Raw genomic sequence first — 68,049 nt, forward strand, 5'->3', positions numbered from 1 at the left:
GGTGACCTCATTGCTCTCTACAACTACTTTAAGGGAGGTTGTAGACAGGCAGAAGTTGGTCTCTTCTCCCAGGCAACCAGCACCAGAACAAGAGGACACAGTCTCAGGTTGCGCCAGGGGAGGTTTAGGCTGGAGGTTAGGAGGAAGTTCTACACAGAGAGAGTGATTGCCCATTGGAATGGGCTGCCCAGGGAGGTGGTGGAGTTGCCATCACTGGAGGTGTTTGGGAGGAGACTTGATAGGGTGCTTAGTGCCATGGTTTAGTTGATCAGATGGTGTTGGATGATAGGTTGGACACGATGATCTTGAGGGTCTCTTCCAACCTGGTCTAGTCTATTCTATTCTATTCTATTCTATTTGTCCAGGGAGAGCACAGGCAGCTAGAGGAGAAGAGTTCCAGTCTCCCAGAGCTGCCTCTCAGCAACTGCCTGACTTTATTTCTAGCCTCAGCCAGCTGCTGGTAATACTCAGCACACATTGTGTCCATTTAAAGTCCTGTATATTGGTTGATGTGCAATAGAGGTATCAGAGCCTACAGAAGCTACACTTACAGGAATATACCCTGCCCTCTTAAGCAGTTCTCCACATAATGAATTAATGGTTTGCTTGTATTTCTGTCACGCTGGGACTGTCATTAACAAATTCTGTTTACTGCCTGGGTAGCAGATGGCTCCTCCTACTCATGCCAGGGTTGGAAACACTCCTAAAGCTTTAGGGCAGGATAGGGGAAAGCTCTGTAATCCCTGAGGAAGTGTGTTAACGCTTCAGGTATTAATTGGGTTATGGTTCACAGGAAATCCCTGGGGAAAGGGAAGCATGAATGAAGAGAACTGCAGGGAGTGTTTGGATGTGTGAGGTTACACATACCCTGATGAGGATATGTCTATGCCCACAACAATGTTCCTTTTCAGCAAAAGCAAGTCCTAGGACAAAGGTTTTGCTTGAGACGTGAATTTCAGCTGTGGGACAGCTGTGTTGTGTCCTACAAGTTTGCCAGGGAGCAAAAGAGAGGGAAATTCATTTGAGCTGGCTCAGTGTATGGGTGGCTGTAACTTGGTTTTATTTGATTTCTGTCCCCCAGTCTCCATGAAGTTATTAATGGCATTGTTAGTATGTTAAAAACAGTAATTATAATCCTTCTTTACTTCTACTTAATGCTCATGTTCCGTGAAAGAGTGATTTCCAAGGATCCAGCTTTCCATTCCTATGGGCAGGCTGGCTGGATTGCCCACTGGTAGAACTCTGGGGCAGCCAAAGTGTAACTGCTTGTTTCTCCAGTAACTTTCCCAGGCTTGGTCAGTAGCTGTTAATGCTCAGTACCAAAAGTGGTAAAGCTGCTGTCAAAGGCAGGCATTTGTGACAATCTACCTGCCAAAGCCTTCAAAGCTCCTGCTGCACTTGGAATTCTGTGTCCTTTAGTTCCTAGTTTACTCAGTGCTGTCAAAGCAGGAACCATTGACCACTTCCTGAAGCCCAGTATTTTAAAGGCTTTGGTAGCATGGACTGGAGGTTCTTGCTAGCCACGCACAGATCCTCAGCACTTTGGTATTCATTGTGTGGGAAAATGCCAGCTGCTAGTGCCATGGTGGGGATTTTGATCAGCAGTCTAGAGCTGACAGGTTTTACTGTTCATTAGGACAAGGTGTAGCAGTTTTAAACTGAAAAAGGTTAGCTTTAGATTAGATATAAGGAAGAAGCTCCTCACTGTGAGGCTGGTGAGACACCAAACAGATTGCCCAGAGAAGCTGTGGATGTGCCCTCCCTGGAGGTGCTCAAGGCCAGGTTGGATTGGGCTTGGAGCAATCTGGTTTAGGGGAAAGTGCCGCTGCCAGGGCAAAGGTGTTTGAACTAGATGATCTTTAAGGTCCTTTCCAACCCAAACCAATTCTATGATTATCTGATTGCTTATCCCCAAGCCACGGGTTTCCCTTTAACATTCCCAATGCTGTGCTCAGATGCTGACATGAATATTTTTAATTAAGCCCTTTTTCACTGTCTGTGTTTGCCACACAGATAACTGCTGTCAGCTTTTCACTTTTAACTTGTTGTTTGTTCATGAGTTAAGCTTTTCATAATCAAAACACTTTTTCAGTTATTTTGGTCTGAAATGTTTATTCTTCAGTAAAAACACTGAAGAAATGGTTTTGCCTGCCTGAGTGATTGAAGGGAAGACTTCAGGTGCTCATCTGTTCTTCAGTAACACAAGTCTTTTAAATTTAACTGTGGCATTTTCTGGCTCTTTTATCCACCATTTCTACACATTCAAAACTTCAATGACCCCTGTGAACAGCTCTGAGTCACTTCTTCTCTGGGTGTCAACACTTTGCGTCCGTTCACACCAGATCAGAATCTGCAGAGAGCAGCTACAGAGCGAGATCTTGAACAAGCAGCCAGGAATTTGCCTCAAAGAATTATTTTGAGCACCACCTCTGCAACCCAAATGCACCAGATAATGAAAAAGGTTGTGTTGAAAAGTCTTTTTCCTCCTTTGTTAACTAATGTGTGTGGAAATCACAAAACAGGTAACGAAATATTCAGCAACTTAGGATAGGATAGGATCGGATAGGATGGGATGGGATAGGATAGGATAGGATAGGATAGGATAGGATAGGATAGGATAGGATAGGATAGGATAGGATAGGATAGGATAGGATAGGATAGGATAGGATAGGATAGGATAAACTGAGGAGCCCAGAACTAGACACAGGACTCAAGGTGTGGCCTAACCAGTGCTGAGTACAAGGGCAGAATGACTTCCCTGCTCCTGCTGGCCACACTTTTCCTGATGCAGGCCAGGATGCCATTGGCCTTCTTGGCCACCTGGGCACACTGCTGGTTCATTTTCAGCCTGCAATTGACCAGTACCCCCAGGTCCCTTACTGCCTGGCTGCTCTTTTCCAGACTCTAGGGCCTGTATAGCATTGCAGCTAAGGCACTGGAACTGCAACAGCAATGAGAAAGAACTGACCAACGACTTGTTGCTCATAAAAAAAGCTTGTTTTCAGCTTCAGGCTTGGCTTCTATCCATGGAATTTGCAACAAGATAAGGAAAAGCCTCAATAAATACCCAAACAAAAGCTGGGCAGTTCAAGCTTTCATGGCCAAATTGTTAGCCTACATAATTCCATTTAGTCTACAATCATTATTTGCAAAATAAAGCTGTTGGTGACTTAATTTAAGCAGTGTTACCCTGATGTGCAGGTGAGTCGTGTTATTGCTCCACCATGGCTTGTGTTCCCTCCTGCTTTTCCAGCTCCTGGAGCCAAGCATGCTCTATCTCAGGAAGGAATGCAACTTTTAGCCAAGATTGGTAAACATGAATTCTTGGGCATGTGGCCTGGTCTGAGCTAGAACAGGACTAATTCTGGTTGGTGGTTTGAATTCTCAGCTCAGTCTCTGCTCAGTGAGGGCACTTTCTGAATTTCAGGGTATGTTTGCACACAGTGGCTGCTGCTAGCAGGGAGAACTCTGATGGGGAATTACTGACAAGGGCTGGGCTGCAGAAAGGCTCTGGCTTAGACTTGCTCCTTATGGAGACCAAAGGCACTGCTAAATCTTGTGCACCATGTTGGGGTGCAGTAAGTAAGAGTTGGCTCCTGTTGGTGGAAGGGGACAGGACAGGTGACCCTAAACTGACCAACAACAAATTCCATCCTATGGATGTCATCTTCAGTATAAAGCTGAGGGATCACCAGAGTCTAGTTGGCATCTGAGGTGTCTGTTCTGCCTTTGATCCCAATCCAACTGTTTCTGAATCCAGCTCCTGTCTCCCATTTAGTCCAGCCTGGGACTTCCCCAGCACCTGCCCACACCATGAGTGGTGGCGATGACATCATTGCCATCAGAGGATTGGGTTCAATATCGGTGTGTAACTATTTGTATCTGTTTCTTCTTGAAGCTGATTTAGTTTTTATTTCCAACCCATCAGACTCTCTCCCTTATTCCCTTCCCTTTGGGAAGGCAGAGGAGTTCACAGAAAGTGCCTGTCAATTGTCTAGAGGCCGGCCCAGCCCTGACCCTTGACAGCATGAAATATGCCACTAAAAAAACCTCTGAAGTTGATCTGAGGTAGAATAAAGTTAGGTTCACTGATCGTGCTTCATGCTGAAGTTGTCTACAGGATTGGAACCTAGCCATGAAAAACTTAGCCTTTAGAAGGGAGTCTTTCACAGATCTATAGTTTATCAAAAACTATATCCAGGAGCAGGTCTTCATAACTGCACTGCTTTGCCATGCAGACTTGATCCCCCTCAAACAGGCTGTATCCGTGGTCACTGGAATCAATGGGGACTTTGTCAGTGGTTTCAATGAGCACAGGATGTTACCAGCACAGCATCTGCAGCACTTCCCAGGGAAGAACACTGGAGAAAATCTTCGTTTTTAACTAAATGTTTCACGTTTCAAAAGACTGGCCTCAGACGTGCTTGGGAAACTTTCTTTTCTGGGAATGTCTTTCTTCCACCAGGCTGCATATTTATCAGCTCTAGTCCTAGTGATGATCATAAGAGCTTCTCTCCCAGGGGATCCAAACTTCTTTCTAATTTGCTTTTTTAGTAAAATAATCAGGGCTTGAAATTATCTCTTTCTCTCTCTCTTTTTTTTCCTATTGCTCACAATCTTTGCTACTTGCATGAAGAGCAAGTAGCACATTTCCACATCTTTTTTGAGACTTTTGTATATTTCATTGCTTATCTGCCTTCAGCAAGTTCATGTTCTGAAAACAGAAGAGGAAGAGACTGAAGAGGTAAAGAGGTAAAAGGGAATGAATAGCTTACTTCACCTCAAGAGGAAAAGAATCCACATAAAACCCCAAACCTCCCTGCTGTGAGGACAGGCTGAGAGGTTGGGGTTGTTTGCCCTTGAGAAATGAAGGCTCTAAGGAGACCTTCTGGTGACATTTCAGTACTTAAAGGCGCCAATAAAAAAGATGGGCCTCTTGTCACAGGACAAGGGTGATGGTTTAAACTAAAAGAGGGGAAAGGCAGACTAGATTTAAGGAAGACACTTTTTACACTGAGGGTGGTGAGACCCTGACCCAGGTTGTCCAGAAGGATGGTAGAAGACATGCCCCTGGAAACATTTGAGGTCAGGTTGTTTGGGGCTCTGAGCTACCTGATCTAGTTGAAGATGTCCCTGCTCTCTGCAGGGAGCTTGGAACAGGTGACCTTAGAAGGTCCCTTCCAACCCAAACCAGTCTGTGATTCTCTAATTCTAATATAATACCCTTCTACTTTCTAAAAGCAATTCACAGCTAAATAATTTAGGGGCAGACTGTGCTATGTTTTTCTGTGGTTGTATGATCGCTTACCGTGCCAGTATCCCCACGGGCCCAGCAAACCTACGTGACAACTCCAGTCAGGTTTCCTGAGGGACTGTCACATGTTATTAGACATAATAAAGAATGACAGAATCTGCCTGTTCAAACTTCATGAGATGCTCAAATACTACGGTGACAGCAGCAGTTAAAGCTATAGATAAATTCTGTCTAAACCAATCCTACTTCACCGCACCCCTAACTTCTAAACCATCCTTTGATTTCAGTATCGCTTTATTCTCAGCACATTCATTTTTAATCCTAGACCTCTGAGTTTCTCCTCAGACAAGGACGTAACTGCAGATACTGCTGCCAGGTGAAATTACTGCAGCGACTTCTGGTTTGTACGACTTTGGGAAAGCATTCGGAAACATTTTACTTCACGGGTGGTGAGCGCTAAGAATGTCCTCGCTGCTTAGCAAGTGACAAAACTTCTTTCCAGAAGTAATAAAGAGTTTTTTTTCATTGTGTTTTATTGTAGAGTGGTGAGGCTGTGGTTTAGCTATAGACTACATGGAGGGGCTGTAGGGACGGCACAGTGTACACAGGGTGTCTTTCATGCAGGAGGTGCTGCCTTCTTCTGCCTTCCCTGAAAACTCATCTCTGTACGGATGAGAACAAAGTCACTTTCACGGGAGAAATTTACAATAGAAGGTGATACAAAAGGTGGTTTAGGCTGCAGGACATCCCCAGTGTGAAGGGACTTGGAATGAAGGATGTAGTAGGCTGAGGGTTTGGCAATCGAATACTCCTTCCTGAACATTTTTGATACTACAGTTGCTAAAGTTACCACTTCCACACTTTGGGATGGTCCAACGTCCCCAGCTCAGAAAAAATAACCCATGGTCTGCTGCAATGATTAAAATGTCTTTGTTTGTTTGTTTGTTTTCTTGGATTCCTAAGCCATGGGTGGCCAAGTTTATCCAGGGCTGACACTGGGCAAGGGTTGGGGTCATGCCAGGCTGGCCCTTGCAGCACCCTTGTTTCCATACTGAAGGAGAACCCGAGTGGTCCTACCACAGCCCTGACAAATGCATTGCAGCAAACATCTTCCCATATGCAATCTTCTGATTTTTGTGCTCACAGCAATGTTTTCCCTTCAGGAAAAAAAAAAATCTCTGCAAAACTACTCCGGCTTCTCAGGTGTCCCCCAAGCCTCATTCTCTCCAGGCCAAACAATGCCAGTTCCCTCAGATGCTCCTCACCAGTCCTGCTCTCCAGACCCTTCCCCAGCTTTGTTGCACATCTCTGGACACGCTCCAGCCCTTCAATGTCCTTTTTGTGGTGAAGGGCCCCAAACTGAACCAAATATTCGAGGTGTGGCATCCCCAGTGCCCAGCACAGGGGCACAATCACAGTATCACTAAGGTTGGAAGAGACCTCGAGGATCATCGGGTCCAGCCTGTCTCCACAGACCTCATGACCTCATCCCTGCCATACTCCTGTTTGCCACACTATTGCTGAGCCAAGCCAGGATGCTCTTGGCCTTCTTGGCCACCTAGGCACGCCCTGGCTCACGTTCAGCCAGCTGCTGACCAACACCCTCAGGTCCTTTTCCACAGAGCAGTTTCCAGCCACTCTGTCCCTAAGCCTGAAGCCTTCATGGGGTCGTCGCGACCCGAGCGCAGCGCCTGGTACTTGTCCCTGTTGAACCTCATCCCATTGTCCTCATCCCATCGACCCAGTATGGCCAGACCCCCTATTTATTTTTCTCCACAAAGCCCCTTCCTTCCTGCGCCAGCCCCCTCAGCACAGCAAGGAGCTGGGGGAAGGCTCATCCCGCCCCCGCCGCTTCCCCTCGTCCTCCCCTCAGAGCGCTGCGCGGGCGGCGGGAAAGCGCGGCGGGGCGGGCGCGGCGGAGGAGGCGGGGCCGCGCCGTGCCGTGCCGGGGCGGGGCGGGGCGGCCGGACGGGCCATTGAGGCGGTCGGTTAATGGCGCTGGGGGCCGGAGAGGGGTAGCGGTGGGGTGCTGAGGGGGAAAGCAGCAAAGGAACAAAGCGCCGGAGCTGCTAGGTAAGGCCGCGGCCGCTGTCCCACTTCCTGGGGGAAGGGGATGGGCAGCGCTGACGGAGTTCACCCTCCCCCTTTCCCCTCCTCCTCCTCTTCCTTATATCGGCTGTTTGTGAGGGGAACAAATTCTCGGGGTGAATTTCTCTCGCCGGCCTCCTGCCGGAGCCCCGCCGCGGGCCCTCCCGCACGGCCGGGGGTTGCGGGGAGGTGGGCGGGGGGGATGTTGGTGTCGCCTGGAGTTTTTGGCACTGCCGCCGCGGTGTAATTTTACCCCTCGGTGGGAGGGGAGGGAAGGCAAAGAGGGAAGGGAGGGGAGGATTCGGGGGTGGGGTGTGGGGGGGGAGAGGGGCGGGATCCGGCGGTCGCCGCTGCTCCTTCCCCAGCGTTCCTCTGCTTTGTGTCCAGGTGGCGAGGACGGGGCTGCCCGCGGCCATGGGTGTGCAGGACCGGCCCCAGTGCTTCTTCGAGATAGAAATCAACCGCGAACCAGGTAAGGTTGTGCCTCTCGCACAGCCATTCGCCTCCAGTGGGGTGTTTTAGAGAGGTTTTAAACCTGTTTTTTTCCTTTAAAGGACTCACGCCATTGATGTGTTATCGCCGAGTTAGTTTTTAGCAACTTTGGATGTTTATTGGGGTGCTGGATGCTTTTTGGTCTCACTTGCGTTTGATTTTTTTGTTGCATAGACGGAGGTTCAGGGAGGCTGACACTCTAATGAGGATAAGCACTCTGTATCAGAGGGGCTGGCTGGTTACCTACTGCACCTTTACAGTTGTATAAACTATGGAAAATTAGGGCAAGTTGTGAGGAAACTGGAGACCTTCTCCTGGAATTCTTTTTAGTCCTACAGTGATTAAAACTGGAGGGGGACCCCAGGAGGTCATCTGGTCTAAATCTTTTCTCCTCAAAATGAGTCTTCTGAATGTAAATGATGAATTGACCGTGGAAGCATAGAGTATCTCTCCAGATGGCCTGTTTAAAAAAAAAATGATAATTAAGATAAATCCATCTCTTTAACTCATGTTTTCCCTGTAGGAAGTGTAATCACCCCTAAGTGCTAGACTGTGAGTTTTAATCCTGGAATAGCTCCTTCATTCCCTTATCGGTTTTCCCCACTCGGTAAAAATGGTTGAGCAGGTTTAGTTACCCATCTTTTTCAACGTGAGTTTATCTGTGCCTCTGAGTTGTCTCACATGTACTCGGTGCTCTGCATCTCCACTATTTGCCTCTCAGAAAAATGAATAAATGTGATGGCTTTATTATGCTTTCACTTTCATTTTCTGCTTCGGTGTTTCTCTGAAAGCTTTTGAAATAAGAGTTTGTATCTCTGAGTTTTCAGATTTCAGTTGTGTTCATATAGAACTGCAGCGCATTTGGCTTGCTCTTTATCTTCACCAAAGTTGCTGAAGATTCAGTTCTAACATCAGTAACCTGGCAGGGCATATGTATAAATCTGTTGCTATTGTAACTGCTATTCAAGTTATTTTAATTAACAGTCCCTTTTCTGAGTACCTCTATTGAAGAGAAAAACGTTAATGTAAATGGAGTTCTGGCACTTTGTGTTGCTTTAAATTGACAGTGGAATTAGACTGAATATATTTGGGGCTGGGTAAGTTTTCAGTTTAGGACTGGTGGTTAGATGGGATTGATTTATAGCAAAGACCATTCATTCTTCATCTCATTTGCTTGTAATCTTTGTTAGGGTTTTTTGTTTGACACTCCATCTGAAGAATCTCTCCCTCTGCTGTTTTCTCCATCTCTTTCTTTATGTGCACCTTCCTGTTCCAGTTTGGTAATGCCTCTTGCTGCCTGCCTTGTCCCTTCCTCAGCCTTGTGCTGTCCATCACGAGTGAAAGTGGATTACCTTGTTTTCCCTCACATCTACTTGGGTTTGATGACTGATAGCGGCGTCAGAGAGGAATTGCAGTGTTAGTGTTCTTGGTGGTGCAGAGCTTTGGTTATCAGGAGTAGACACAGGGCTTTGGCTCATTTCGTGCTTCTCTCTATTTATTTGCTCTTTAAAGTAACAGGAATCTCGCAGCTGTATATGAGATTCAGAACCCTGCTGGTTTTATTGCACCTAACTAATGACTTGTGTTTTTTCAGGAAAATGTGCCAATTTGTTAAGATACTGGTATGGGGACTTGTGTGGAATCTGGATATAGCACTTTGTTCTGCTCTCTGTTTATTCATTCACTCTGCAACTATGTCTTGGGATTTGAGGGTACATTTAAAAAGCTTAGACGTTGCTCTTAGCTGTAAGATGACCTTCAAAAGCTGAGTCGAGTGTGAATGATAAAGCAGTGCCTCCAGATGACACGAAGCACTAACTCTGAGAGATGCACTCTCCTGCTGATACTAGTGAGGTGTTAATTTTAACTTTGAAACTGTCAGCAGATTTCCAAATGAACACTGTGCTTATTTGACTGTAATACAGTAAGCTGATCTGCTTGTTCGTTTTTGTTAGATGTAGGGAGGAAGAACTGGGGTAAAGAACAACCCTGTGTTTTGTTGCTAGCCAAGAAACAAGACATTGCCCTCTTGCTGTCTGCGCCGAAAGGCTGAACCAACATCTCTCTGCGAAATGCAGAGAGTAAGAGGACATGCCTCTCGCAGTACTGGAAGCATCTCTTTGTCTGCAGAATACAAAACTGTGTCGTTTTTAACAGTGTAGGTTGCCTGGAGTCCAAAAACGTTCCCCCACGCAGCTGCCAAATCTTAGCTTTCCCCTAACAGACTTTGCTTCCCAGTGCTTGCCAAGATACCTGTAGCAATTAAAACCAAATCAAAGTGGTGCGCAGACCAGATGAGCAGGAGCAGCAAAAGGTGGGGTGCGTGCCTGTGTGAGAGGGGAGGGCACTGCAGAGTTTGTTTGCTCTTTAACTACATCCCTTGGAAAACACAGGCTTGAATGTGGCAGCTTTGGTTGTGCTCTCAGAAGCTTTACTGCAGCTTTTGTGTCCACGTTTTAATTTTAGCTACAGAATCTCTGAACAAAACTTGATGCCTGCTTGGATGTGCCTCTTGCAGTGGGGCAGACTTTGTAGGGGCTTTGTGTCAGTGCTTTTTCAGGTCTAAATTTAGGCTGCTTTTATTAAGTTGCCTGTTAAGCAATTTTTAATGCATGCACATTGTGGTTCATAATTTTTAAAGAACAAATGGAGGATAAATCAGGAATGAGCATTTATTTTGTTACCAGCACAGACAGCATCTTTCTTTTCTCTTGTGTCTGTGCTAGCAGTGGATTTGGATGCATGTAGTGTACTCGTAGCAGTAAACTACTTGCAATATTCCAAGAAGTTTTGGGATGGCAGCAGGTGCTTATTTAAATAATTCTGTCTTTACTCTCTGGTGCCAAATCTGTGTGGAGCTTCTGTCTTTCAGGTACGGTGATAATTGCAGCAGATGTCTGACCAGGATGTCACATACAGAGTCTGCTGCTGTAGCAGTTCATGGGGCCATCCAAGATAGTTTTTTTTTTCCACACCTCTCTGCTCCACCTCTGTGACTGCCTTTATGCATTGTAAAGTGTCTTCTATTTACTTATTTATGCTTTGTTTCATTCTTAGTCACAGAAGAATTTTCCTTCTCTGCTTCTTTCTTTTTTTTTCCTTCCTGTCCTCTGTTATTGTTCACTTTTTAATTCCACTTCAGTTACTTTCCTTCCTGGGGTATCTCTTTTATCAGTCAGTTCTTTCATTACTTATCTCCTTTTAGTCACTTCTGGTAAAAGTTTGGTGTCTTTCCATCTGAAAATAAGGAAAAACTTATTTCCTGTGAGGGTGCTGGAGCTCTGGACTGGGCTTCCCAGAGATTGTAGAGAGATTCCAAACCCACACGGACATTGTGGTCCTGGGCAACCTGCTGTAGGTGACCCTGCTTTAGCAGAGGGGTTGGAATGGATGCTCTCCAGAGGTCCCCACCAATCCCCACCATTTTGTGATTCTGTATATTGTGGGATTTCAGCTCTATGAATGTGTGAAATAAGCTCCACTGCAGAAGTCCTTGTGGTCCAGTGTCTGCATTAGTAGAACCAAGGAGGTCTTAAGGGTTTTTTGTTACACTTCTTGAAGACAGACACTGTCCTCAACTGGATTCCCATTAACTTTCAGCCCTTTGAAGGCAAAAAGCTGTGGGTTGGCAGAAGTCAGATCAGCACTTTGATTCTGTCCATGAACTGATTGACAGTCCAGTTGAGTGCAGTACAACAGGAGCCAAGGGGCTGTGCTCTGTGGGGAACCCCTAAGCAGAGGGTGTGAGGGAGATAAGTTACAGATAGTTTCAAGGGGAACTGGTTAATAAAAACTGTAATTCATTCATTGTATAGAATTGTTGTCAGTGCAAAGTGAAACATCCTGAAGACTTACCTTGAGGTCTAGAGCAGATTGGAAGAACAAACTGATCAGCCTCTTCTGCTAGAAGACAGAATGTAGTCTCTCATTTGCAGTTCTCTGTGAAACTGAGATGTTTGCTTTTGTGAAGACCACAGGAGACTGGAGTGGAGGGACCTTCAGGTAGTATTTAGACTCATAGAATCACTTAGGTTGGAAAAGACCTTCAAGATCATCAGCTGTTAACTCAGCACAGTAAAGTCCACCACTGTGGTTAGTTCCTCGGCATCCACCACATCTGCCCGTCTTTAAATCTCTTCAAAGATTCACCACTTCCCTGGGCGGTCTGTTCCAGAGCTTGACAGTCCTTCTGGGGAAGAAATCTTTTCCTAATTCACACCCTAAACCTCTCCTGGCACAACTTGTTTCTTCTTGTCTTATCACTTGTTACATGGGAGAAAAGACAGACCCCCCCCACGTGGCTACAAACCTCCTTTCAGGCAGTTGTAGAGAGTGAGAAGGTGTCCCCTCAGCCTTGTTTCTCCAGGCTGGAGCTGTTCAACTCCACTTCCCTCAGCTGCACCTTACAGAACTTGTGCTCTGCACCCCTAGATTTGTGGAAGATGGGGCTTAGTAGAGAGCTGGGGGAAGAAGTTTATGGAGCGTTTCTATGCAAAGAGTGTAAGGTGGGCTGGGGAAGCATTGACAAAGTGTCAGTGTTTTCAAGACTTCATAGAGCTCAAGGGAACTGAGACTTTGTTGTTTTAACTGGTGTTTTAAAGAAAACCTGTTCTTTTTCCACAGGAAGCATTTTTTTATTGTGACAACTGTAGTCATAGTTCCACTTCAAAGCAGTCTTTCTAAATTGGTGTTCCCACATTTAGAGATAGATGAATTAATACAATTAAAATGTGGTCATTTTAGTGAGCTGCTGTTTAAACTTGTGTGCAAATCTGTCTAAGCTTTTGGGCCTCTTGCAGATGTCTGATCTTGGGCTGTAAGGGATGTGGGTCAGTTTTAATGGTTGTAATCTCTGCTTCCTCCTTCAGCAGGATCCTCCTGCTGCTAACACTGGGAAAAGTGCTGCAGTACCTTCTTGGTTTCACTGTGGTTGAAAAAGACATTCAAGATCATCAAGTCCAACCCTTATCTAACTTTACCATGGCCACTACTACACCATATCCTTGAGCACCTCATCTAGTTTAAGACACCAGGAAAAGACAAACCCAGTCTATTTAAATTCATTTTTGAATAACCAGGTTTATCTTGGAAGTGTCTATCTGGAATTGTTACTTTTATGGCCTAAACATAATGTTATCTAGCAAAATTATTTGTTTCATATGGAAAACATATTCAAGCAATGTGGTTTGGCTCCTGAGGTTGTTTCTAAGAAGCTAAGCAGCTAAATTGGGTGAAGTGATTTGATAAACATTGGAAATCAATGATCATTTTAATAAACTGCTAGCAGGAGCCCTCATTACAATACAGCATTGGTATTCCTACATGGAATTTTTACCACTTCATTTGAATCAAGTACTAGTTCTTCCTGAGCTGAAAAATAGATCAGAGGTTCAAAAATAAAACTAAAGGAAAAATGTTAATCTTTCAAATTGAAAATAGAGTTCTGAAATGGGATTTTTTTTTCTTCATCATTATGTCTCCTGTCTCTGTAATTGGTGTAGCTCATTAGCTACAGATAGCACTTTATGAAAGCAAACTTCAAAACATCTTAGACTTTATGCGTGCATCACTTACTCTAAGTAATTATCAGTAGTGTAAATACTTCTTTCATCACTCCAATTTCTATCAAAAAATATCTTTCAGCAATAAATTAAAAGCCTGCTAACAGATAGGAAAGCTTTATCAAAGCAGTCTTTTACCAGTGACAAGCAAATGTAGACTAATGGTTGGTTATTTCTGTGGTGTGTTCCAGCACTAAAAGTACTGGCAGGTACTGTAAGACCTACACTGTTGTTTCAGATGAACACATCTTCATAGCCATGAACTTAGGAGAATCACAACATAAAGTTAAAATTACAGAAATGTCCTGCATACTGATGCATTAAAACAAAGATTTTAATAGGTTTTGTAACTTCTTGTGATACTCAAATATTTCAACTTAGCTGAGGATTTCATTGTTTAAAATCCCAGCATTTTTTGCTTTAGGCTAGAAGTGAGGTGTCTCTCCAGGCTCATTGCTTGATAAAGCCACCTGAGGAATCTGGGTGGGTTTCTAAGCAGACTTCACACAGAACCACAGAATGTTGGGGGTTGGAAGGGACCTTCAGAGATCGAGTCCAACCCTCCCTGCAAAAGCAGGATCACCTAGAGCAGGTCACACAGGAACGCATCCAGACAGGTTTTGAAAGACTCCAGAGGAGGAGACTCACCTGCTTGAATAATTCTTCTTAGCAATTGCTTGTTTGTCTTTCAATTTACTATTCAAGCAGAAAGCTTGTCCCCTAAGCAGGGAACCTTTGTAGCAGGGAAATGAAGCTGAAGGCATGTATTGTAAATTTCCTTCGTAATGTGAAGGTGGATCATGTCAGAGAACAGAGGTGTCTAAAGCTGAGGAAATTAGTAGCATCTCAAATGTGTTTCTTTTAATCTGTGTTAAGTCAACATATACCTCAGCTCCAACTTCAAGATGAGATATTTCCTGCCTTTTTTTTTTTTTGAGGGAAGAGGTGATAGATTTGTAGGCTCTAAGCATACTTTTAATACAGAATTAAATTCTTTTTATTATTATTAACAGCTGTTACTTGGCTGACCAGGATGTGAAATGTATTTGATCTTTCTATGTCATGCTTAATTGCCTGTTTGTCAGTGGAAAACAGAGCCTTTCAGTGAGACTGGTATTCATGCAGTTTAGGTAAAATACAGGCACTAACCCACCAGATGGGTCCACAGTATGTGGTTTGTGTCTTGTAAGCACATGGCAGTGTTTTATATAGCTGGCTATAACAGGGTGAGCAGTGCTTGGTGGAGGAGAGATCTTAGCTTTTAAAGTGGGTCGTTCAGTATGGGATATGTGCATTCCAGTTTGGAGGAGTTGAAAGGCATGAGAAGCTGGCAGACTCTGGTGAAATACACTATTGAAATCATGATACCTTCATTCTGAATGTTTTCTCTCATGTTCTTCCTTGACATCTTCAAGCACTTAAGATGCCATTCTTCCACCAGAAGACAGAAGTTGTGTGTGCTGCTTAAGGTGGACCTGGGATGTATTAAGGAGAGTGTGGCCAGCAGGCTGGGGGAGGTTCTTCTTGCCCTCTGTTCCACCCTAGTGAGACTACACCTGAAGTACTCCGTCCAGTTCTGGACTCTCCAGTTCAGAATGAACAAAGAACTACTGGAGAGAATCCAGGAGAGGCTACAAAGCTGATGAGGGGCCTGCAGCATCTCTGTGAGGAGGAAAGGCAGAGACACTTGGAGCTGTTTAGCGTGGAGAACAGCAGCCTGAGAAGGGATCTTCTCAGTGCTCAGCAAGAGCTAAAGGGTAGGGGGCAAGAGGGTGGGGTCAGACTCTTTTCAGTGATACCCAGTGATAGGACAAGGGGTAAAAAATACAAACTACAACACAGAGTTCCACGTAAGCTTGAGGAGAAATGTCTTTCCTTTGAGAGTGCTGGTGCCCTGGCCCAGGCCGCCCAGAGAATTTGTGGAGTCTCCTTCTCTGGAGAGATTCCAAACCCACCTGGACATTGTGAAGCTGTGTAACCTGCTGTGGGTGACCCTGCTTTAGCAGAGGGATTGGACTGAATGGTCTCTAGAGGTCCCAAACCCCACCATGCTGTGGTTCTGTTCAGGAGTGTGGTGGAATTTGTCTGTGGAATAGGGACTTGGAACCAGAAGGCTTCTGCAGTTTATGTCTGATGGCAAAGATCCTTTCTGGAGCCTGTGGCACTAACACCTGTAAGTTGTCTGGCAGCTGTCACCTTGGTAAATGAGCAGCTCATCTTTGTTTCTGTCCCTTGAGTAGAATGGGGATAGTGACAACATCTTCTATGAAGGACATCATGTGCTATTTCACACAGTGAGTGCCAGAGGAGATCTCTAGGTGCTTTTCCAAAGCACTCAGGCACCGCGCAAGCGGAGGAATGGATTTCTACTGTCCTGAATTGCTGCTCTTGGAATGAAAATGGATAACTCTGTCACAAAACTCCCTTCTCTATTGTGTTCTCTGTACAAATCCTCAATCCACACAGCTTATAATGGTTTCTTCACTTCCAAACAAGCTGCCTTTTCATCACAGTACTTTCAGCTCACGCTGTTTAATGTGGGGTCTTTGCATATTTGCTATTTCTTCATCCTTTGGAGATTGTCCCTATGCCTTTTCTTTATAGATGTTCCTGCTGTCATGCCAAATGCTCAGAGAACATTCTTACTGCAGTTAACGAACTGCAGACATTTCAACAGTTGAAAGCATCTTGAAGTTTTAGCTAAGAGTACAAAATAGAAGTGGTTTCTGTGTTTCTTTTTTTTCTTTTCTCCCTTTTATGAACCAACAATTCACTTAGTTGCCATTTTTGTGTGTTTGGGCAAAGCCCTAGAATGTAACAGAGTTTTTCTTGGTGATGAAGTATTGAATAAAATGTATTTGAACTTTCCTTTAATAAAAGGAAAAATTAAAAAAGTAATTCCTGGTGTAGTTAGTTTTAAGTTGAATTTGACATCTTACCTGTTTGCACCACTAGAGGGTAGTGCTCATTGACAGATTATTACTGCTCTCCTTGGAATGCTGGCCAACTGTGGCTTCTGTGGCTTATTTCTCTGTTATTTCTACCAAGACAGCTTTTTCTTAGCTAATGATATTTTATTTTAAGGAGTTCATACGTGTGGGAGATTCTTGGTGGCGGTTTTGTTGCTTTGGATTTATTTCAAGACTGAGAGAACTGGGGCTGTTCCATCTTTGAGAAGAGAAGGCTGAGAAGGGATCTGATCAATGTCTATAAATACCTGAGGGATGGGTGTCAAGATCATAGAATCAATAAAGTTGGAAAAGACCTCAAAGATCATCAAGTCCAACCTGTCACCCAACACCTCATGACTACTAAGCCATGGCACCAAATGTCACATCCAGTCCCCTCTTGAACACTTCGAGGGACAGTGACTCCACCACCTCCCTGGGCAGCACATTCCAAGGGCTAATAACTCTCTCTGTTTAGAACTTTCTCCTCACCTCGAGCCTAAACTTGTGTCCTCTTGTTCTGGTGCTGGTTGCCTGGGAGAAGAGACCAACCTTGGTGATACTGTGATAACTGTGTAACCCCCACCTGGCTGCAGCCTCCCTTCAGGTAGTTGTAGACACCAATAAGCTCTCCCCTGAGCCTCCTCCAGGCTAAACTCCCAGTTCCCTTAGCCTCTTCTCGTAGGGCTTGTGCTTGAGGTCTCTCACCAGCCTCATGGCCCTTCTCTGGACACATTCAAAAGTCTCAATTCTCTTTGAGAAGAGGAGGTTGAGAAGGGATCTGATCAATGTCTATAAATACCTGAGGGATGGGTGTCAAGATGAAGGTGCCAGTCTCTTTTTGGTGGTGTCCCATTGTAGAACAAGGAATGAAGGGTACAAGCTGGAACACAGGAGGTTCCACTTCACTGCAGGGAGACACTTTATGGTGAGGGTGATGGAGCACTGGAAAAGGCTGCTCAGAGAGGTTGTGGAGTCTCCTTCTCTCTGAACACTTTCAAAACCTCCCTGGATTTGTTCCTGTGCCACTCTGCCCTAGGTGATCCCACATTGGTAGCAGGGTTGGACTTGATCTCTGGAGGTCCCTTCTAACCCCTAACGTTCTGTGATATGCCATCATCTTGGAAAGTCAAGCAGAAAATGTGAATCAGTTCTAGATTTTTTCTAAAATTAAGGTTTGGTTTTTTTCTGTATTAAACCACTTTTCATCAGTATTGTAAGTTTTCTAAGGTATGCAATGTAGCTACCACCGTGGAGGTAGCTGTACTCCGAATGAGACTTGCTCTGTTCACTTTGCACAGGGAAAAAGTAGTGTTTGGTTTGTGGTATCTGACAAGTGGAGCTTTAGTCCTGAATTGGCTGCTATTGTGTTGCCCTCCTTTCATCTTTCCCATTTGGTTCTTCTCTGTTTTGTTTGGCTTTTCTTAACTGAAGGAATTCAGGCCAAGATTGCCAGTGTGTCCGTAATCCTTTACACACTACTGGGACTAATTCAGTTGGAATTTTTAGGTGATGATCACAGGGAAAACTGTGGAAATGTAATTATGTGATGAATGTATTTGTATGTAGTACCTGGGGGAGAGGATTCCTCCAGCTCTCTGAGGACTTGTATTTATGGCAAATGGCTGTCTTTTTCAAAACAGAAATGAATTGACAGGATAAAGGAAATCCATTTGGCTTTCCAGGTTCAATTCCAAGTGGAATCAGCAGGGGTTTTAATACATTAGATGTAACAATATTGCTTAATCTTAGCTCATTAATTTTTTTATCATTTCAGTATTGTTTTTTTTCTGCCACTTTTTAAAACATGTAGATATTTGGGATTTTAAATTTTTTTTGGGTGCTCTACTTGGTAAAAATTTTCTCAGGAAATTGTATTTCCAAAACATTCTGATTTATTTGTACCTAGCTTTTCTTATGTGATAGCATGGTTTAGGTTGGAAAAGATCATTAAGATCATTGACTGATCATTTAAGATCAGTGAATAAAGAATTCTAAGCCTCTTGATTTTAATTATTTATTCATTTTTCTCTTCTAGTTGGTAGAATTATGTTTCAGCTCTTCTCTGATATATGTCCAAAGACTTGTAAAAACTTCCTTTGCTTGTGCTCAGGTAAGTAACCTGCTCATATTTAAGATTTTGTTAATGTTTCTTGCAATTATTATTTATGTAATTAGAAACCAAAGAAGAATAATAATGTTGATCTCTTTACTTTTGTGCTGGAAACAAAGCTGAGATTTGTGAGCACTGAGGAGGGTTTGAATAATGCATAGCAGGAAATACTGTGAAATTCTCTAACTGGGACTGAGTGAGAGCTGTGGAGGTAATACATAATTACAGAATGCAGAACTCTGAATTTGTGGAACAAAAACCTTTATTTGCACTTACTTTTGTCCCTGCTGTGGGGCTTCTGTAGGTAGAAATGATTGACAAGGCTGAAACTGGTGGAATTACTGATTGCTCGAGTTGCACAAATGTGATAAAGACAAGCAATTCCTTAGGATTTATCAGGGCTTTAGGATTTCTCAGGAGAGACATTTAAGCATTAATGCCCCTGCACAGTACAATGATGACATTTTATGTAGTGTCCCAAATCAAACTTTGAATATAATTTTTTTTTTTTCCTCTAACCTAAAATGTTGATTATATATAATAAAATGGGAGTGTGTTTCAGGTGTGTAGAAGTGTTACACAGGGATCACAGGATAGGAGCATCAATAAAATCTTGGATAAACAAGATAAAACTTTCTCATTTATAGCTAAATGAAGGACTAAAAGGGAATGTGATGTTTCCTAAGAAACCCTGGGCTTGTTTGGTGGAAGACAGGAGAGGAGATCTGTGAAAGGAGATTCTTCACAGAGAGAGTCAGTCGTCATTGGAATGTGCTGCCCAGGGAGGTGCTGGTGTCGCCATCCCTGGAGGTGTTCAAGAGGGGATTGGACGTGGCACTTGGTGCCATGGTCTAGTCATGAGGTCTGTGGTGACAGGTTGGACTCAATGATCTTTGAGGTCTCTTCCAACCTTGGTGATACTGTGATACTGAAATCAGAGGGGCAGCACTGGCAAAAGAATGTCTGGGTATAACATAGAAAACCTCCAATCTGTTTTTCTCAAGTAGGACTTAACTTTTTAAAAGTGGTTTCTAATGATTTGAAATGTAAGGGTAGTAGTAAGGCTTTGGAGTTTTTCTGATGTGCACTGCTCCTCAGGGATTTTTTTTGCTGCAAGCTGCAGATTAATCTTGATAAGGTTATTTTAGGAGTTGGTGTGTGTTAGTTATGCAAACTGCATGTCTGTTGGTCATCTCCTGGCCTGATATATGTGAATGCTCAGTGACTTGCAGTATACCTTGAATTAACTGCTCCAGTGGAGCCTCTACCTTGTGTGTATGAAATTATCCTTTCAAATTCATTAGAATGCTCCAGCAAAACTTTTCCAGGCAACATTTTAACATCTGGCCTTAGTGAACTGCTCTCAGCTAACTGGTTAAGCGAAACAAATTTGGTGTCCTTACTCATTAGCTTCTTAAAGTTCATCTTGTCAGAGCTCAAATCCCAGAACGTGATGTCTTCTAGGTAAAGCGCTTCTAAATCTTCACAGAGATTATATGAACTTGTGGAGGGAACATTAGATATGCTCTTCTCTTTTTTTTTTTTTGAGGTCTGTGTGGTGATGCCCCCTTTTTATTCTACTTTCTGGTTTTCTTTTATCACTTATGCTTATTAAAGAGGTACCTGGAGATGGATTGAAAATGGGACAGGGTGGTACAGCTGCCATGGAAAAATGGGAACTCCTTTGAAGTTTATTTTAAGCAGAATAGATGACAGAAAGTAAGAAATAAAATGCAGTAGCAGACTGAATAAAGCCATGTCTGTTGTATCTCTGAAGGACTGCTTAAATTCTCACAGTAGCTTTGCTAGAAAAGTATTAGGTGAAGGTAAAGGAAGGAGGAGATGCTGGAGATGATGAAGCAAGCAGAAGAAAGAACAACTCTAAAAAAACCCCCAAAAGTCTGACTTCTGTGTTGCATCCTTGTTTGAATGCTGTTGTACAGCCAGCTTTGCAGGTTTCGCTGATCTCTTCAGCTGGAACCTGTCTTTAACTGGAAGAACGTTTGAAATTAGGCTTGAAGTTAGGAGGCTGACTGTTAAGATCAGACTCTGAGGGTTAAAAGCTGCCCAAAACAGTTGTTTTGTTCTTGCAAATTGTGTTTGCTGCTGCAAACTTGTAGGATAGAAAAATTATTTGACAGATGCCTTCAAAAATTCACTAATAAGCACATGGTAATTAAATTCTTCTGCGGAGGGAAAAGCACAGAGAAGAATCTGAAGTAATCTAATTTCTTTTGGTGAATTCAATGTTGAAGAGAATTAAGTTATATTACTTGGGAGAAGAGACCAACCCCACCTGGCTCAAGCCTCCTTTCAGGCAGTTTAGAGAAACAGAAGGTCTCCCCTCAGCTTCCTTTTCTCCAGGCTGAACACCCCCAGTTTCCTCAGCCACTCCTCACAAGACTTGTGCTCTAGACCGGTTTATTACCCTTCTTTTGGACACACTCCAGCACCATGTGCGAGGACTTTGCTTCTCTAAGGAGGTATATAGCTGTGTAATACAGAGGAGATGCTATCCCATTCTTGACCACACAGTCTACATAATGGAATATCCTAGCAGCAGACTGAGAGTGTTTGTGCCCTACATACATTCAGCATTCTGCATGCTAGGCCAGTCCATGTTCTTTATCCTTAGAGGTTTGTGGGTACCCACCTGCATTCAGCTGATAAAGGCTGCTAAAGTGCCATGTGTCTTCACTTACACTGCTGTGGGCCTCATAGCAGCTTGGTTTGGTCTGTGAACTTCCATTGTGTCATTGTGAAGAGTGGTTTCACTTGACTCAAGACCAGGTGAGATGCCCCAAGAGAAGGAGTAGAGACCAGTGTTTGAAATGCAGTGCCCCATAATGATGCCTGGCTCACTCCAGAATCTCTGAGGGAAGCCAAGATTGGTCTTGTCAGAAACAGATGGAGGAGGACAGGGTGATTCTGGCTGTCTTCCTGCAGCCTGACATTGTTGTCAGAAATAGACCTGACTGCTGTGAAAGAATGCTGTCTGCCCCAAGAGCAAGAGGCTCCTTGTGTTTAAATTCAAACATCTGGACTTGCAAACTGCTGTTTGCAGGCCCCTCAGTCAGTCCACCTGTTGAAAACCCACAAGCACATCTTCTCTATGCTGCCTTGTCAGGAGCTTCTCTTCTCATAATCTCAGAGACCGTTTGGGGGCATCTGATTCAAAATGCCTCCAACTAGGTTGGCAGTCAGGGTGTTAGTAGGGCATGCAAAGGTTGGTGCCAGCCATTAATGGTGGCCTGGCCCTGTGCATGGATTGGCGAAGATGTGACACATGCTTGGAGTACCTCAAGCCCACTTCTCCAAGAATGGAGTGCACTGATACGGAGTTGAAGCCTGCTCTGAGTTCAGATTGTCATCCTGGGCATTCAGCTGGTGCATGCAGGTATATAAATGGTTTGAAAAGGACTCTGCTGTAAGCTTCAGGTAACAAAGCAGTGTAGCTAAAACCACAGGAAACAGTTAACTCATCATTATAGAATTAACCAGGTTGGAAAAGACCTTCAAGATCATCAAGTCCAACCCAACACCATCTAATCAACTAAACCTTGGCACCAAGTGCCTCATCCAGTGTCTTCTTAACACCTCCAGTGATGGTGACTCCACCACCTCCCTGGGCAGCACATTCCAATGGCCAATCTCTCTTGCTGGGAAGAACTTCTTCCTGACATCCAGCCTAAACTTCCCCTGGTGCAACTTGAGACTGTGTCCTCTTGTTCTGGTGCTGGCTGCCTGGGAGAAGAGACCAACCCCCACCTGGCTACAACCTCCCTTCAGGTAGTTTGAGACAGCAATAAGGTCTCCCCTGAGCCTCCTCTTCTCCAGGCTAAATGCACTGCTTCCTGGGAGGGAGGAAAGGATTTTTTTTTTAAGAAGAAACAATCTAATTTTCACTTCACAGTCACCTTGTAAAGGAATCCTTTCTGCTATTAAGGCAGTGAAAAGGCAACAGGTAGGAGTGTTTGCAGTTGTGCTATAGAATCGTAGAGAATTGCTAGGGTTGAAAAGGGACCTCAAGGATAATCTAGTTCCAGCCCCACTGCCATGGGCAGGGACACTCTCACTAGATCACGTTGATCACACCCACATCCAGCCTGGCCTTCAAAACCTCCAGGGATGGGGCTTCTACAAAGCCCTCTACCACCTATTCCAATGGCTCTCTTGTATCCACTAGCACTGAGGAGATAAAATGTTCTCCCTGACAATCTGTACATTCTTTTTGTGTAACCTTCTTGCAGGTGAAAAAGGAATTGGCAAAACAACTGGAAAGAAGCTCTGTTACAAAGGCACCACATTCCATCGTGTGGTTAAAAACTTCATGATTCAGGGTGGGGACTTCAGTGAAGGTAAACCACGTTTTTAAACCTGAAATGCTCCAAATGGAATAGAGATGTTGTAACTTGGGCTGGTTTAGTGTAACTTTGGAAAATGCCATTGAAATACTACAGAGCCATAAAAATACTCAATTTGCTGTGAAGTGGAGCACGGCTCAGCTCTTTCCTTGTTCTTTTTTAGCAAGTCTAGAATGTTTCAGTGCAACTAATACTTGCTTAGAAGAATGTATTTAAATGAAAGAAACAAAACCAACCTTTGCTGGAGGATTACCTCATTAAAGCAATCCAAACTGTAGCCTTTTAACTGGGTTTTGGGTTGTCTGCAGTAGAGGCAGCACTAGCAACACTCTCTTGATGTGGGGGCATAATTATTTGAATAAGTTTATTAAAGTAATAAAGGTTAAGGACATTTCCCAGGAGTTTCTTTGTTTCCTTCTCCTCCAGTATCTCTACAACATAATGTTTAACCTGTTGTCCTTCCTTGCAATGCTTGTGCTTACTAAAATGTGTCTTGCTCCCTGTCTGCTGAAATCTTGTGCCTGATAAACTGGAGAGGTGAAGGAATGTGTTTCGAGAGTCAGGCGGAAGTGAAGATGTCTTTAAACCCATAGCTACTTCCTTACCTCACCTGGGTTTTTGTCTTGTTTGCTGCTGTTATTTTTCTGTCTGCTGCTGCTTTAGCAAATACCACTGAGGATTAGCCTTTGGGGCCCTGCTGCAGACTTGCCAGCATTCAGAGGCACTGAGGCAATCTTCATTCTCAATATTTGGAGTGTCAAGAGGATAACGCATGGCTGTGACTTTTAATTTGAGGAGCTTATGCTCTCACACTGGTGGCCAGAGTATCTTGGTTTGTTATGAACTGGTGGAATGTTAATACATCTGTTTTCATAAATGAAAACAAAAGCTCTAATTAGTGCTTTTTAATGCCTAGGTAATGGAAAAGGAGGCGAATCTATTTATGGTGGCTATTTTAACGGTAAGAGGAAATAATGTCTTTGCAGATTCTTTATTCAGCTCTGAGATAAACAAGTCTTGATTCCCAAGCTACTTAATGAAACCAGGTCTACTTATAGATCACCTTTTTTGCATGAAACTAATGTTGCATGAGAATCCTTTTTATATGCATGACTTTCAGATAATTTTTTGGGTAATATTTAACTTTAACTGACAATTAATTAAGGCTAACATTATTGGTTAAACGTGACTTTCAGCATGGAGGTTAGGCAACTTTATTCATGAATAAACTCCTATCTTCCTGCCTAAAACTGTCAACATATTCTTTTGTTTATAGAGAATGTGGTCTTTTGCAAAATGAAAAGGTAAGAGACAAAAGCTCAGTAACACAAATTCAAACTCTGTTCCCTTTTACCCTCCCTAGTAAATATATAGACAACTGATACATCCCTTTGTAGATGGGTATCTGTGTTGCTTGGAGAAATGAAGAGTTCTGTGTCTAACCTTTCTGAGGGTTAATGACTTATTCTGAGAAAGAATCCTGGTATAATTTCCAGCTCTAAACAGTTATTTCTTCTTTTGTTAATGTCCCTTTTCCTCCCCTTCCCTATTCAAGGTTTGTATGCCTACTGTTCCTTTCTAAAAGTGTTTGAAGTTGTTTACATGCTACACAAATTAGTTTGCTTGCAAAGAGCTTGTAAATAAATAAATGTACATTTACCTCTTTGGAAAAATCTGTTGTTGGAAGGAAAATGGTGAGTTTATAAAGCATTCCTTTAAAGACATACAATTCTTTCTTGCAAGAAAGCCGGTAGTTACTGTGGTATTGAAATGTTAATAAAGGCACAATATGTGTTTATGTAACAGCCCCTGGTTCTGTTTGTTTTGTTCTGCCTGCTTAAGTGCATGCCGTTAAGTTTGTCTTAAACAGAGACCTAGTTTGGAGTTGGAGAATTACAGCCTTTAGTCAAAAGAAAAGTCTCATATAGGTCCATTTGCTAAGATGTAACCGGGGTTTGCTTCTGAAGGTGGTGAGTGCTAAACATGCAGCTTTGTGGTTTGATACGTAACCTTAGAAGTAATGGGCTCATACACCAAATTGGGCTGGGTTTTGTTTGGAAAATGAACTTCAGATCTAGTTTTATATTTAAGCTGTACAACCAGAAGTCCTCTTTAATTCACTGGGATACAAAATGCATGTTTAGTTGACTCTAAATTAATGTTGTACTTGGCTTGCAGGAAGAACGTGTTCTTTGGTTGCTCAGCCAGGTGTCTGGGTTTTATTTCCCCTTGTGTGTTTTGAGACTTCCAGTTTTGAATGGAGAGGTGGCTAAACATGCCCTACCAGGGAAATGCCTTTGTCCTTAGATCTTTCTGCCTCAGGTGCATGCTGTGTAAATAACAGGATCATGTGTGTTAAACCTTGCTTTAGGATGTCAGTAAATCTGCCTCTCTCCTTGCTCAGAAAACGCTGGATTTAAATCCAGGCCTGTGAGAATCTAATGTTTATTGAAGGCACTACTCATGACTTCATTAGAAATGTTTGGCTTGTGTCTGAAACTTTTTCTTCAAGAAAGAATGTTTTCTGTCTCATAACTGCATCTCCTGTCACTTTTGGAGGGGTTTGTCTCAATGTGATTTTGGGGGCTTCCAACCTGTTGATGTTTCTTCAGCAGCCGCAGCGCTTCTCTTCCTCATAGCGCACCCCTAAGTTGCTAAGAAAATGAGACTTGTGTTCCTCGCCCAGGAAGACTCTGACAAACGTGTTTTTTCTTCAAACAGATGAAAACTTTATTCTCAAACATGACAGAGCGTTCCTTTTGTCAATGGCAAACCGAGGGAAACATACCAATGGTTCCCAATTTTTCATGTGAGTAGAAGCAATGCGACAGTTGAGCTTTTCTTACACAGAGAAGCGCTGTTCATGAGAAAGATGGTATTGCTAAATTAACCTACAGCCATGGGCTAGGTGGGACTGCTAAATTAACCTACAGTCATGTTCTAGGTGGGATTGCTAAACTGCCTATAGCCATGGGCTAGGTGGGACTGCTAAATTAACCTACAGTCATGTTCTAGGTGGGATTGCTAAATTGCCTACAGCCATGGGCTAGATGGGACTGCTAAATTAACCTACAGCCATGTTCTAGGTGGGATTGCTAAATTGCCTACAGCCATGGGCTAGATTGTACTGCTAAATTAACCTACAGTCATGTTCTAGGTGGGATTGCTAAATTGCCTACAGCCGTGGTCTAGGTGGTGTTGCTAAATTAACCTTCAGTCATGTTCTAGATGGGATTACTAAATTGCCTACAGTCATGTTCTAGATGGTATTGCAAAATTAGCCTACAGCTGTAGTCTAGATGGTATTGCCACATTAGCCTACAGCCGTGTTCTAGGTGATACTGCTAAACTAGCCTATAGCCATGGGCTAGATGGGATTGCTAAATTAGCCTACAGCCATGTTCTAGGTGATACTGATAAATTAGCCTACAGCCGTGTTCTAGGTGTTACTGATAAATTAGCCTGCAGCCATGGTCTAGATGGGATTGCTAAATTAGCCTACAGTCATGTTCTAAATGGGATTGCTAAATTAGCCTGCAGCCATGGTCTCTGCCTTAATTTAGCTAGGGTTGAGGCCTTAATTTAGCTAGGGTTGAGTGGGGCACCTGCAGCTGAAGTTACGAGAGGAGACTTCAGTTAGCACAGTTTGCTTGTGGCATTCATGGGGATTAAAAGCTGGTACTGCATGGATGTTCCTGCTTCATTGCATTTTTACCCTAAACCCAAAAATGGCTTATGCAGTAAGCTCCTGGTGTCCAGGAAATAGGTTCTTTGGCTTTGTGCATGCACCAAGTAAATCTGAACAGATTGTCTGCAAGTGGCAGTCTCAAGCATTGTATGCAAAAGGGAACGAGATCTAGAGGTGGTTTGTGTGGGTTTGCATCTGCTCTTGAAAAGATGAGAATTTTTTATTTCTTTTGGGGTTATTTTTCAGGTTTTGTTGGGGTTTTTTCTGTTTCAGTTGGGGTTTGTGGGTTTGTGGGGGTTTTTCATTTATTTGGTGGGGAGGGGACTGGGAGTTTATTTTTCTTTGTTTTTTAAAACATTTTTGCTCCTAAAATACTTTTCTTCTATATTGCTACACAGTTCTGTTTGCTTGTCTATATGCCAACACCTTTGATACCAAAGCTTTGTGAAATTCTGTGCTGATAATCAATTTTTCCCCCCCCCTTAATTGCCTTAAAAATCTAAAATCTCACGTGCAACAATATTCTGTTAAACTGTAGACAACAATTCTCTGCCATCAATAGAGACTCAGATCTGTTATATGCAGGGACTTCTGCTTAAAGTAGTTGTATTCCAAGTGTTCACTATTGGCATTTTGAAACTAATGAGCTTTTTATTTTGGGCTAATATTTATGTGATTATTCTTCCCTGTTAGCTCCCTTTGACAAACTGCCTTCTGCAACTATTTGAACAGCTCTTGCATTTGGAAAGATCTGAATTACAACTTGGGGCTTGAGCTGAGAACTTTGTGAAATAAGCCTGCTGTTCTCCAAAGTAAAATTTTAGTGCAGTGACTTGACCAGAATAAAAAAACCCAATAAAAACCAATTCTTTGCCATCTTTCTTGGGGGATAAGAATGAATGGCGCTTCACTGTCTGCAGTAAAGGAGTACATTGTCCTCAAGAATCTTTCTTTCTTTTATTTATTTTTCTTTGCCTGAAAAAAATAAAAAAGAGCTTCAGTTTGGTATGCCCAAGTTCAGATAAGAGACATTTTTAGGTCTCTTCCTAAAGAATGCTCTAAAAATGGAAAATGAGTAAGACCCTAGGAGGATCTCTTTCAGTTACCACTGTGAGAAATTGTGTCAAAAAGCTTCCCCCCTCCCCCCCCCCCATTACCTTCACATCAAATTTTAGATGATGTGCTTCTTTACAGTCAATCTGGATATGTATACACATTTAATGTGGCAAACAATCTCTTGTGTTAAAGACTCTGGGGCTTAATAAGCTCCCTGAAAGCCATTAGTTCACCATTTACTGCATGGTGACTTGCCTTTTGGTCCCCTTGCCATGATTTTCCATTTTTAAGCTTATCTGAACAGTATACATGAAAACTTAATGATGTCACATCAGTCAAGAAGCTGTCATTTGAGGGCTCTAAAGTTTCTTTTCTCTCCTGCATTTGATTCAGAAGTTGTCTGCTTTCCCTTATGCTTAGTAGAGTCAGCTTATTTGTTTGATTAGATTTAACAGCTATGAACACTCCCCATGCACCAAAACAACTGAAGGTTGTCTTGGATGCTGAACTACCATTTACATGGACCAATAAAATGAGCAGTGTTTTAAGAGCACTTTCCTCAAGCACAGAGGCAGATTTCTTCCAAAATTCTGTATTTTCTTAGTAGAACTGTAAAGAGAGAATGCCACTTTGGGAAGTCAGGTAATGTAAGACAGATAAACATACTCATCTCCACGTAAGCTAGATTCTCCTGCAGGAATCTAAAGGTGTTTTTAGAGTCCTGGAGTGTGCTACCTGGCCTTCAGCTGCTGGGAAAAAAGGATGAGGATGTTCTGAAGGCCTTGTGTCTTACCTGCCTGCCCCATGCAGATCCTTTGGATATCCTGCAACACCTTAAATGGCACCAGCTTGAAACTGAATGGTGGCCAGAAGTAGGCTCCCAGTATAACCAGTGAGGTTTGGGTGGGCAGCTGTCAAGTCTTTAAATGGTGCTTTAATGCTCCAGGGACCATCTTGACCTTGGCCTTTTTTTCATTTTGCTGGATGCAGACATCAAATGCTGTCTCTGAGACACCTTTGGGAACTCCCAATACTAGGGAGGGAGTGGAAACATGATGTAGCACCTGCCACACGCCCTGCTGTCCTGGAGCAGCAGCTGAAGGCCAGACAGGATACATTAGAAGCAGCTCAAGGTGCCTGCACGTTGGCAGCTGAATGTTCTCCCTAAATCTGACCAGCAGCTGATCAGGATCCTGCCTCACTGGTGGATGCCTTTACTATAGTCCAAGTTTCTGTCTTTAAGCTGAATCCCGCTGCTGGTCTTCAGTACTGCAGCTGATCCTGGGAGTGAATAGTGGGTCTGCTTGTGAATGTATGGGATGTGTGTGTAGAGTCAGTTGTAAGGTCTGGTTCATGTTTGATAGCTCAGCTTATGAATAAGCAAGGAGGGATGGTGAAACCTTGGGAGACCTTCCTGTGGCCTTTCAGCGCTTAGGGGCCTACAGGAAAGCTCAGGACAGACTTTTTAGTGGGGCCTGTGTGACAGGACAAGGGGTGGTGGTTTCAAATTTAAAGGAGATTTAGACAAGATACAAGGAAGAGGTTTTTTTATGCTGAGAGTGATGAAACACTGACCCAGGTTGCCCAAAGACATGGTAGAAGCATCATCCCTGAAACCATTCTAAGTCAGGTTGGCTGGGGCTCTGAGCAACCTGCTCTAGTTGAAGATGGCCCTGCTGACTGCAGGGGGTTGGACTAGATGACCTTCAAAGGTCCCTTTCAGCTTGAGCCATTCTATTATTCTGTGCAACTGGTAGCTCAACAATCTATTTTTGTACAGGCTTTTAATAGTGGGCTTTGTTTTCTGCTTCACAAGATAGAGAGTTTGAGTTTCAAGATTTAAAGTAGGCAACAACTGCTAAAGATTTTAGTGCCTTAACTTGAAAATGCAGCGTATTGAAGCAGTTAGTCTTGCTTGGTGACATTTATCTGATTACTTCAGGGAATGTACTGTGCATCTGTACAGCTTTTCTTTAACAGAATGTTTGCTTCCTTCAGTGATACTCTTTGAAACTCAAATGTGTTTCTTGCACTCAGGAGCACACAGTTATTCAGTAGTTTACCACTAGGAAAAACGTTCTCCACCTGAAAATTGTGTAAAAGGCAGTCTTCAGTGGCAGCCTTTAGATTTCTTTTTAACTGTTTCATTTGAAAATGTTTATTGATGAATTTTACATGAAGGGAAATAATTCCTCTCCCTCTGAAGTCCTGTAGACCCATGTTTGCCTTTGTTTTTTTCCCTCCTAACTTCTCTAATGTTGATGATCAGGAGGGCAAATAGATTATCTTCTTACAAGAATTTATTCATGCAGGGCTAAAACAGTAGCAAGAATCCTGATTACAACACTTTTGCTTACTCATCAGAAGTGCTTTCCCTGCTTACCACAGAAATATGTCATTGGGAATAAGTAGGGGAGTACCTCTTGGGCAGACTGCACTAACAAATTAGGTCACAGCATGACTCCATGCCATGCCTCAAAGTGTTGCAAGTTGAGCTGCAGTGGCCAGTTTTGCTTGGAACAGAGGCTCCAGACTAACCTTCATGTAAACAAACATCCTGGCCCATCCTGATGTATTATCAGCTGTCTTTGGTTCTTCAGGAATTCCTCTGCCATGAGTGTGCTTAAAGCATTTATAAGCAACAATAGAGAACTGGGCATGGAAAAGACCTTGTAAGTATTGTTAGGAAGCTCCAGTGAAGCTGGTGTCACATGAAGAAACTAATTAAAACACTGAAACAGACTGGCAAGATGGGAAAGTTAGAAGAGAGTCAGAAGTGTATGTATGTAGTGCCAGAAGTGCAGTATTTAATGCTTGTTGGTTCATTTTCCCCACTGATTTCTTACTTGAATAGGAGTAGCTGTTGGGTTGAAAGGAGAATGTTTAGTGGAGGAAGGATTCTGTGTTTCGTGCACAAGGACTTTAAACAGGCCCAGTCTGTTCCCATGTGTGTCTGTGAAACATTTCCTACTCTAAAGAAATACATCTTGTTGAAATCCAGCAGGAAGGGTACAGAAACTATCCCTTTATAATGTTTGCATTTGTGAAATACTGGAATGTTAAGGTTTTTGGTTTGGGTTGGGGTTTTTTTTGCCCAAAGGGATCTGTGGTAGCAATTTATTGCAGAGTTGTGAAGATAGTTAGAAGGCAGCAGGTTATAAATGGGCTGTTTGTATTTTCAGATAGCACCACTGTGATTTAATTCTTTCCTGTGAATAACTTCTTTTAGAAACCTCAGTTATTTAGCAAGTGTTTTAAACACTACCTGAGTGTATTAATCTTTTAGTTGTTCATGTTGAAATTCAGATCTGGAATGCTTTAGGGTAAGGTAGAGGTTGGCAGGAACCACTTCTTTTTTTCTATATACTGCCATATCTGTTCTGAAGTGCTGTGAAAAAGATGGTGATGGTTATTATGATGGTGGTTATTATTATCAGTATTATTGCTATTGAGGGAGTGCATCCAGAGCATTGCACAAGCACAGCTGTTCTCTTTAGGTCCCTGCTTTAGAGTTAGGAAGCGTAGTCAGCCTGGTTTTGGGTGTTCTAGCTCAGTGGCTGTTATTACTAGTTGGATGATTTCTCCCCAAGCAGTGTGGTGGAATTCTCAGTTCAGTTGATCTGGTGGTGGTCTCTAGTCTCATTAGAGCAGCTCCATCTTGCACATGGCTGTGCCCAGCCTGCTAGTAAGGAAAGCTGCAGTATGAAAGAAGTGCAACTGTGGTGAAAAACGAGTATATAAGGTAGTATAATGTTGAGACTCTTGAGCCTACAAATGCTTGCATGGGCTTTGCTCCTGTTTCCATACAAAGTCTGTCAAGCTGCACTTGGCTGGAAAAAGAGAAGTGTGGAAGGAAGCATAAAGAAAACAATAGGAAGCCAAAAGCAAAGTCACCAACCGCTCTGTTGTCAGTGGGAAGTTCTGTGCAATGGTTTATTTATTGCCTCATTATTTAGCCATGTAGTTTACTGAGGAATTCAGCCTTATAACAACTTAAATAGGAGTCCTAGGTTGTGTCTCTTATCAGTTCAAATGCTTGGAGTTCTTGCCTCTTGTGTTCAAAAGCTATTTAAAACCTGAGGCTGCTTTGCTCTTACTGCCAATTTGTTTGTTTATTTTCCCATATTGAGGGTGTTGTTGGTATCATGTGCCTCTCGATCTTTGCCTTCTTGCTCCAAACTGAACAGCTTTTTTCCTTTGTTGAACGTGTGGTGCCCTGCCTAGTTGCAAATTCTCTAAGCTAACCACTTTGAGCTGCGAAATGAAGGACAAAATAAATTGTGAGGACTTCTGGTTTGATTTTACAAATGATTAGAGAGTGTTACCAGCTTGTTCAAGTTAATTCATTCCTTCAGTCTTTTTGGTGTCCCAAAACAGGTATTCTTTTTATCAGCAGTTGGTTGGGGTTTTTCTTGTACTGTGAATGAAATGCCAATTATTAATAACACAAACAGCTGGCAGATTTCAAATAAAGAGGCTTGTGGTGTGTGGTCTTTGAGCCAAAGTGATGTACCTGCACCTAGCACGCAGGCAGGGCCCCTTGGCTTGACCCAAAGTTGCTGTAAAGGAGTGCAGCCTGCGTGAGAACGTTCACAAGATGCTTTTGTGTGCCACAAATAACAAACAGATCATTTCAATGCTCAAATATGCAGAGGCATAATTAAGAACTAATAGGTTATTGGCAGGGGCAGGGGGGAGGATGCCCAGTATGGGTGAGCTCAGCTGCTGATGCATTTTGGAAAACATTGCTGCTGTTCAGCGTCAGACCAGAGCAGAATTATGGTATTAGCTGGTGCATTTGCTTTGCCTTTTTTCTGTTGCATCTGCAAATGTGTTTTCTCTAATTCTGAACACAGGCAATGCACATAGTTTAAAGGAAACACACGTTTTCCTTAGGTTTAGAAAAGCTTCATCAGGGAAGGGAGGTGTCAGCTAATCATGAAGTGTACCAAGTTGTAAGCTTCCTGACTTAACCCATTTCATTTGTAAATCAAAACATGTGAGCACTGGGGTGCCAATCCATGAAGCATACTCCTCGGACTGGATTCAGCAGAGCATTTGAACACTAAGGGAGCTGCAAGCATGTGAATAAACCCCTTGCAACCAGTTAATCATCTGCTTAAGTTGTGTCTGTGTTCTAACACTTATGCTGGATTGAGATTTGGAGGGGCGGGACAATTCTCTCCTAACCATTTATCTTTGTAGTGTTGGGTGCAAGCAGGTTATGTCTGTAGGTTTCTTTTTGGTTTGGTTTGGTTTGGTTTGGTTTGGTTTTTAAGGAGAATTTAACTGTAGTTGTCAAAGCAATCTTGCCCTCGAAAGAAAATTTAGAGCCCTCTTTTAGGCATCCTTGTTCTGCGTACAACTTGGTTTAATAATGATTTTGAACTTTGTATTTGATAAAACATAGACTCAGTTTTGTCTGAAAATGTATTACAATTTATTTCTGCCATTTTTGTGTAAAATTTACAGAAACAGTGTTACATCGTGCGCTCCAAAGGTAATGTCTCATTCCTCTAAGGCTGTGTCCTTTCCTTTCCTTCTTTCTGTTTTTTATTACCTTTCTTGGTTTTGGTTTTGCCCTTTTTTTTCTTTTTCCTTTTTTTTTTGTTTGTTTTGTTTTTTCCTGATCATATTGTTATGTGTATTGAATACTGTGTTAGGACTGAAGATCTTGTGGGGGGTGGGTGGTAACGTGCCTTTATCAAAGATGCTTTTCTCTTCAGCGGTGTCTTTTAAGTGAAGAAAGCTATTTGTCCTTCTGGAAATAACCTGGATAAGAGCATATATTTTAAGGCAGATTTTAAATGGTTGACATTATGAAAGTTCTGTATCAAAATGTTTTGATAAAAATACTATTTCAGGGGAGGAACTCATCATGACTTCAGGTTCCTATAGTGCAAAGGCAGTAAGTAGGTTTCCTCCTGCTTTAAGATTTGAAGCCAAAGCAAATGCTCAGGGATTGTAAAAGGCAGAATACATCCAGAAAACTTGAAGTGTTCTTTCAAAGTGCAAGTTTGCAGAACAAACATCATGTTACAGCCCTGACACTGAGTTGATAAAGCTTTGAAGAGCACAGTGAGGAGCTGGGCTTCTGCTTCCTCTAGGAAGTGCCTGTTAAGTCACCCAACTCCTTGTGCATCTGAGTAGTTTTCTCTTGGGATAATCCTGTTCTTTCTGATGTAATTTCAGGAATGACTAAATGAAAACACTCCTATCCATTTGATCTATCAAACTGCCAATGTAATGGGGGAAAAAAAACCTCTACATGGGTTTTAATGAACCAACAATCCCTTTCTTTGCTTTTTGAGGACTAGTCTAAATAAAGCCTATGCTTGGGTGATCTGCTCAAGTGATCTTCAAGTGGTGGTGCTGCTGCATGGCAGGAGCACAGTACCACAGCGTTCATCTCAAGTGTCTTTGAACCTGTTGCTGTTTCTAGCTATTTCTAAGCACTGAGCCTTGTTTATTACTGGTTCCATTAAAGTAACACACATATGGGTTTTCACTGCTTTAAATCAGCTTTATAATTAAGCCTGCTTAAACTGGTTACCTAACAGCAGGTGGTTAATGCAGTTGACTTTTGGTTAAAGAATTTGAGAAGCTGTAAGAATTTTCTGTCTGTAGCAATACTCTGTGTTAGCAAGGGAAGAACAGAGAACCTTCCCCCCCACCACCACTGAGAAATTAAATGTTGTCTTTATACCATTTCTTTCCCTGTGTTAAACCAGAGAGGTTTTCTCATTATTTAGCATTACAGAAGTGGAAGGGCTGGTTGGCATTTGGAGCTTAAAAAAGAATCAGGAGTGTAAACACTCCTGGTTCACAGTTCCAGTTTTTGGCATGGGTTCCACCACTGCAGTGTTTTATGACTTAGTAGTTCCACACTTGTGTGAAGATATCTGCTTTGAAAATAGTATTTTATTAGAGCAGTGACAAAATGACTTCACTGTGCCACATCTGTGTGCTTGTAAATTTAGAAAAAGCATGGAGTTATTTCTTTTGAGAGAGGGGAGTTCATTGGAAGAAGGCTAGAAAGGCAAAATAATGCTGGGGAGGAGAGAGGAAGAATATTCAAATATTAAAATAGCTTCAAATGCAAATTTATTTTGGGTTTTTTCCTTCCCCAATATGTAAGATTAATGCAAGTCCTGATGTTCCTTACTGAATTTTCATAGCAAGGTTCCCTGTGGCTCACATACAGAAATAATTCCCTTTCCCTCTTGGAAAAGCATATAGAGAGATGCCAGGTTGCAGCAGTATCATCAGCAAGGTGAATCATAACATAGAATTATGGATGCACGGCCTTGAACATCCTGATTTGAAGTCAACTCAGAAATTGGGCATAATTCCAAATGCCTTTTAGGCTAGTCTACAAACTGTAATGCAGTTGCATTTCTCCTCCAGGTTAGAAACAGCTAAATGTGGGAAGCTGAAGCCCATGTTTATCACAGAAATAGAGCAGTGTCTAATGTCTGCTTGCATTGTGCTTTTGGGAAGCCTGTGAGCTCCCGAGCTGAAGTGCTGTAGTCTTGATGGTGAAAGAGAAAAGTATTGCTTCAAATTCTGAGTCACGAGGGCAATCAAGTAAAGAGAGAGTAAGAAGTGTGAGGGGGTGGAAGCAGAGAATTTATCACATATAAGAACTTTTTGGTAAAAAAACCCAATAATCTTATGACCTTGTAATGCAAGAACATAACCATTTCAGAAACATTCCCATGCCATTAGTTACTCTGCTGCCAAATTGTATCTCCTCTGTGATTAAAAATGCTAGTGAGTTATATTTGACTCTGTATTTAAAGGCACTTACTTGAAAAAAAAATAATCATTTATTGCATGCATAAAGTGGTACTTGGTGTGGTTTTCCAATATTCACAGTTAGGTAAGCATCAAACAGATTTCATGTCAAGGTATAATAAAGCCTGTGTATATAAGCTGTCAATTTCAATTCCATGTATGTAACTGGATTTTCTCACTTTTTTTTTTTGTCTTACCTTCATCTCTTTTTGTTTTCTTTTTTTCTGTGCCATTCTCCTCTTTTATTTTATTTTTTTTTAATCTGAATCTCTGATTTTCTTTCTTCTTTTTTTTGTTTTGTTTTGTTTTACCATCTTACCATCCTGCTGTTTGTCAAACAGAACAACAAAACCTGCTCCTCACCTCGACGGGTAAGAATCCTTTCTAATTTCTGCAGTGCTGGCTAAAATTTGAAGGCTGTGACCCTTTAAGGGCAAAGAGGCTGGGGAGGGGTCTCGAGCACAAGCCCTGTGAGGAGAGGCTGAGGGAGCTGGGGTTGTTTAGCCTGGAGAAGAGGAGGCTCAGGGGAGACCTTCTTGCTCTCTACAGCTACCTGAAGGAAGGTTGGAGCCAGGTGGGGGTTGGTCACTTCTCCCAGGCAACCAGTGCCAGAACAAGAGGACATAGTCTCAAGCTGTGCCAGGGGAAGTTTAGGCTTGAGGCGAAGAGAAAGTTCTTCCCACAAAGAGTAATTTGCTATTGGAATGTGCTGCCCAGGGAGGTGGTGGAGTCACCGTCCCTGGAGGTGTTCAAAAAAGGCTTGGATTTGGCACTTGAAGCCATGGTTTAGTTGTCAGGAGGTGTGAGGTATTAGGTAATAGGTTGGACTTGATGATCTCTGAGGTCTTTTCCTACCTGGTTGATTCTGTGATTCTACTCATGTTCTGTTGAAAGTAGACATCAAGGGGGAAAAGCCCAGTCTTCATTCTGTGAGAGATTATACAACAGAACACGATGGAAAACTGAAGTTTCAGCCCTATAAAAATTGCAAGTTGCCACTTGCTTCCTAAAGCTGCTTGAATACTTGGAAGTTCTTAAATCCTGACATCATTTTTTTGTGTTAAAGTTGGTTGCTGCCCTCAGTCCATAAATCAGTCAGCTGAAATGACAAGTTTGGATAATGTTCTCTCTCGTGGCATGTTTTTATCCCCAGAATATATTAGTTCTTGGATGTATAAATGATGGGGCAAACGGAAGGAGGAAAGAGAAACGTGTGATGTGGTAGAACCAGGCTGGGGATTAATTAGAGCTGCCCTTGCAGCCCCACTGGGAATTTGCATTCTGGGTTTGTAGAGACCTGTAAATAAATGCCTCTTCTCTGGGGAAAACTGCATTTCTTCGCCATCTTTATATATGGGCTCTTGAGCTCTCTGCTGCACAAAACTTTAAAAATAGAAAGATGGATGAGTAGTGATGATCTGTTCACCCTGCCCATGTAGAAGAGAGCGGAGTGACATCAAGTATTTCTCTCAAATTGAACTGGAGGGGACCTGTGCTTTGCTTTGCATGAAATCCTGGCATGGCTGTGAAAGCAAAAGTAATAAGAATCTGATGTTTAAGTCAAATACGTTTCTCAAGAGCTGAGCGTTTCTATTCCAGACTGACTTTTTAGATCTGCAGTTCACTGGAAAATAACTGCAGCACGTTTGTGCTCTCCAAATGTTTTATTTCTGCAGTGTTCATGTTGTCTTTGGACTGGTTATTTCTGGATTTGAAGTCATAGAGCAAATAGAAAACCTGAAAACTGATACAGCAAGTAGGCCCTATGCAGATGTGCGAGTTATTGACTGTGGGGTGCTTGTTACCAAGTCAGCCAAAGATGGTAAGCACACTACACCTGAAGTTCACTGCATGTTGATATTCTTTTCAGAGAGTATAAAAGTAATGCCAGTGTCTAAAAGTCATTGTGGTAAAACCTCTAGAATCTTAATTCTTACAAACCTTTAAAACTTGAATCGTGGTGTTGAGGAAGGCACAGCAAGGGAAAAGGCTTTTCTGACCTGAACCTTTGTGTCTTGCCTGCTTCCTGTTCTCCTTCATTAATCCTTGAGGTTAATGTGGCTTATAAAAAAATAATTAGAACTTATTTTGCTGACTCTGAAAGGTGGAGACACTAACATACTTTGCTTCAAGTTGAATTTTGTGTGCTTTCCAAAGGTTTCTTTTCAGGTGATGTAATGTTAATGCATGCAGTATATGCAATCATTTTCCTTTCCATGGCACTTCTTGGGGAAGGAATTATCTTAAATGTATTTAAACAGTTGCTGTAAAGTAATGGAGTGCTTTAAATTTGTGCCTTTTACTTCACTTTTGACTTTCCTTAAGGATAATGTGGCTATTTATGTCCTTCAGAGGAAGTCAAGAGAACAGATGATGTAAAAGCTTGAGGAAGCAGAAAAGAGAGAATGACAAAGTTTCAGAAACAAGAAATGAACAATGTAGACTGTGTCTAACTCTGTTCAAGTTTTTGTTGCCCCTGCATTGCCTTCTACAGAAACGACCTTTTTTAACTGTTCAATGTATTCATTCATTAGGAAGACGTTCTTCCCCATGAGGGTGGTGAGTCACTGGCACAGGTTGCCCAGGGAGGTAGTGGAAGCCTCATCCCTGGAGGTGTTTGCAGCCAGGCTGGATGTGGCTCTGGGCAACCTGATCTAGTGTGAGGAGTCCCTTGCCTGTGGCAGGGGGGTTGAAACTAGATGATCCTTGAGGTCCCTTCCAACCCTGACAATTCTATGATTCAAAAATTACTGTGCTTTGCAGTTGTGTGTCTTGCATGGTAGAAGTTGTGCATGGAAGTTCTTGCAGTTTACTTTCAGAAATACTTTGCAGCTGTCTGGGAAACATTTGTGTAATTTTATTGGTGGGGATTTAGACAGGACCAAATGATGTAACTTCTTATTGTGCTTCAATGGAACTCATTGTGAAGGAAAGTTCACAGAGTTCCTCTGAAGCCCTGTGTGTGTGCTGTATGTACACACTGCACACATGTGCAGCTGTACACACTGCAAATTGACAATGTCTGTCTTAAGCTTTGGAGAAGAAGAGGAAAGTATGCTCTGAGTCAGAAGCTTCAGACTCCTCCTCCAGTGCATCAAGCTCTTCAGAAACCTCATCTGAAAGCGAGGATGAAAATGAAAGAAGCAGAAGGAGGAAACGTAAGAGAAGAGCTAAGGCCAAACAGTCGAAAAAACGAAGGAAGGAAGAGAGGAAGAAAGAGGACCCAAGGAGCAAGCGAACCTCAAGCCAAAGACGGTGACTAACCTCTTAAACCTAAAAATCTCAGAGAAATCTGAGACACTCTGCTTTGTTTCCATGAAATACTCCAGCAAGGAATATGAAAATGCTTTTATTCCTTGTGAATTTTGATTCTTGGTTCATAAACAAACAAAACCAAGTGAAATAAAGCCCTAAAGCTGAGCTTGCTGAGTAACATTTCCCTGGAGGATTTTAAGCTGTTGGTAGCGAGGAGGTGAAGCAACTTTGAAGTGAGTCTCAACATGTTGATGTGTTTGGAACTCAGAATAACTGTTAGACATTAGGCAAATAATAGATCTTTGTCTAATTGATTATATTTCATGACAAATGGCAAATTAAAGCAAAATTATTTGCTGCAAAACGAGGACTGAACCTTCTTGCCAGTAGTAGTGCACAATCAGCCCTGTGAGGAGAGGCTGAGGGAGCTGGGGTTGCTTAGCCCGGAGAAGAGGAGGCTCAGGGGAGACCTCATTGCTGTCTGCAACTGCCTGAAGGGAGGTTGTAGCCAGGTGGGGGTTGGTCTCTTCTCCCAGGCAACCACCAACAGAACAAGAGGACACAGTCTCAAGCTGCACCAGGGGAGGTTTAGGCTGGATGTTAGGAAGAAGTCATTCACAGAAAGAGTAATTGGCCCTTGGAATGTGCTGCCCGGGGAGGTGGTGGAGTCACCATCACTGCAGGTGTTTAGGAAGAGCCTGGATGGGGTGCTTGGTGCCATGGTTTAGCTGATTAGATGGTGTTGGATGTTAGGTTGGACTCAATGATCTCAAAGGTCTTTTCCAACCTGGTTATTCCTATTCTGTTCTATTCCTCCCCTTAACCTAAACTGAGTTGCTTAATGAAGCCAAATTTGGCTGTTAAACTATCATTCTGATGCATCACCTGGGCTTGTTTTGGTGCTTTGAGAAGTGGAGCTTATCAGTTGACACTTAATTTGGGGTTCTCCACTTTTTGTCCCCCACAGCAGCCTTTCTGACAAGAGTGATACAGCAGAAAAAGCAGCTGATGTTAGTGCAAAGAGGGACAAGCCTGTGGTACGTCCTGAAGAAATTCCCCCAGTGCCTGAAAACAGATTTTTGCTCAGAAGAGATGTGCCTGTTGTCAATGTGGAACCTGAACCGTAAGCAACATTGGTGTTCTTGTTATGTTCACTTGGTCTGTAGCTACTACTGAAAGCAAATGATGGCTCTGCTGTCAGTATTTCTAAATGAGGTAATTTAATTGTCCTTTTTACACTTTTTCAGTATTCCTTGCAACTTGTGTCAGAGTTTTTCAATGAGATCTGATGAGTTAGTTTCATTGACCCTTAGGGATCATACATGTTATGACCTTCAGCTCATAGAGTAGAATCATAGAATCAACCAGGTTGGAAAAGACCTCAGAGATCATCAAGTTCAAGCTACTACCTGATACCTAACACCAGTTACAGAAGATCCAAAGAAACGGTGAATAACTTCGTAAGAAATCCTGCAATGTAAATCATAGCAAGTCACAAAATGGTTTGAATTGGAAGGGACCTTTAAAGGTCAGCTAATCCAACCCCCCTGCAATCAGCAGAGCATCTTCAACTAGAGCAGATTGCTCAGAGATCCAAATAACCTGACCTGGAGTAGTTCCAGGGATAGGGCTTTTACCACCTCTCTGGGCAACCGGGGCCAGTGCCTCACCACCCTCAGTGTAAGAAATGTTTTCCTTCTCTCTTCTAGCTTTAAACTATCACCCCTTGTCCTCTCACAACAGGACCTGCTAAAATGTCTGTCCCCATCTTTCTTAGACCCCTGTTAAGTACTGGAAATCAACAAGGTCTCCCCGAAGCCTTCTGTTTTCCAGGCAGAGCAACCCTAACTTTCTCAGCCTTTGTTCATAGGAGAACTTGGCACTGGGAGAAGTGCCATCTTACACAGAAGATGAAACTTTGATTCAAAATTGACCAGAATCATGATACTTGAAAATAAGAGAAAATAATCTCCTTTTGATACCAAGGAAGGCAGCCCAGGGAGGTGGTGGAGTCACCATCACTGGAGGTGTTTAGGAAGAGCCTGGATGAGGCACTTGGTGCCATGATTTAGTTGATTAGATGGTGTTGGGTGGTAGGTTGGACTGGATGATCTCAGAGGTCTTTTCCAACCTGGTTTATTCTGTTCTATTCTCTACAATCTGTTTGGGATGGGGATTTTTTTTTTTAGTTAATATTCTAGTCTCCTTTAAGCCTTTTCTTGAAAGATTAATGATGTTTGCCAAGCTTTGGTAACTGCTTCTGTCAAGAACAGTACACAAACTGTAAAAAGGAGTGCTGCATTGCCTCTTGTTTCAGAAAGAAGCAGGGCTTTAGAACCTAAGGACTCTTAGTTGTTGAGGTCCTGAAACTCTTTAGAAAAGCCAGATGCCACTTTAACAGAGTGCAAGTTCATAGCTGGGGTTGGTTTCTGCATAAGCTGCACATTTGGTTGAAAACAAATGTGTGTTGCTTTGCATTTTGTTGTAGAACTGTTTGTCTTGCTTTGTAACTTGGAGAATTCACTGAATTCTTAGTTCTGCCATCTCAAAAATGAGATTATATTTTGCATGATGAAGTTAAAATCAGTGTAAGTTGATTATTTTCTTTTTTTGCTTGTTTGGGTTGGGGTTTTTTTTGGTTTGTTTGGGTTGGGTTTTGGTTGGTTGGCTTTTTCCCCATGTGTGCTCTTACTTTATTCATTTCTGTAGGAAGCTTCTTGATGCTGCACCAGTTCTCAGTGAGCAGAAACCCTCAGTCTCTAAATCTGGACGAAAAATTAAAGGAAGAGGCACAATAGTATGTGGCCACTTACTTATTCTTTCTTTTCATCTGTAAAAGCTTGCTTTTTTTTTTTCCAAGTAGTTGTTGCTTCAGCTCAAAGGATAGGGAAGTTCTAGGTCTTATGGTAGGTTATCTTTATTTTATTCATGTTAACAGGGTGTATTAGAGTCTTCTATCTGTAACTCTTAAGTTTTTATTCTGAGGGGCAATATATATTTTATTCTCACATACTGCTTGCTTTTATAAGTGGCTCAACATAATTGAGTAAAACCCAGATGTTTTTCTTCATTATGGAGTTGAGGAGCATCTAATTTCCTCACAGAATTTACCTAAGTGTGTATCCAACTGGGTAATGGGAAATAATGAGTTAGCACCATTAGAGTTTTTTTTCTCTCTTGCACAAGTAGCTCTTACTGCCTACTTAAATGCTGTGCCTTAGCAGAAATTTTTTAAGCATTGAAGCTTCACTACACTTTTGTGGAAGTTTGGTTTTATTGTTTGGGGCTTTTATTTGCTCGAAACCTGTTCTATACTGTTCTAAACATGTTCTCTCATTTCTGAAGAGCTGAACAGCAGTAACTTTTGAAACAGGGCTTGTCCTTACTCAGACAAGCAGTTAGGTGTCAGCTAAGTCAAGTGATAGATCTGTGCTTTAGTAGCCAGAAAAAAAGTTAGTTATCTGCAGTGATTGTGGTGTTATTCCAAAAGGTGTTACTTAAAGGGAATCCATGACCTCTTCCTTGATTATTCCTTTTATCTTCTGAAAGAGAATGGACGAGCTGCTGGCCCCTCTCAAACTTTGTGCAGAGCTCTTAGAGTGGGAGAAGTTAATTAGCCATAGAGTTCAGTTTCTGATGCAGAATAAATGCACTCCAAAAGTGGTAGGAAATCTACAGCTTGCACTTTCTTCATGGACTTTGCGTGGATAACGTTGTCCAGCTGGCATTACGAAGATGCATGCAAAATCTGTGCAGGAGACACTGTGCATTGTCTACATTATCCATTCTCTTAAAGAAAATGATATTATCAACTCCTGTCTTTGCTGTCTCAGCGCTATCACACCCCACCTCGATCACGGTCCTGTTCCGAATCCGATGACGATGAGAGCAGTGAGACCCCTCCTCACTGGAAAGAGGAGATGCAGAGACTACGAACATACAGACCTCCAAGTGGGGAGAAGTGGAGCAAAGGAGATAAGTAAGATCTTACTACACTTTTATAAGGTCTTGGTTTTTTACACAGCCTTTGATAGATTGTGTAGCTGTAGCCTATCAGAATCATTTAGGTTGGAAAAGACCTTTGAGGTTGAGTCCAACTGTTAACACAGCCCTGCCGGGGCCACCACTAAACTGTGTCCCACAGCACCAAATCTACTCGGCTCTGAAATATTTGATTTGAAAAGTGTAAACATTCTTGGGGTTAACACAATCCATTTAAAACCTGGAAATTAGAAGTGAAAAAACTTTCTGAAATGTGACATCAGGTGGACACATGCAGAAAGGCATCAGAAGACTTATTTCTGATGGTGGCATCTTGGATACTTAAGTAATTTATTTGTCTGTCCAGTTTTCTGTTGTTTGTCACGTTTCCTTTATCCTCAAACTTAGTGATACGGTTTGTTTGGATACCAGGTAAGACAAGCAAATCCACCAATCCTATGTTGGTTTAGTTAAAGGTTCTTTCAGCAAACTGTAATGAAAGTCAGCTGTCTAGAATCATTGTTGACCTCATACTAAATAAGAGATTCTAGCAAGAGGAAAATTGAAGAATATTAATCACTGCTAAACAATTGCAAATGTTTCTGGCAGCTCCTTTTACATATAGCCAAAAGAGTACTAAATAAGGTGGTGGTTTAAAATTTGTGTTTGAGTGTGATTTAAGGATCCTGTAGTTGTGGAGGTCAAAGTCCTGTGGACTGTGACAGTTAAAACATTAAATCTCTTCCCACTGGTTCTGCAACATGCCAAATTTGCTGATGTTGGCCATTTCATTTCTCCCAGAGAATTTGCTCTTGCTAGTGATGTCATTACGGATCTTGTTTGTTTTCTAGGTTGAGTGACCCATGTACAAGCAGGTGGGATGAAAGAAGTGCGTCCCGGAGATCAAGGTCTTGGTCACATAATGGTTATTCTGATCTAAGTACTGTAAGATATTCTAGCCATCATAAAAAGCATAGAAAAGAGAAAAAGAAGGTGAAACACAAAAAGAAATCTAAAAAGCAGAAGCACTTCAAGAAGCACAAACAAACAAAAAAGAAGAAAACCTCAGCCTCATCAGATGTGGAATCCTCTCATTCCTTCCACCGGAGGACAAAGTCATCTTGTGATCGTGAGAGGAAGTCTCGTTCTTCTTCATCATCTTCTAGACATTCATCCAAAAGAGACTGGTCTAAATCTGATAAAGATGACCGGAGCTCATCAACTGTATCAAGCAGAGGGACTCGGTCATACTACAGGTCCAGATCCAGATCTAGGTCTAAATCAAGATCTTATTCCCGAAGAAGTTCTAGGTCAAGATCAGCCTCTAAATCATCACATTCTCGAAACAGGTCAAGGTCAAGTTCTAACTCCAGGCATCAAAAGACAGTTTCCAATTCCCCACGAAATATTTCGACACGATTGACTGAAAATAAGTTGAACAAGGCTGTTGAGCCTGTGAGAGCAGTTATCCTCCCCAGTGATAAAGTGGTTGTAGCACCGGTTGTCCCAGAAAACCTCCCTGTTATACCCTTAAGCGACAGTCCACCGCCTTCAAGGTGGAAACCTGGGCAGAAACCATGGAAACCGTCCTATGAGCGAATTCAGGAGATGAAAGCTAAAACAACCCACTTAATACCCACACAAGCTAGTTACAGTTTAGTAGTGGTTAAAGAGGCTAACACTTCTTCCTCCTATCGTAAGCGACAGAGGAGTTCAGATAGCGACCGAAGCAGTTACTCCAAGTATCGTAGCTCAGATAGTTGCCCAAGATCAAGAAGCAGATCGTCTCGAAGTAGGTCATACTCCAGATCTTACTCGAGGTCTAGAAGTCCATCTAGCTCTAGGACAAAATCTCATTCTTCTGGCAGATCACCATCACCGAGTAAATACCACAGTGACAGGTCAGGGTATAGCGAGTCAACATCTTGCTGTTCCCTTAGTGATGATGATAGGCGCAGAAAGAAACGAAAATCCCCCCCGAGTGACCAGAAAGCTCGGCCTCTGAAACTGAAGCAAGAGACAAGCTCTGAAAGTACGCTCCCTTATAAGTGTATGAAAGACTACGATGAGTCCTCCCAAGGCCTGAAGGAGAGTGACAGCTTATCATCTTCAAACTTCTCTACTGACAGTGAGCGTTCCGCCAAAGCGAAAGTGCTCCAAGAGAAAGAAGGCCGCTTGCAATTAGAGGGAGATGCTCAGAAGCAGGATAAAAATAGCTTAAGTTCGGAGCGAAGGGAGGAGAAGTCCAGGCACGAGCGGGATTCTGAGCAGGCCAAAAAGAAAGCAGCCAAGGAGAAGCCTTCTGAGCAGCCTAGGAGTGGTGCAAACACAAAACGAAAATCCTACTCAGGCAGTAAATGGGACTCTGAATCAAATTCTGAAAGAGGAGAGGCAAGGTGTAACAGGGTGGATTCCAGGCCTCCCTCTAGTAAAGAAGAAGGAGAGGCCTCGTCAGGATCTGATACAGAGCGTAGTGTGGAGAAAAGGATCAAAAAACAATCCAATTCGTCAGAAGGCTTTCTGGACTCTGACTGTGCATTGAAGGCAAGCAAACACTTGTCGTCATCTGAACCTGAGAGCTCTTGCTCTAGCTCAACAAACATCAGAGGGAAGTCAAAAAAACACAAACATGGGTCAAAGAAAACGCTTAAAAAAGCACATTCCAAAAAAGCAAAGGAAAAATCGAAAGGGAAAAAGGAGAGGAAACACAAAGTTCAGAAAAGAAAGGAGATGTTCCATTGGCAGCCCCCCCTGGAGTTTGGTGAAGAAGATGATGATGATGATATCGATGAAAAGCCGGTTACCAAGGATGATAAAAAGGAAAAGCAGCTTAGCAGGGACATAAAGGATAAAACACAAGCTCATGAAAAGGATGAAACAGTCAAAGATAAAATGGGAAACGGTGAGAAGTCTTCTCTGGATGCAAACCTTTTAGGGAAGAGCAGTACGTGTGATGCCTCGCCAGATCTCGGTATCCTTAGCAAAGACAGCGCTGAGACAAACTCTTCAGCCAGCATTTTAAACTCAGGGATAAATGTGACCACTGGCAAGGGTGAGGTGAAACAAGCAGAAGAGAGTAACGAGAACGGCTTGGAAGATGTCATTCAAACAGATGACAACATGGAGATTTGTACTCCAGATCGTAACTCACCAGGCAAAGCTGATGTGGACATTCTGTCTCCTGTCATTCTCACCGCTAAACCTCAGGATTTAAGTGCTGGTGTAAGCAAAGAGCTACAGATTGAGCCCCCTGAACAAGAGACTGTCAAACTAGGAGCCAATAGTATAGACATTGTCGGCATTACAGAAGAAAAAGAAACAGGAAGGCAAGAAAATAACCCTGTCTCTGTGTCTAGTGCTAAAGACTGTAGTGTGAAAAGTGAAATTACTGAGAATGCACAAAGCAATGTGGTAGATAATAAATGGAAGCCTTTGCAGGGTGTTGGTAACTTACAGCCAGCAGCAATCAGTCCTGCTGCAGAAGTTAAGAACGTAACCTCAGCACCAGAGCCTAAGCCAGCAGGTTTAAGAATTGAAATAAAAGCTAAAAACAAAGTGAGGCCTGGGTCTCTGTTCGATGAAGTCAGAAAAACAGCCCGGCTAAACAGGAGGCCGAGGAACCAAGAAAGCTCCAGCGAGGAGGAGTCTCCAAGTCGTGGTGACAAGAGCCCCTCCCGGAGCCTCAGTAGGTCACGAAGTAAATCCGAGTCTAAGTCCAGGCACAGAACGAGGTCCATATCTTACAGTCACTCCAGAAGCCGATCCCGAAGCTCTACATACTCGTATAGGTAAGGAATTTGTGCCCTTCCCACAGGCCCCCCGTGGTACCTTGGAAGTTCTGATGGGTTTAGGGTGTGGTTTTCCTTTTCAACAGCACTATGATTCTACTCATGTTCTGTGCTCTTTAATATCTTTATTGATGAGGGGATGGAGACCATCATCAGTGAGTTTGCAGATGACACCAAGCTCCGGGCAGGAGTTGAGCTGTTAGAGGGTAGGAGAGCTCTGCAGAGGACCTTGACAGGCTGGACAGATGGGCAGAGTCCAAGGACATGGCATTGAACACATCTAAGTGCCAGGTTCTACACATTGGCCACAACAACCCCATGCAGTGCTACAGGCTGGGGTCAGAGTGGCTGGAGAGCAGCCAGGCAGAGAGGGACCTGGGGGAACAGGTTGATTGTAGGCTGAACATGAGCCAGCAGTGTGCCCAACGGCATCCTGGCCTGGATGAGGAATAGTGTGGCCAGCAAGAGCCCTGTGCTTAGCACTGGTTAGGCCACACCTTGAGTCCTGTTTCCAGTTCTGGGCCCCTCAGTTTAGGAAAGATGTTGAGTTGCTGGAAGGTGTCCAGAGAAGGGCAACAAAGTTGGGGAGGGGTTTGGAGCACAGCCCTGTGAGGAGAGGCTGAAGGGAGCTGGGGTTGCTTAGCCTGGAGAAGAGGAGGCTCAGGGGAGACCTTCTTGCTCTCTACAACTACCTGAAGGGAGGTTGTAGCCAGGTGGGGGGTTGGTCTCTTCTCCCAGGCAGCCAGCAGCAGAACAAGAGGACACAGTCTCAAGCTGTGCCAGGGGAGGTTTAGGCTGGATGTTAGGAAGAAGTTCTTCCCAGCAAGAGAGATTGCCCATTGTAATGTGCTGCCCAGGGAGGTGGTGGAGTCACCATCACTGAAGGTGTTTAGGAAGAGACTGGATGGGGTGCTTGGTGCCATGGTTGAGTTGATTAGATGGTGTTGGGTGATAGGTTGGCCTTGATGATCTCAAAGGTCTTTTCCAACCTGGTTAATTCTATTCTAACCCAATGAAAGTAGACAGCAAAGGGGAGAAGGCCCAGTCTTCATTCTGTGAGAGATTATACAGCAGAACAAGATGGAAAACACTGTGTTGTTCAGCTGGCATGGAAGAAAGTTTTAACTTCAAAGATAGCTTCCTAATGCTTTTGCTTCCTGTTTGCTCCTGCTCTTTTCCTCAGTTCTGTTCTGGTTTTTTTCTGTGCTTTTCAAAATTGTTCATTGATTGTAGGTCAAGAAGCTACACAAGAAGCCGCAGCAGAGGGTGGTACAGTAGAGATCGGTCAAGAAGTCGAAGTAGCTCTTACCACAGTTACAAGAGTCGAAGGTAAGGCTCTCTAACTGGCAGTAATTTGGGGTATGTTACAAACCCAGTAAATAAGGCACAGCAGTCCAGTTCCTGGGGCTCTGAGAGAGCTGGAAATGTGCTCTGCTGTTCATGCTGCAGTCTGACGTGTCTGCTTGAAATGTGCAAGGGAGAAGAGGCAGACTTTAGAATTTCCCATTCACAGAATCACAGAATGGTGTGGGGGTTGGAAAGGACTTCTGCAGCTCTCAGCCAGCTCCCCTGCTAAATCAGGGTCACCCACAGCAACTTGCCCAGGATCACAATGTCCATGTGAGTTTGGAAGCTGTCCAGAGAAGGAGACTCCACAACCTCTTTGGGCAGCCTGCTCCATGGCTTCAGCACCCTTGCAGTGAAGTTTTATTCTCATGTTCAGATCAAACCTCCTGGGTTCCAGTTTGTGCCTGTTGCCATTTCTCCTTTTACTGGGAGCCACTGAAAAAAAGTCTGGCCCCATCTTCTTGCCCCCCACCCTTTAGCTCTTGCTGAGCATTGAGTAGATCCCCTGCTGCTCTTTCACAGGCTGAACAGGCCCAGGTCTCTCTTTATTTGCTCCTTTGTCACCTCGGCATCTTTGTGGCCTTTGCAGGACTCTCTCCAGTAGATCCCCCTCTCTTGAAATGGAGAGCCCAGAACTGGACACAACACTTCAGATACAGCCTCACTAGGGCAGAGTAGAGAGGGAGGAGAACCTCCCTCAACCTGCTGGCTGTGCCCTTCTTAATGCATCCCAGGAGGCTGTTGGCCTTCTTGGCCACAAGGGCACATTGCTGGCTCATGCACAGCTTGCTGTCTGCCAGCACTCCCAGGTCCTTTTCCACAGAACTGTTTCCCTGCAGGTCAGCTCCTCCCCTGTCCTGGTGCAGGGGGTTATTTCTCCTTAGGTGCAGGACTTGTTACTGCTCTTGACTGTTGCCAAGAAAAAAGAGTTGTTTAGTGTTTTGTAGTATAGAAGAGGAATTTGGAGCAAAATGCTTTCATCTCTTGATACCTGCTCTAGGTGAACCTGTTCTGACAGAGGGGTTGGACTAGGTGATCTCCAGAGGTCCCTCCCTCCTGTCATTCCGTGACTGTGATCTCCTCTTGCCTCCCCTCTCCCCCTGATCCCTTCACACTTGTTTCTGATGAACTTAAAGTGCCTCTTGCCTTTTTTTGTCAGTCGAACCTACAGCAGAAGCAGATCCAGAAGTAGTTCTTGTGGTCATCACAGCCGATCCAGGTAGGAGTGACAACTTAATACACACTCTGCAATAAATATGCTTACTATCAAAACAGCTCAGTGTAAGAATAACCTTTTATCTACAGTACTGAACAACATATAATTTCATGGCAGCAACTTGATTTAAAGCAAAAGCAACATAAGGCACTTCAAAAAGCTGAGAGTCACCAAATCTGTCTGACATGACAGTTCAAAGTGCTGATGTGAGATAAATAACAGTGAACAGTTTCACTCCGTTGTTAAATTAACACAGAGTTACCAATGGAGTCACTTCACTGCTTGTTTTATCTACAGGTTTCACTCCATTGTTACATTAACACAGAGTTATCAATGGAATCACTTCACTGCTTGTTTTGTCTACAGGTTTCACTCCATTGTTACATTAACACAGAGTTACCAATGGAGTCACTTCACTGCTTGTTTTGTCTACAGGTTTCACTCCATTGTTACATTAACACAGAGTTATCAATGGAGTCACTTCACTGCTTGTTTTGTCTACAGGTTTCACTCCATTGTTACATTAACACAGAGTTATCAATGGAGTCACTTCACTGCTTGTTTTGTCTACAGGTTTCACTCCATTGTTACATTAACACAGAGTTATCAATGGAGTCACTTCACTGCTTGTTTTGTCTACAGGTTTCACTCCATTGTTACATTAACACAGAGTTATCAATGGAATCACTTCACTGCTTGTTTTGTCTACAGGTTTCACTCCATTGTTACATTAACACAGAGTTACCAATGGAGTCACTTCACTGCTTGTTTTGTCTACAGGTTTCACTCCATTGTTACATTAACACAGAGTTATCAATGGAGTCACTTCACTGCTTGTTTTGTCTACAGGTTTCACTCCATTGTTACATTAACACAGAGTTATCAATGGAGTCACTTCACTGCTTGTTTTGTCTACAGGTTTCACTCCATTGTTACATTAACACAGAGTTATCAATGGAGTCACTTCACTGCTTGTTTTATCTACAGGTTTCACTCCATTGTTACATTAACACAGAGTTACCAATGGAGTCACTTCACTGCTTGTTTTGTCTACAGGTTTCACTCCATTGTTAAATTAGCAGAGTTATCAATGGAATCATTTCATTGCTTGTTTTCTCCACGGAGATTGTTGATGCAGTAATAGGTTGGGGTTTTTTAATGCTTACCAACTCTTTTCCAGATGAATAAATCTGAGGGATTTACTCTTGTTTTGAAGTTAGTTGTTCTTGTATTTAAACTGCTATAAACCAGCATGATTCTTCTTGCCACTTTTGAAGAAAGTAATTCATAGAATGGTGTGGGTTGGAAGGGACTTTAAAGATCATCAACCAGCTCCAATCCCTCTGCCATGGGCAGGGACACCTTCCACTAGACCAGGTTGCTCAAGGCCCCATCCATCCTGGCTTTAAGCACTTCCAGGCATGAGGCATCCACAACTTTTCGGGGCAACCTGTTCCAGTGTCTCACCACCCTAATAGTAAAAAACTTCTCCTTAACATCCAATCTAAATCTACCCTGCACTAGAGTTCAAAACCATTGCCTCTTGTCTTGTCACCACAGCCCCTTGTAAAAAGTCCCTCTCCAGCTTTCCTGTAGGTCCTTTTCAGGTACTGGAAGGCTGCTGTAAGGTCTCCCTGGAGCCTTCTCTTCTCCCAACTCCCTCAGCCTGTCTATGTAGGAGAGGTGTTTCAGCCCTCTGATCATTTTTGTGGGCCTCCTCTGAACCCTCTCCAACAGGTCTAATGTCTTTTGTGTTGGGGATTTCAGAGCTGGATGCAGCACTCCAGGTGGGGCCCTCACAAGAGCAGAGTGGCAGAATCATCTCACTTGCCCTGCCGGCCAAGCATCTTTTGCTGCAGCCCAGGATGTGGTTGGCTTTTTGAGCTGCCAGCACACATACAGCCTCTCAGCTCTGTATTTAGAAGTCTTTAAAACATACATTTTGAATCAGTGACATTTTAGACAAGAAAGTGCAAACTTACAGTTCTTCTCCCTTTCTAGTAGGTCTTACACATATGACAGTTACTACAGCAGAAGCCGAAGTAGAAGTAAAAGGAGTGACAGCTACCGAAGATCCAGAAGCTATGACAGGAGGTGCAGGTATGTTTTGGGCCAGTCTGACTTTGATACTGTATTTATGCAAATTAATTTGCTAAATACATCCTTAGAATGCTCATGAAGGCTAAATTTTCTTGTCCCAAGCATAAAAGAAATCCCTTGTTACCTGAAGTAATAAATCAAACCAAAATTAGAGTGGGGGTGTGAGTGAGGAAATTGGAATTTCTGATGCCATGAATATGAGGATGGGGGAGAAACTGAGATAAGAAAGAGAGAAGGCTCCAGTTCATTATATGTGTGCATTCAAAAATAAGCATGTTTGGCATTTTGTGATAGTTTTTAACATTTCTTTAAAGCTGAAGTGATCCAGCTCTCAAGATTTAAATCAAGTGCCCCTTCAGTGGATTAAGAGCTGCCTGGTATGCAAAGAATTCCATGGGGTGGTCACTTCTTGTGGGTTAGCCTGCAAAAGTAGATTGAAAAGGGGGAAATCTGGAAGAGGAATTGCAGAGCTACCCAGAAGTGATTTTTAACTTCTCAGAAAATACTTTTGAAAGCACAGCTTGCCTGCAAATTCAGCATGCTTCTGATGAATCGAAGGTAAATTGTACTCTGCTCAGCCCAGGGATGTTTCCTAGGTGTGAGTGCATTACACAAAGGTCAGAAGTGGAACAGGATGTAGAAATAATGTGAATATCAGCACTGGTTTGTTCTGTACCTTTTTAATATTCTTACATTCATAAAATGGTTTGGGTTGAAAGCTACCTCTAAGATCATCCATTCCCAGCCCTACCTGGCACTGACAGGGACACCTTCCACTAGATCAGGTCGCTCAAGGCTTCATCCAACCTGGCCTTGAACACCTCCAGGGACAGGGCATCCACAACCTCCCTTGGCATCATGTTCCATTGTCTCACCATCCCTACCTTGAAGAATTTCTTCCAAATAGCCACTCTAAACTCTACCCTAATATGTCCCATATGAGTTGATGGAAAATCAGGCAGGCAACTGTTGTCATGCTCATTTTTCACAAGTTGCTGTCAAGCCTTAGTGGACTTTTCCTCTCACTTCCAGTTCTGACAGTAAGACAGCTTTTCATCTTGTATGTGGGGGGAAATGAATGAGATTAACAAAGTGGATGGGAATAAACATTGGTTTGGGATGGTGGAGAGCTTCAGAGAAACAATGTTGGATGAGGGTATGCTGATCCTGCATTTGGAAAGCTTTCCTTGCAAGGACACGGCTAGAAACTCCCTAATGCAAGTTTATTCTGTCTGATTTACATTTGTCCTATGGCTTGTCTGACACCATCTGGACTCTGTCTTGATGTTTGGCCAGGTGCTGGGCTTGGAAATCTTCTGCATTAGCCAAAACATTTTTATCTACAACTTCCACCCTGCAGACACTCACACACTTCTCGTGTTGTGGGGCCTAGTTCTTAAGCCTCTTCTTCAAACAAAAAACTGGAATACATGAAGGAAGGGTTTGTGAAGTTCTTAGCTGAGCAGCACTTGCACTGTCAATTTCTGTTTGTTAGAATATGCTTCTCAGCTAGCTCTTCACATTTGCAGTAGCAGTTCTGGGTGATTTCTGAGCTGTGCAGAGAAAGCAAGGAATGTTCTTTGGGGGAGAGGGGGAGAACTGAACTTTCTCTCACCACCACAAGCTAACAAACACAGTTTGAGTTGAGCTACTCAGGGTTTTCCTCATCTCAAGTTCATAGTATCATAGTACCAGTCAGGGTTGGAAGGGACCACAAGGATCATCTAGTTCCACCCCCCTGCCATGGGCAGGGACACCCCACACTAGATCAGGCTGGCCAGAGCCTCATCCAGCCTGGGCTTAAACACCTCCAGGGATGAGGCCTCAACCCCCTCCCTGGACAACCCATTCCAGGGCTTCACCACTCTCATGGGGAAGAACTTCCTCCTCACATCCAGCCTGAATCTCTCCACCTCCAGCTTCATTCCCCCTAACTACCTGATATCCTGAGAAGTCCCTCCCCAGCCTTCTTGTAGACCCCCTTCAGATACTGGAAGGCCACAATGAGGTCACCTGGGATCCCTCTCTTCTTCAGTCACAGTTAGTGACTGTTTTAATTTGGAGTCTCCCTTAGTGGCCGCTTCAGCTGTGCGAAATACCAACCTGCAAAAGGCTCCTGGAACCTTTTCTTCTTGAGTGTCTTCTCTCTCTCTTGTCACTTCTTGGCTGTCTTGACAATATCTTTGATTTTGTTTTCCCATGGTGCAGTTTTGACTTGGGAGCTCAAAATACAATTTTGAGGCATTTTAATCTTATCTTTGCAGATCTTCAGGCTCTGACAGCGAAAGCGATCGCAGCTACTCCAACAACCGAAGCCCCAGTGAAAGCAGCAGATACAGCTGAAAGCATTTCTTTGATGTTGGAAACTCTATTTAGGACTTCCTTTTCTTCCCCCCTCCCCCCCCCCCCAATGTTAATGTTAACCAAAAACTGTTTTGACAGTGTCACAAGTGAAGTTGGAGGGTGTTTACTGAGCTGAAGCTACCATTTAACAGCAAACTCGCTCGACTCTGTGCTGGGAGAGAGAAGCACTGAGCTCAACTCAACTGAGCTCAACTCAACTGAGCTCAACTCAACTGATTTCTTTTCTAGTTCTTTTTTTTAATGTCAAATGCTACTTTTACAAAATAAAAGAAAAGGAAAAAAAAGAAGAAGAAGAAGAAAAAGAAAAAAACAACCACAAACCAAAACAACAAATGCAACCAAAACCAGTTTGCTTTCTTTGAATTGGATGTTCCAAGCCATGGAAGACACTTGGGTGAATTTGCTGCCCTCATTCGTCTGGGTGCAGCAATCTGTACTGTCTTCAGGTGTGTTTCTGAACACCTGAGGGCTTTCTGCCTCTCACTACTCAGTACATACTAGCAACTCTTCAACTGTGAATGAACCTTGCAAAGGCTGCCATTTCTAGTTTATTAAAATGCCTTCTTTCTGTTTGGTTTTGTTTTGGGGTTTCAGTGCTGGCAGATGGGTTCCATGCTGTCTCATTTGCTGATGTTACTACTTTTTTGCATTGCATACAGTACGTGCACAGCAGCTAGGTGATGGAAACAAGGACTGCCGCTCTGTCTTAATTCTCACTGTACTGTGAGACTCCAGGATTCTGCTGAAAAGGGGGAAGCTCTGCCTAATGGGAACTCTCAAACTGACAAGTAGTGAGTGAAAAAGGAAAACACGTGTGGCAGATGGGTTTTGATCTTCAACTTGCCTGAACTTTGTTCCAGGGTGAATTCTGTGATAAACAGCAACGTTAAGAGTCTAAAACAACAACAGCAAGCGTTTCATGCACTTCCAGAACTCCACTTCAATTCGTGTTCCAGCACGTGGCAAACTTCAGCACCTTTTAAAGCTGGAAGCTTGAGTGTGCTCAGAACACTTCCTGAGAGACTTGGGTGGTGATGAGGTTTTGAGAAAACAAACCTTAATGGCTCCTTGAGAAGAATGCCTGTAGATGTCTCCCATTTGCCACAAGGAACGTGTTGGTACTGCAGCTACTGCAGCCCTGATAACTGTTGAAGTGACAGGACTACAAAACCAGTAGTATGCCTGATAAAAAAGCAAGGACAATGTAACTTTAATGCCAAAAATTACTCCATGAGACAGGTTTGCAAAAAAAAAAACACAAACCCAAACACCAAAACCCACCACCACCACCTGGATCTGAACTGAAGAGCAGTAAGAAATGTTTTGCAATACTCTGACTGAGTTGATTTCAAACAGTTTGTAAACTTTTTCAGTGTTTAGAAAGTTGTGTACTGAGAAACAGCTTTGGTTGTTTTTTTTCTAATGGTATACTGTAACCTGGGAAGTGGGGTCTGTAGTGGGAGAACAGACTAATGTAGCTTTATTAGAGCTAATTCCTCTTGTACTATAATAGCTTTCCTTATTACTGACTTTTCAATAATATCTGGAGATGGTTTTGTTTCTTCTCAAATGTTTTCAGATACTGAAAATGGTTTACTGGGGGGGTTGTTTTGGTTTTTTTTTTTACTTCTCATCAGGACCCACCAGCTTTGACAATTAAAAGCAGTAATTCCTTGCTTAGACATCAGTTTGTAGTATCTCTTTAATTGACTTCAGCTATCCCAACTTTAGCTTTCGGTACACTTACTGAAACACCAAATGTTCCAAGTGAAGTTTGAAGGAATGACACCTCCCAGTTCTGCCCAGGATTGGCTGAGCAAGATGTTTGCCTGCAGGCTCCTCTCAGCTGCGTTTGTTGTGAAGGTTTGTCACAACTTGAGGGCTTTAGACCCTTCCTACTCATGTAGTACAAGGAGAAAATGTGTGCACCAATGTCTTCTAAAATGTTATGCTTTTAAAGTACATTTATTACCTGCTCAGTCCACATTTGCAGCCACCTTCATAGCAGCAGCCATTTCAGAGTCCTGAACAAAAGTTTCCTTGCTGACCCAAGGTTATGTTTGGTGCAATTTCATAGCTTTAAGTGTAACTTCTTCCCCCCACCACCCCCCTTTTACTCAGTAAACAGAATTAGTGGTGGAATAAAATACCCAAATACAAGCATTGCCATTCAATACTTCCAAGGAAGAAGTTGCTCCAGGATCAGACTTTGTTGTATTTCAGACCTGAGTTGAGTTTTTATTATTCAGGCTGGAAAGGGGTCACAGAAAAAATAAAAAAGGTCAATCAATGAATTGTTAATTGCCCAGAGTCCCCAAATGCCATTGGCTTATACCTTGCCTTGAAGCTTTACAAAGGGATTGCATCTGGCAGATACCTGGGGAAGGGCTGTGAGGAGAGGGGAGAGTATTTTTACCTAGTGAGTTCTATTGAGTCGTGTTTCAGATAGAACTTGTACCCCTGGGCTGCTTTTCTATTGCTGGTCTATGTTTTTGCAACTTTGTTATTCAAAAGTAGTTGCTGTTTGTAAAATAAACTTTTTGTACATATCTGCAGATGCTGCTTTCTCTCCATCTGGAAAAATCCATTGCTGCTGGAGGGGAAACAGACAGGCAAAGTAAAAATACACTTTCATTTCTGTCTCTGCTTTTGTCCTTTGAAAGCCTGCACAAGTTGCCTTTCCTTCTGACCTACATAGAGACTGATTCCTCAGCAAGACTCTGGGCTGGGTTTACATAATACTCATTGGAGGAACAAATATTTTGAAAGTTCCAAGTGATCTGAGGTCTCAGCATTTCCTCAAGATACATAAAAGGTTCCTATCCTTTGTGGAGAGAAAGAGACACTTCCCCAATCCACATGGAAATCTCTGAAGGTGCTGAGTGGAATCACTCTGCCAAATATTCTTGCCCAAATCCACATTCCCCAGGCATTTCTGTGGCATATTGGAGATATGTGGCATTAGTGCAGGTCAGCAGATGTAAGGGCTCAGAGGACTAATCCATTAGTCTTTCAGACCTTCTGTTCTAGGAAAAACTGGATTTCACTGGAAAATGCCAGCTTTGTCTTAATGGAAAGGCTAATTGCCTTGCTCTGAGGTGAAAAGGACAAGTGGAAGTGTTTCCTTCTTTGGTGACTCGAATCAGCAGCAGTGGGGCCAGCAGGGCAGTGATCATCTGCCTGTGTTGGGCACTGGTGAAGCAGTGCCTCAAATACTGGATTCAGTTTGGGGCCCCTCACTACAGTAAGGACATTGAGGTGCTGGAGTGTGTCCAGAGAAAGGCAACCAAGCTGGTGAAGGGTCTGGAGAACAGGTCTGGTGAGGAGCAGCTGAAGGAAATGGGGGGCTTTGAGCCTGGAGCAAAGGAAGCTGAGACCTTGCTCTGTCCAACTCCCTAGAAGGTTGGAGACAGATGGGGGGCCATCTCTTCTGCCAGGTAACAAGTGCTAGCATAAGGGGAAAGGTCCTTAAATTGAACCAGGGGAGATCTAGGTTGGACATTAGGAAAATCTTCCACAAAAGAGTAGTCAAGCCCTGGACCAGGCTGCCTAGGGCAGTGATAGAGTCCCCATCACTGGAGAGGTTTCAAGGCTATAGGGATGTGGTGCTTTGGGACATGATTTAGCAATGAACTTGGCAGTGTTGGGTGCATGACTGGGCTTGAAGATCTTAAAAGTTCTTTTTCAGCCTAAATGATTCTGTGATTCAGCCTGTAGCATGGTTAACATGGCATTTAGTCAACCTCCTCTGGCTGGCCCTGCTTTAGCTGGGGCTTGGACTAGATGGTCTCCAGAGGTCCCTTCCAGCTCCCACCAGTTTGTGATACTGCTGTTTCACCAACTGCAGAGCACTGCCTTTGAGGAGGGGGCATAAGAAAGCCTAGGCAGGAGAAGCAGGAACTCCAGGTGATCTAAGCTGTGTAGTGATGAAAGGTGTCAAAAATGGGAATGTAAGGTAGGGGAAGGGTGAGTGGCTCCATCAAAGACAGGAGACAAAACCCATAGTCTGAGAAGCCTTGGACACCTCTGTTACGCCAGTGTAAAACTCTTCCTCACTAGTTAACAACTTTTTCAATACATAACATTGCTTTTTGTGCTTACAAGGCCCCATTTTGTGCTGAAGTTAAAGCTGAGGACAGTGGAGCTGCTCTGATAGAGGTCAAGCCATCGCCTTGACCTGGCTCCAGCAGCACGCTGGAGCTCATGGAGGAGGCTGCAGGCAGGCACTGGGCTGGAGCACACAGTGCTAAAAATAGAGCAGCTGCCACCCGGTTGTGGATTACTCATTAGTGATATTTTCCTATTAAAACAGGACTGAAATCATGCAGTGTGGGAGAATTATTAGTCAAGTGCAAGTGGTTGCATCAATAAAAAAACTGAAGAGAGATCTGTAAATAAGGTGAGGGCTGGATCTTCTGGCTGCTTTGGTGATTTGTTATCCACGAGGCAGTGCACAGAGTATCATCACGGAATTGTTTCAGCTGGAAAAGCTCTCTGAGATCATTGAGTCCCACCCTCACCCCAACACTGCTGTGGCCATTAAACCATCTCCCAAAGTGCCATACCCACACGTTTCTTGAACACCTGCAGGGATGGTGACTCCACCACCTCCCTGGGCAGCCTGTTCCATGGCCTGACCAGTCTTGCAGCTAAGAAATGTTTCCTAATCCCCAACTTAAATCCCTCCTGGCACAATTCCAGGCCCTTTCCTCTGCTCTCACCTGATACTAGGGAGGAGAGACTGACCCCCATTTCACTCTAACCTCCTTTCAGGGAATTGTAGAGAGTAATGATATCTCTCCTCAGCCTCCTCTAACCAAACACAGTTCCCTAAGCTACTCCTCCCCAGCCCTCTTCTCCAGGCCCTTCACCAGCTTTACTGCCCTTCTCTGGACATGCTCCAGCACCTCAATGTCCTCCTTCTAGTGACAGACCCAAAAATGAACCCAGTAGTTGAGGTGCATCCTCCCCAGTGCCAAGTCCAGGGGTGTATTGTGGTGCAGCTCTAAGAGCAAGCCCTGGCTCCAGTTGCAGGTGAATGACTTGAGCAAGCCAATATTAAATGAAGCCCCTGGCCACCAGACAGCTCCTCACAAAGCACCAATTTACAGAGCAGTGGCATAAATGCCCTTTTCCTATGATAACAACGTGCAGGGAGATTTCCTTCCTCTTGTATCACTTTCAAACAAGGGCTATTTGTGTCCTTGCACTGGAGGGCAGGCTGCATCCTCAGAGCTCTTGCAGAAGCTCACCGAGTCTCTGGCACTGTATTCGATTTCTGTCGAAGGCTTTGTGTGGTTGGTGCTGATCACACATCCAGTTGGGAGCAGAACACAGTATTTAGATGACCTTGAGCTGCACTCAGCAATCCATCTGGTGTCATTTCCAAGCAGAACACTGCCTAGGATTTAAATCATGAGGAGATAAAGCTTTACGTGCTCCACCCCTATTTAACATCATGGAAATCATTCTGGGGTTTCTTTAATTGTTGTTATTACAGGGTTGTAAAACAGAAATTGTCTTTTCCACCTGGTTTTAAAGTGCTTTAACTGCTGTGGTAAGTTAAAACTCTCTTACAATAGTCTACAAACAGTGAAAGGGACCCAGTCTGGAATGGAATGGAATGGAATGGAATGGAATGGAATGGAATGGAATGGAATGGAATGGAATAGAATAGAATAGACCAGACCAGACCAGACCAGGTTGGAAAAGACCTTCGAGTCCAACCTAAATAGTGTCCCTCTAATCCCTGTGCAGTAGATAGCATTGCTCATGTGAAACCACAGGAGAGTAGAGCCTAGAAGGGACCTCTGGAGGTCCAACCCCCTACTAAAGCAGTTTCACCCACAGCAGGTTGCCCAGAATCACAATGTCCAGGTGGGTTTGGAATCTCTCCAGAGGAGACTCAGCCTCTCTGGGCAGCCTGGGCCAGGTGTCCAGCATGCTCACAGCAAGGAAGTTTTACCACATGTTCACATGGAAGTCTCTGTGTTTCAGTTTGTGTCTGGACCCCCACCTCACTCCAACCTCCTTTCAGGGAGTTGTAGAGAACAATGAGGTATCCCCTCAGGCCTGAACACCCCCAGTTCCCTCAACCACTCCTCACCACCCCTGTTCTCCAGACCCTTCCCCAGCACTGTTGCCCGCTGGACATGCTCCAGCCCTTCAGTGTCCTCCTTAAAGTGAGGGGCTCAGAACTGAACCCAGTATTTGAGGTGCAGCCTCACCAGTGCCAAGTACACAGCCAGAGCAGCCAAGGCTTCATGCTGCCATGTGCATCTCCAGCATCTCTCCATGTGTCCTGCAGACACCTTCCTGTCCCTGCCTGTGCTTCTGCCTCCTCGGCAGCGGCGCGAGGACCGCTGCTCACACCCAGGCAGGGATGCGCTGCCTCTCCCTGCCTCCCCTGCCCATGCTCTGCTCTGCAGCTCCTCTTACACAAGCAGTCAGTTTTCCCTTTGTTTCTACCAAATTGCAGCCTCTTTTCTGGTTTTTTTTCCTTTTCCCAGGCTATTTCTCTACTGCGTCAAGATTGTTTTGAAGTTCCAGCCCAGCCTCCAAAGTACTTGAAGTCCCTCCCAGCTTGGTATCGTTTGCAGCTGGAAGAAGCAAATTTTCTATTCATGCAAGTAATTATTGTAAAAATATTTTGAGCAGTACCAGGCCTGGGACAGATCCCCAGGGACTCTCAGGCTGTGTATCTCCTCGGTTTCCCGATGGATCATAAATCAGTGCTGCGAGCAATGTTCCCTCCTTCCAGCGCCGCTTTCCTCCGGCTTCGCGTCGTCTGTCCCTGCCGCCTTTCCTCTCCCAGCCATGCTGGGGATGTGGGGATCTGAGCAGGAGCTGCTGTCTTTAATTTGAAGTTCAGCTCGTCTGGTTTGAGCTTCTGGATGTGATGATGGGGACAGGCTTTTTAGCAGGGTCTGTTATGACAGGACAAAACTGAAATCAGGGAGATTTGGACGCTTGAGGGTGGGGAAACACTGACTCAGGTTGCCCAGAGAGGTGATAGAAGCCTCATCCCTACAACCATTCCAGGTCAGGCTTGACAGGGCTCTGAGCAGCCTGCTCTAGTTGAAGATGTCCCTGCTCACTTGAAGTAGATGACCTTGAAAGTTCCCTACCAACCCAAACCATTCTGCAAGTCTATCCTGAGCGTTACAAACCCTTGGCTGAAGGTGCCCATTGCTCCTTTTCCACAGACACCCTCAGAAACCACCTTTCTGGTTCTCCCTGGAACTTTTATCTTTGAAAACATGACATTTGGTGCATCTTCTCTGAGCTTTTCAGAGCAGAAACTCTCTTTTGGTGGGCAAGGTTTCCTCTACCCACCAAATCACAGAACCATAAAATGGTTTGGGTTGGAAGGGGCTTTAAAGACCATCCAGTTCCAACTCCCCTGCCATGGGCAGGGACACCTTCCACTTGGCCAGGTTGTTCAGAGCTTCATCCAGCCTGGCCTTGAACACCTCCAGGGAGGAGCCATCCACAACTTCCCTGGGCAACCTGTTCCAGTGTCTCACCACCCTCACAGTGAAGAGTTTCTTCCTTTTATGCATTCTAAATCTACCCTCTTGCAGTTTAAAACTGTTACCCCTCATTCTGTCACTACATCCTCTTGTATAAAGTCCCTTCCCTCTTTCCTGGAGACCCCCTTCAAGTGCTGCAAGGCCACCAGAAGGTCTCCCCAGAGCCTTCTCTTCTCCAGGCTGAACAACCCCAACTCTCAGCCTGAAGACTCTCTTGAATATCAATGCATCTCCAGGTATTTCCTGTAATTCTGGATAATTATTTCAATCAAGATATCAATTTAGAACTTCCTGACTAATGAAATGCAGTTTCTTACCGTGTTGTCCTTTGATATGTAAAGATGCCTTTGAACTGTGGGCCCCGTGCTGGGAAGTCCCATGCAGCTTTCACACCTGGCTCATCAACACCAGCTACACTGTGAACGTGACTTGTGGGTGACACTGCAACATTTCTGAGCCCTCACAGGATTCAGGCCCTAAGCTTGCACAAGACAAGGATGTTGAGTTGCTGGAAGGTGTCCTGAGAAGGGCAACAAAGCTGGGGAGGGGTCTGGAGCACAGCCCTGGGAGGAGAGGCTGAGGGAGCTGGGGTTGCTTAGCCTGAAGAAGAGGAGGCTCAGGGGAGAACTTCTTGCTCTCTCCAACTCCCTGAAGGGAGGTTGTAGCCAGGTGGGGGTTGGTCTCTTCTGCCAGGCAACCAGCACCAGAACAAGAGGACACAGTCTCAAGCTGTGCCAGGGGAGGTTTAGGCTGGATGTTAGGAAGAGGTTCTTCCCAGCAAGAGAGATTGGCCATTGGGATGTGCTGCCCAGGGAGGTGGTGGAGTCCCCATCCCTGGAGGTGTTTAAAAAGGATTGGATGTGGCCCTTGGAGCCATGGTTTAGTTGTCAGGAGGTGTTAGGTATTAGGTAATAGGTTGGACTTGATGATCTCAGAGGTCTTTTCCAACCTGGGTGATTCTATGAGTCTGTCACCTAGTCCAAGCCCAGTGCTAAAGCAGGGTCAATTAGAGCAGGTTGCTCAGGATCACATTCAGGTGGGTTTGGAATCTCTCCAAAGAAGGAAATTCCACAGCCTCTCTGGACAGCCTGGGCCAGTGCTCTGGCACCCTCAGAGTAGTTTATCCCCTTATCTTTTATCTATGGGCTGGATATTGACTCAAGCCTACCGCTTCTCAATGAAGTCTCGAGGTGATAAGTAGCAATCTGAGTGCACCTTGCTGGATTTGGGAGTGTCTGGCCCAGGAAACTTCTCTGTTTTCCTGGCAGTTTATCCAGCCTCATAGACTTCTCCAGCAGTGACTGGAGAAAATATTGCAGAAGATGAAAGTCCATTGCACTCTGCTCTCCCAGCATGAGCAATCCTTGTGTGATGGGCACTGAGAGGTACCACCCTGCCGCTTCCTTCTAATAGAATCATGAAATCATTTCAGTTAGAAAGGACCTCTCAGGCTGTCAAGTCCAACCACTGACCTAACACCACCATGGCCACTAAACCAAAGTGCTGTGTCCACACATTTCTGAAACACCTCCACCACCTCCCTGTGCAGCCTGTTCCAATGCCTGACCACTCTTGCAGTAAAGAAATTGCTCCTAATATCCAACCTAACCCTGGTGCAACTTGAGGCTCTGCTATCTGCTGGCAGGCTTATTGCTCGTGAATTTCCTCAGCTCCTCTTTGACTCTCTCAATGTATTTGGCTCTTGGGGCACCCTGCTGAATAAAGGAGGTTTGTCACTTGTTCCAAACTGATCTCCTGCTCCTCTGAGTAATAGTTTTGATATGCTGTGCCTTGCTCAGAAGCTCCCAGCAGCCTTCCCTCCTTCAGGTCAAAGGGTCCTGAGCTTGCCAGTTTGCTTCACAAAGCAGCTGCCCCATCCCACTAATCAATTTAGTCACTCTCCTTTCTGCTTCTCCAAAGCCCTCCTGCTCCTCTTGGAGATCAGGACCACACACAAGAATCGAGACGTGGATGCCTCAGGGTTTTCTGCAGCAGCCAAGTGATGCCCTGAGAGTTGGATGTGCTCAGGGAAGACAGAGAAACAGCAATTTCTGGCTTTTTTTGGCTGCCACCTTGAATGTGCCTTGGCTACACGTTGAGCCAGCTATTTCAGAGAGCTGCTGGTGGCAATCCAAGAGCTCAGCTGCTGGTTCCAACCTCAGCATAGCACAAGCATGGGTTAGACCTTTTTATTCCAGATGCTTTACCTCATGTGTCCAAAGCTTCTTTGAAACTTTCTTCTCTGCTTTTTCTTTTTTTTCTTTTTCTTTTTCTTTTTCTTTTTCTTTTTCTTTTTCTTTTTCTTTTATTTCTTTTTCTATTTCTATTTCTATTTATTTTTCTTTTTTTTTTTACTTTTATCTTTTTCTCTTTTTTCTTTTTTTTTCTTTTTTTCTTTTTCTATATATTTTTTCTTTTTCTTCTTTTTCTTTTTCTATTTCTATTTCATTTTCTTTTTATTTTTCTTTTTCTATTTCTATTTCTTTTTTTATTTTTATTTTTATTTTTTCTTTTTCTATTTTTCTTTTTCTTCTTTTTCTTCTTTTTCTTCTTTTTCTTTTTTCTTTTTCTTTTTCTTTTTCTATTTATTTTTCTTTTTCTATTTCTTTTTTTTACTTTTTCTTTTTCTTTTTTCTTTTTTCTTTTTCTATATATTTTTTCTTTTTCTTTCTTTTTCTTTTTCTTTTTCTTTTTTTCTTTTTCTCTTGTTCTCTCTTTCTCTTTCTCTTTCCCTTTCCCTTTCCCTTTTCCTCTTTCTTCTTTCTTGAGAGCCTTTTAGAGTTTCCCACCATTGATGTGGCACTTGATGACCCTGCAAACATGGACACCCACAAGTATGAAGCTGTAGGTCTGCTCTTACTCCCCCAGACTGATGACAAGGATGTTGCAAAACCCCAGACTGGAACCCCAAACATCTCTGGTGAACCATAGCATGGACCCTTTTCCATCCTGAAAAGTGACCATTTAAAGCCCTACCTTTTACTTTTTTGCTTTAAAACAGCTTTTGAGCAACAAAAGGACCTTTTCTCCAGGGCTGTGGCAACTTAGTTTCTTTAAGGGTCTTGCTGAGGTGTTTAAATCTATACACTGATAAAACCCTGGGGTTTTTCACCTGGAACCTAGACTCCACACGTGGAAGTTTTTCAATGGAAAAAGGTTAAACTATATTGAATTTACTTCTGTCCAGTGCCCTGAACATAACAAGAGTTAAATTGTCCATGCCTGAGGAACAGCAGTAGCCAAGGATGGCTGGAGAAAGACCTGCTGGGAGAATAAAAATGTTTCTTTCCTCAAACTGTTCAACCTGCCAAGTCAAGTTGTTAATAGGGATTGTTACTCCAACACAACTGCAGCGAGGACAGCTTGGCTTGGTTTGCTTGGCTTGGCTTGGCTTGGCTTGCTTGATGAATCCAGTGCACAGGCCTCAATCTCAAAACCTGGAGTTTTGAATAAGTCCTTTTCCCCCAGAAAAATGAAGACCTGGCAGTGCTCTCTTCCTCTGCTCTAACTCCACCCAGGGACAAAGAGGACCAGGTCAAAAAAGCAGGGTGATGTCAACTGCACCTTCTTCTCCTTCCTTACAACACATTTAGATGACCTACCTGGGAAAGAAAAGTACTGCAAGGCACCAGGTCTAGTGCTGGGGTTTTGCAGCATCAGTTCTAACCATGTCCCGGGCTCATCCCCAGCAGCAGGTGGAGGGAGGGGATTCTGTTCCTCTGCTCCACTCTGCTGAGACCCCATCTGCAGTGTTGGGGCCAGCTCTGGAGTCCTCAGTGTAAGGAGGACATGAAGCTGTTGAGGCCCAGGGAGGCACAGAAATGATCCAAGGGCTGGGACTCCTTTGCTGTGAGGCCAGGCTGAGAGAGTTGTTGTTGTTGTTCAGCCTGGAGAAGAGAAGGCTCCAGGGAGACCTGCTGGTGGCCTTGCAGCACTTAAAGGGCTGATCAGGAAGCTGGGGATGGACTTTTTAACAGGGCTTGTCACAGAACAAGGGTTGATGGGTTAAAAGTAAGAGAGGGAGATTTAGACTGGAGACAAGGAAGAAATTCTTTACCTTCAATCTGATGAGGCACTGGAACAGGTTGCCCAGAGAAGTTGTGGATGCCCCATCCCTGGAAGTGTTCAAGGGTTGGGTGGGGCTTTAAGCAACCTGGTCTAGTGGAAATTGTCCCTGCCCGTGGCAGGGAGGTTGGAACTAGATGACCTTTGAGGTTCTTTTCAGTCCAAACTGTTCTGTGATTCAATAATTCACTTATAAAACCCCTAGAGAGCAGGACCTGGAATCCCATCTGAGCTCATCTGAGGACTGTAACCTGACTGCTGCTGAACCCAGCAGATACCTGTGGGTGAGAAAATTACCAAGTGCATGAAAAATACAGAGAGCACAACTTCAGGAGCTTCACTGGACATTCTGATGGGTCAAAGTGCTGTTTGCCATGTGGATTCCCCTCCCTGCCTCCACCAACCAAAGAGAATCATAGAATCAACCAGGTTGGAAAAGACCTCAGAGATCATCAAGTCCAACCTATTACCTAATACCTAACACCTCCTGACAACTAAACCATGGCTCCAAGGGCCATATCCAATCCTTTTATGAACACCCCAAGGGATGGTGACTCCACCACCTCCCTGGGCAGCACATTCCAGTGGCCAATCTCTCTTGCTGGGAAGAACTTTCTCCTCACCTCCAGCCTAAACTTCCCCTGGCACAGCTTGAGACTGTGTCCTCTTGTTCTGGTGCTGGTTGCCTGGGAGAAGAGACCAACCCCCACCTGGCTACAACTTCCCTTCAGGTAGTTGTAGAGAGCAAGAAGGTCTCCCCTGAGCCTTCTCTTCTCCAGGCTAAGCAACCCCAGCTCCCTCAGCCTCCCGCTCCCAGGGCTGTGCTCCAGACCTGTCCAGGAAAAGCCTTTCCCAGCGGAGCTGTGTTCCCTCAGAAGCCAACCACCCTCTGCGCTGGGCCCAGGTGTGTTTGCAGCTCGGGGAGGCGGTGGCTCCCTGCTGGGCAGGGGGATGCTGGGCCACCCCCGCTGGGGCGTGCAGCGGCTGAGGGATGGTCTTGGCAGCCGCTGCTGTGCTGAGGAGCAGAGCAGCGACGTCTTCCCCGAGCTGGATCCCAGCCCTTCCCCACGCTGGGAGGACAAACACCGGCCCGGCTGCCGGCAGCTGCCTGCGGGCAGCAGCCCATCCCCCACACAAAGGTCTGCCTGCCCGTGCCCTCCACCCCTGTGTCCTCACTCAACCTTTCTGACCCTGAGCCCCACAGGGTGATCTGAAGGTGTCACCTGAAACCTGCCAGCCCAGCCCTGCCTTGAAGAATCAGCTTTGGATTTGGCTTTATTTATTACTATTTTTCCTTTTAAAAAATTGATTATTCCCCCCCCCCAGTTTGGAGGCAGAGAGGAGAAATCAAAGAGGGAGAAAAGATGTTAAAAATGAGAGAAAAAACCCCAACATCAAAACAAAAGGACTTGGGGTCAAGACAAAGCAGCAGTATTTCAGTCATTTTTTGAGAGCTTGTCTATGCTCTGTGGGTGTTCTCGTGGCAAACACTAAGCTGGAGACGTTTTCCCTTAGTAGGAAAGCTCCCCTGCCACAGCCTTCCTCGCCTGGCCATAAAAGGACAGAGTCTCCTGCAGGACCCCCGGGTCCTCCAGGAGCTGATGGGCTTTAGGGAAGGGGCCTGGCTTGTTGCATCACGGCTCTGCTTGCTTTGGAGCTTGCAAGCCTCGCGTTAATGTTCCTTTGGCTCGTTCTTTTCTTGTGCCTTTTGTTTTGTCTCTCTCCTCCTCTCAGGAGGTTGGAGGGAGAGAGGCCAGAGAGCCTCCAGGAATGTTCTTGCTTCCCTATTTCATTTTGTTTTTTCTTTCTCCCTCTCTTGGCCTGATTTGATCCCTGCTTTTCCATGATCCATATGCCTGCTCAGAAAAGCAGCTGCTGAGTGGAACCGGTTGCCAAGCCCATGATACGTCCCCAAAGGGCTGACCATGTCCCAGCAGCCTCCATCCTGTGTCCCCAAGGGTGAGGCCAAGGCAATCTGGAATGCTTTTCCATCTCCTGCTTTACCCAAGCATCTGCATGCCTGACATCCTGGGGGCTCAGTTCGGGCTCAGGAAGGGTGGACACCAAGGAAGTGCATCTCACCATCTCCTGGAGCATCTAGCTATGGGACTTCCAAGCCTGCAGAAGGTGCAGAGCATGGTTGGTGCATAGAAAGCAGTGAATCCAGCCCTGGCAGGCCAGAGCCAGCAGGAGGACATGGCAACACCTTTTCAAGTCCACTTGGTTCTTCACAGAATTGCTGGGGTTGGAGAAGGTCATTAAGATCACCATTAACATAACGCTACCAAGCCCATCTCTAAACCATGTTCCTGAGTGCCACGTCTACATGTCTTAAATACCTCCAGGCTCTTCTCTGGGTCCTCACAAACGCAAAGCTGTCTGAACTATCACAGAATATCAGCTTTCTTCTTGTCCCTTGTCCTTGCTGATGCTTCTCTTGGAGAAAAACCAAAGCTATGGAGATGCAAACTGAAATATCACAGGTGGGTTACATCAAGGAAATAGGAACCTCTCCTGGCCTCCCTAAATATTTCCCTGTTCCTGCATTATGGTGGCTGCTCCTTCCTTTCAAGAGCCTTTGTGCACTCTCATATGCCAGTGAAAGAAAGGAAGAGGGAAAGCTACAGGAGATGTCCCTTTTGTGGCCACCACAGCGCTGGAAAAAGATGGGGAGGAGACCTAAAACTTCTCTTGTGTCACCAGGGAGTCCTTCCATGTGCTCTTCATTTACCAGTTTCTCCAGAGCTCCAGTTCTCTTACAGGAGAACCCATTCCCTAACAGTGACTGAACTGAACTCCAGGCCCCTGGATCCCTCTGTGGTGATCCCAAACCAGGCTGGCTGGGATTTGCTGGGAGCCTTGGGAAGTGTTCCAGAGAATTCCACCAGTCCAAAGGTAAGTTATGGCCAATGGAGCTCCATCTGTTTCAGCTCTTAGCAAGGCTGCTGTGGTCACTTTCATCAAATAAAGTGTTTCACTCAAATGTGTCCTTGGTTGTGCCTCTTCCAGGACATTTCCCCATTGCCCCTTGTGCTGGTGG

The 68,049-nt window shown here is 43.9% G+C and overlaps 1 protein-coding gene across 8 annotated transcripts; it reads left to right on the top strand.

Annotated features, from left to right (window-relative positions):
* Nucleotides 1-7,224: 7,224 nt before the first annotated feature.
* On the top strand, nucleotides 7,225-53,721 carry NKTR (natural killer cell triggering receptor). Of its 8 annotated transcripts, none has more exons than XM_054171331.1 (17): nucleotides 7,225-7,327; nucleotides 7,730-7,814; nucleotides 18,382-18,456; nucleotides 22,707-22,814; nucleotides 23,737-23,781; nucleotides 25,542-25,629; nucleotides 35,703-35,732; nucleotides 37,038-37,183; nucleotides 38,394-38,616; nucleotides 39,584-39,739; nucleotides 41,326-41,413; nucleotides 42,450-42,595; nucleotides 43,449-46,385; nucleotides 47,619-47,714; nucleotides 48,892-48,951; nucleotides 50,953-51,048; nucleotides 53,313-53,721. In XM_054171331.1, the coding sequence occupies exons 2-17, from the start codon at nucleotides 7,757-7,759 to the stop codon at nucleotides 53,389-53,391; spliced, it is 4,431 nt and encodes a 1,476-aa protein (XP_054027306.1). In that variant the 5' UTR covers nucleotides 7,225-7,327; nucleotides 7,730-7,756; the 3' UTR covers nucleotides 53,392-53,721. The 8 variants fall into 8 exon arrangements, with proteins under 8 accessions (XP_054027306.1, XP_054027305.1, XP_054027307.1 ...); XM_054171330.1 differs by having other exon boundaries at nucleotides 39,587-39,739; nucleotides 50,950-51,048; XM_054171332.1 differs by having other exon boundaries at nucleotides 39,587-39,739.
* The last annotated feature ends 14,328 nt before the right edge of the window (nucleotides 53,722-68,049 follow it).

This window comes from Dryobates pubescens, chromosome 21 (genome assembly GCF_014839835.1).
Source record: "Dryobates pubescens isolate bDryPub1 chromosome 21, bDryPub1.pri, whole genome shotgun sequence".
NCBI lineage: Eukaryota > Metazoa > Chordata > Aves > Piciformes > Picidae > Dryobates > Dryobates pubescens.

Excerpts from the sequence above, each read along its gene's own strand:
- NKTR (XM_054171329.1), top strand. The coding sequence starts at position 7,757 with ATGGGTGTGCAGGACCGGCCCCAGTGCTTCTTCGAGATAGAAATCAAC. Across the intron at positions 38,617-39,583 it reads CGAACCTCAAGCCAAAGACG|CAGCCTTTCTGACAAGAGTG; the intron begins GTGACTAACCTC and ends TGTCCCCCACAG. Across the intron at positions 48,952-50,949 it reads GGTCATCACAGCCGATCCAG|TAGGTCTTACACATATGACA; the intron begins GTAGGAGTGACA and ends CTCCCTTTCTAG.